Source organism: Diadema setosum, chromosome 5 (genome assembly GCF_964275005.1).
Source record: "Diadema setosum chromosome 5, eeDiaSeto1, whole genome shotgun sequence".
Lineage (NCBI taxonomy): Eukaryota > Metazoa > Echinodermata > Echinoidea > Diadematoida > Diadematidae > Diadema > Diadema setosum.
Genome location: NC_092689.1, coordinates 45,332,832 through 45,404,920, shown reverse-complemented (window position 1 = coordinate 45,404,920; position 72,089 = coordinate 45,332,832). Strand labels below are relative to the sequence as shown.

The following is a 72,089-nucleotide window of genomic DNA, read 5'->3' as shown; positions in this document are numbered from 1 at the left end:
TTTCTAGCAACCTATCTGGAAACCCAATCGATATCATTGAGACAGGAGCATTCAATAATCTATCAAGCTTGCAGGAAATGTGAGTGATAAGAGCATACTGATAAGTTCTTTTGTTTTTACAAAACGTTGAATGGTACTTATCTACACATTGGTTGAAGTCATGGGCTTAGGTGAGGGCAACACAGCAGTGAGAATGTGTAAGTTAGAGTGAATACATCTGTCCTCGTCTGGACCATAGGCCAGTGTGTCATATAGGTACGGCGAGAAAAAAACAAAACAAACAAAACTATACCAGTCAGTAGAACCTAACATTATCCAGCCAATTATAAGACATATGTCTTGATAGGTTGTATCACATGATAAAGAGAAACATACAAATTTTGAAATAGGGGCAGCATGTAAACAGTGTTACTTCATTTCAGTTACCAAAGAATGAACTTGTAGCCCAACGGGATAACAATTTTGGACAAAATCATTTGAGGCAATATCTATTCAACACTGTTCGTCAAACTGCATATTAAGGCCGTGTCACACCTTTCCGGGCAAGTTACGCGGGCTTATTGAGGGAGGGATTTTCCCGCACGCAGGAGAATTTTCCACGGGCGGATAAGAATGTTTGCGAGTTTCGCACTTGTTTCTTACCTGCTAGACACGTGCTACTTACCTTCTACTTGCGTGTATTCCGTGTGACCTGCGTGAGAGCTTTGAAACCGATCCGTTTTCTGTTACGAACGACTTACGGGTACTGAGAAGTACCTGCGTTGGGGTTGCCTGCGAGGTAAGGGTGACCTACTGGTGTTCTGCCAGTACCTCTGCGAGCGAACCCCCATGACTCACTCGGAACAAGTTTTGAGCATGCTCAAGGCCTTGTCATACCGTATCTGGGGAAGTTTTGCGGCTTGACTTGCGGGGAAACAAATTTGCTATCGGGAACTCTCCGCAGTTGGTCCGCACCTGCCAGTAGGCCTACCTAGCGCGTATCTCGCCTGTAGTTGCCCGGAGGTGCGCACGCAAGTCCGATCTAACCGCAGCCAAGTTTTGAGCATGACCAAAACTTTTCCGGATGAGTCGCGGGGATGCCCGGAGAGGTCCACGCAGAACGCCAGTAGGAGGCCCTTAGCGGCAGCACCTCGCAGGCAACTCCCATGCAGGTACTTCGCAGTCCCCGTGTGTAGCCAAGATAATGACATTTCTGTGGGACTTTTACCATTTCTTCAGAGGAATTCCTTCACTGAGTTGTCAGCGCCCACGCGCCTGGCACACAGGTCACACAGTATACCCGCAAGTAGAATTTAAGTAGAACGCCTCCAGCAAGTAAGACACATCCACTGACTCGCCCAAATTCTTGTCCGCCCTCAGAAATTGTCCGGTATGCTGGAAAATCCCTACATCCAACAAGCCCGCGTAGCTTGCCCGGAAAAGCGTGACTATACAAATGATGCACAGGATAGAGTGCGTTAGTGTAGGCGTAGCGCACTCGAGGGTATTTACAATTGTGAAATATGCACTACATTGTAAATACCCGAGAGTGAGCTGCGTCTCCACTAACGCCACGAAATAATCCTGTGCATCATTTGTTTTATATAATGGGTCGAAAACTAACAACATTTTTCACGTACTTTTGTGGATCAAGATGTCCGAAGATGTTCGTTCCAAACACGTCGCACTCGGAAATCCCGCACATATAAATACTGTACGTATAAGAGTAGCGATCCACGTCCGACAAGCTTTGCTTTTTAGTGGATCACTATTTTCCATAATCGAATTTATTTTCCGCTCGCCCACGAAGTATTTACACAGTGTTTTTCCTAATTATTGTACATATATGTTGTTCTATAATTTGTCTCGTATATTACATGAATCTTTTGCAAACGTTTGAACAATATTATTTCATCACATGTATCCTTTGTACTATGTTTTTGATTTTCGATGATTGGAAATAAACTATGATTGAATTGAATTGAATTGAATTGAGAGTATACGTACGCCACACATGTTATGCACTCAAGAAAGACCGACCGGCCGGCAGCCCGAACTAGAAGTTGTTTACAGGATTGACAGCGCGTATAGTAGCGCGCGACGCACTTGTAACAACTGATTGAGTGCGCACTGCTAGTGCAAACATTGTGACGTACGTCGGCCGTGGGTCCGCATGTTAGTGAGAAATTAATACAAGCACACGTGACTCATTTCAGCGCTTCCAATTTGCCACATACTTGAACCCATTTTATAAAGGGCTTTAACATGGTTGCGGGCAAAAAAAAATAAGAATTAAAAAAAAAATAAATTGCGTGCGCACCTGCGGGCGACTACGTGTGAGATATGTGCTAGGTACTGTCATGTGCGGTCATCTGCGGGGACCTCCGGGTTGTAAAAATTGTTCTTTGCAAGTTGCACACAAGGCTTGCCCAGAAAGGTGTGACACGGCCTTAACGCCATCTGAAACTACGTGCATAAGCGTTTGCACAATGTATAATGTTAATGATGATCAGTGTTCAAATTGTTAGAATTGGTCTCAGTTTCTTGGTATACAGGACATCAGTAATGTACCTAAATATTATTCTTTCTCTCCACATTCAGAGACCTGCGAGGCACAAATATCAAAGTGTCAGCTACGTCACGCCAATCAATGTTCCAAGGGATTGAGAATCTCCAAGTCATGTACGTTCAATATCCTCAATGCACAGTCACGCCTGAATCCGGTCCCTACCGTAACGGATGTGGACAAGACATTACCTATTAGTCAAGCCAAAAGTCTAATGAACTATAATAATGTTAATTTTTCGTTTATCCTCTATTATTCCGTTTCCATATCAAGTGTTATTTTAGAGAAAGTTGTATACCCCAGCATATTAATATGATGTCTGTACTGTCAAAATGTGAGATGACGGGTTTCCTACATATACAAATTGATGCTGATGCACCATGACAACGATAATTCCGAAAAAGTGCAGATTCGTATTGATAGTTGCTTGAACTATTCACGGTAAATATCTTCTTTCATTTCGCACTCCAGACATGCTGACAAATACCTATTCTGTTGTCTGTTGGGCTTAACGGATCAAGATGGCTGTAAAGCACCCCGAGACCAATTCTCGTCGTGCGAAGACCTCATGTCCAACGCCATCTTACGAGCCTTCATTTGGATCCTGGGTAGCAGTGCGTTTGTCGGGAATGCATTTGTCGTGGGTTATCGCTTGTACCAAGCGATATATGGACAGGGGAAGACAGTTCAGGCAAGTCTCATCACACATCTTGCTATTTCAGACCTCCTCATGGGTACGTACATGATCACCATTGCCTCAGCCGACTTCCATTACCGCGGAAACTACGCTGTCTATGCGGACGCGTGGCAGTCCAGCGTCATTTGCAAGATGGCGGGAATGATCTCGCTGGTTTCTAGTGAGGCTTCCGTCTTTCTCATCATGGTCATCAGCTTGGACCGATGTCTACACGTGGTGGCGCCATTCAAGAGAAGTCTGCATTTCTCACCAAGAGGGGCTCATATCGTGGAGTTCATAATCTGGTTTGTAGCTGGTACTCTGGGTCTCCTGCCTCTCTGCATTCCCTGGTTCATCGAAGGTAACTTTTACGGGCAATCCGGAGTGTGTTTGGCTCTCCCTCTAACGGCAGACCGGCCCTCTGGTTGGGCGTATTCCATATCACTCTTCATCGGAGCTAACTTCGTGGCCTTTCTCGTGACTCTCCTGTGCTACGTCGCCATTTTCGTCTTCTTTCAGCTCTCCAAGCGGCGAATATTGAAGCGCGGTAAAGGATCGAAGGAAGAGAAACGCCTTGCCGAGGAGATCAAGCTTGCATCCAAGATGGCGCTTATCGTCGGTACGGACCTGATTTGCTGGATGCCAGTTGTTATCATGGGTCTCATGTCTGCTGCTGGTAAACTCGTCATATCATCACAGGTGAGGTTAAAGGGATGGCATAGTTTTTGGTTAGACGGGCTTAAGGTTTTCAACTTTTTTGTGTGAGATAATGAGAAACCTCTTATGAAATATGAAAGAGCATACAATTCTAAGAGGAATTCAAATTGATGAAAATCAGTCTTGAAATGGCTGAGATGACCAAAACAACGCGATCTTGATAAAAGGTGGGACCTATCTTTTATTAGGATCGCTTTGCTGTTCTTCGTTTTTGGATATCTCAGCCATTTGAGGGCCGAGTTTCAACATTTTACAAGTGGCTTGTAAGCATCTCGTAAAAAGTTAGATGCTGACTCCGCATCTCAACCAATAGTATACCAACCCTTTAATTTGACAGTTTGGTACTGCATTCATCATAGTTCGTGGGACTGTCACACGAATGAAGTATGTAGACTAACGGGATTGGATTTATTTCATCTTGGTACAGCAAAGGATGATGACAACTGAAATTAAAACGAGAACAAACATATGTTGGAATATGAGGATGTTGTGCACACTTTTTCCGGCAGCAGACCATCATGCCAAACCTTCGACATCTTTATCTTTAATTACGGTTATAATTTTTTTTTTTTTTCGGGGAACACGGACAGTGTATTATTTTTTACTTTTTTGTTTTAGTTTTGGGGCAGGAGGGGTAGGAGGGGTTAGTGTTTGTTTAGATGGGAAGAATCGCCGGTGGAACCCTCAAAAAACAATGGTTCTTCTTGTGTATTCTTATTTCTTCGATTGCTTTTTTTGTTAGCCATAGAAGGGGGTGTAGTCTCCCTCCCCCCCCCCCTTCTCCACCCTATTTCTCTGCTTCTGCCAGTCTGTTATATATAGCAAGGTGGAAACATTATGAGTTTTCCAATATCTCAATCTCTATCAAGGTGTACGCTTGGACGGCTGTATTCATCCTACCCGTCAACTCTTCTCTGAATCCCTATCTCTATACATTGTCTTCTTTGCAAAACAAGAAGAGACAGTTACGATCATCAAACAACCAGTCCGACGATTCCAAGAGTGCAGGTAAGATGTTGATATTCCATCCCCGGTTTACATCTTATTTGCAGTTGACTGAGCTCTGTGATGTACAGTATGTCAGCATTCCTTGTTTCAAGAGACTTCTTTCCGAGAGAATGAGTTTCAGTCGTGATATTAGTCGTGATAACGCTTTCATCGCTCACTTTGTTTGGTAGGATGCCATTGGTTTGGATGATCACATGATTATTATTATCAAAAATTATTTCCTTACTCTCCTCTTCTTTCCTGTTGTAGTCAACACATCGATCTTCGATGCTGGCACCTCCTCCTTGATCACCCCCTTCACATCTCTGACATACCCGGAGCCGACGCGGATCCAGGGCTGGATGCAAAGAAATTCTCGTGACCTGACCCCGGAAGAGCTACAGATCTTAAGTCGTGACATTTTGCAGGCTGTTGCTTCGATGTCAAAAAGTGGATTCCAAACTGCGCGCTTTCTCAATTTGGACTCCATCGCTGTGCAGACGGTAAGCGGAAGGAAATAATATCATGGAAGATTTCTCTTTTTCCTCTTAGACAAATAGGATGTGAATTATTATGTTAAAAAAAAAACAGTAAAAATTACACTCCTGTTGACGCGTAATTAGAGCAATCGTTCCGAATGTTCACATTATACTTGATACTATATCAAGTGGCATATGCTGCAAAAAAAAAAAAAAAAAAAAAACCCACACAAAACATAGACTGAATAGCTTGGATATGCCAGTTTAATAACATCTTACGTCGTGTGTCAATTTTATGTGGAAACAAAATTTATTTGACTCAAATAGTCCCTATTTACATACACTGACTTTGAATAGGTAATTAGAAACTTATTGTGCTATCAAACGACAATATTTTTGTTTGTGAGAACATAATGTCATAACACTTTGGTGATTCTCATCACATACAATTTTGTTATGTGATAAGTGAGTTTTAGACTCAACTATTCATCCTTGCGAGTTGCAGATCAAAAAACCTTTGCTGTCATTACCATCGAATCCATCACAAAATCATCAAGCGATCATAAGGGATAATTGAGATCGTTATATTTTTCTTATTTTGTGCAGAATGAGAAAGGGCACATCGAACGAGCCTTTATCGTCCTTGATGCTCCTCTCATGGCACTCCATTGTAAGAGGGAGAATGGAGAAGACATTGAGGAGAAAAGAGACAACAGACAGCTCGATATAAAGCGCATCCTTTCTCGAGCTCAGACTATGTATGCACAGGACAGTTAGATAGCCTCGTCTATTCTAGAACGACCCTGATCAGACGTCAACATTACAAAACGTTTATTGATTGATAGAATGAATTAGACGTGAGGATAATGGTGAATCTGAGCAAGGTAATATCTAAAGCAAAACTGACTTTTCCTGCTTGCTTTAGAATCATTCCCATCTGCACAACACAATATGGTAGCAGAATCATATATTTTGACATTTTGAGATATCGCGTATCTAAATGAACGTAAAAAATATTATATTGAATGTTATTATATTGTATAATTCATTAAATATAGCATTTATGGAAAGGGAAAATGATAGCAAGACGATGATGAAAAGAGACATGATAGGATTTTTTTTTTACTGTGGAGATTGAAATTGCAATGCGACGTTGCATCATGCATTTATGAGTAACGGAGAAACACAAATAAAAATCATCGTAGAAATTTTAGTCTACCTTAAAACAGTCATAGAGGACTGTGAGAAAGAGAGAGGTAAAAAATATATATATTTCTCTTACTTTTTGAAACCAGTCTGCGGTTGCACTGCTTGTAAAGATAGTTGAAATCAGAACTACGCATTGCATCTCCGATAAGAATGTAGTTTTGGTTTTCCATATACCATCAGTTTAATATGAGAGGCGAGTGCATTTGTTGAAACGTCGACTTTTAATTATTTAACTAATTATTCAATTAATTTATTATTTAATTAATTGATTGATTATAATATTATACCATAGAATCGAAATGACTGATTACAATCTGGAGATAGTACTTTTTTGTGGTGGTTTCTTATCACGTATATCCTATTATTGTGCAAAGAACTACAGACGATAGAGTACAACAATAGGCAGCAAACTAAAATCGTAATATTTGGATTACAGTCAGTTTCTGTTCATACGTATTAAATATCACTTGATACGTCATCAGATTATCTGTATTTGTGTAAGCAAATTCCTGCAGTAGTGCTCACCTATATGCAACATTGAAGATGTTCCTGCATCAGTCATTTGCAGAGTTTGTGGATCTCTCGCACCTTAATAAACAGAAGAGTACGGACAATAATATTTTAACTATTGTGCTTTTTTTCGCGCCTATTTGTGTCGAGAGTGACAGCTGTCAATCGGTTGATAATAACTGAAATTAGATGGATGCAGCGTTTACTCGCATTTAATCAATACATGCTATTTCATGCAATGTGGTACTTAGGATAATCTGCAGTTAATTATCAGACCTCGTTCTGTCCAAAATTTACCCCCTTACTAATGTACGCAACGTTCGGGTGAATTAAGCTTAACAGCATCTTGCATTTTTCTCTATCGGTTGATATACCTATTACACAGTCTGCAAGCTTATCATCACCATGCGAATGACATAGTTTGGGGAAAACAATATATCAAGAGAGAGCGGCACGGACACAAGCTGTGAGCAGAGGACGAACGACACGCTACAAACATACCCTTGATGTAATCTGGTCATTCGTCTATAGATCAAGCTTTGCATGCCACTAAATCTATGGTCCAGAACCTAAAATTCCTGCTGTACCACTGAATCCAGAGATTAAGATAATAATTCGTGAAATAATTGTGTCAAACTGAAGTCTCGATATCAGAGTGCAAGATCCAGACACCTCCGGCATATGCAAATAGTTTTAAAATGGTTGATCCTTTGTGGGTACGATACACATACAATAAAAACTAGGGAACCAGTTTTGTTATTCATTCTAGACAAGGTACTGCAAAGTCGTACGAGCTTTCTAGTTCCCAGGGAAAACTATTTGGTCAAAGGATTTTTTTTTTTTGGGGGGGGGGGGCTGTGGAGGGTCATTGAATTTATATAAATGCACGAATGAAGCAGCTCTTGGGTTCACACAGATTATGCAAAGACTGTTTGCGACCATTAGCAGCCAAAATCATCTCCCAAAAAAACTTCTCCCAAATTTTGATCGGCAACTTATTTCCGATCGGTTACGGACGGGGAAAGTGGCATCTGCTGTCAAATTGAAACATTCTTTGATTTCCAGATTTCCAAAATTTCATAACTTCCTTATTTAAAAAAAAAAAATGATGGGCATCCTTATTGTGATTCCGATTGTGATAAAATTTGCAATGTTGTGCTATTATCTTTTTTTTAAATCAAGCACTTTCTAGTCCAGAAATTATCTTCAAGTCTGAGAGGTAGTAAACCGTAACCGGGATGTCATAATTATTTAAAAGGAGTGGAAGGGTTTACGAGTTTATGTTTTAATTGCAGTCTGTGACTGCAAAGACACGCCTTTCCCTGTGACAAATTAAAACTACTGGCAAAGGATGATGGAACGTAGTTTCAAACAAAAATACATAAATAACCCCTCGCAGCTTGTATTGTATGATGCCAGGATATGCTGTCCTAAATAGTAATTGAGATGTTTAATTCGGTACGTTATAAACGGAAACACTACTTTGCAGGTGGAATACATCAGGAAATGGAAGAGCAAGTTAGAGACAATCAATACAAGGGGCGACAACATACTCCGAAATGGAGATACACATGGACACAACAGTACAAAGTGCATGTCAACATACCCCATTGCCGGTGGGAATTCAGAGCCAATAATGGCGAGACGATCCTTGGACGTCAGTACTGAAGAGAAGTTAGAAGACGTTTCCCCCTATTGATTCTGGCTGATCACTTATGTTGTCCCTGGACATGAATGACTCATTTCTCTGGTTGACGAACAACTCTGCCCTTCATTGTGCTTCAAAGGGATCCAGTTTGAATTCTTAAGCTTTGTCTTTATCAGCGATCATTTCTGCAAAGCGATTTGTCTATAGTAGATTCGACAAAACCTTCAGAGAAATACATTTTATAATTTCCAAAGCCCACCTATCAGTAACTGCATAACAAAAATGAAACGTAGGAAGATTTGTTTAAAAAATAATAAATGAGTTAATTGATAATTTCTGTGATAGCCAAAACTTATGTAATTCTTTCTTGGAGTGATTTTAGGCCATTAACAAACCCTGATTGTAATCAAATGAGAAGCGAGAGAAATAAAAAGTATCATGATTCTTAAAAAGAATTGTCCTGTGATAAAGCTCGTTCATGTCAAAAAAAGTATTGCTACTTTGACGAATGATTCTGAGTCATTTCTTTTCTTACGCAAGGAAAATGAGACAATCACGAAACGAAGTTTTTCTTATTACAAAACGCAGTGCGTGTTCCGATGTAATATGACGTACTGTAAATTTCCGATGTTTACCACCCTATCCCGTAGTTTAATTTGGATTTGTTGTATTTTCTCGCAATGTGCAGGGTATAGTTACTTTTGCATTTGCCAGCTCTATGTATCTTCTTCATTTTATTTTCCTTTCTGTTCTTCTGACAAACCGATGGTCTGTGTTTAAGAGCATTCATCGCAGGATATGAGTGACAAGACTACCTCTTTGTACATATTTTGTTTGCCTGTGAGGTTGTTGAAGAATCTTCATTTCCACCTATCATCAATCTACATGTATCTATATGCTTTATCACTCCAAGGATGTGCCTCTCCTTTCAAAGCAGGTTTGACTACTGCAACTTTCTGTGTTCACTGTTTGAGACGTGGATAACAAACGTGTACTATCAAACGTGTAAATTTACATTTCTTGATGACTTCAAGTGCAGAAATTAGCTACAGTCGTGATGTTTGATCACGAGAAAGGAATAATTACTCAGCTACAGGCCTGTATCTACCCACATCATGATCGATGTGTCTCAATCTTAGATCATTGTTTGCCGTTTTATTCGTTTGCGCAGAACTGTGGGTTTGTGGGAAGCTATTTGAATTTCCCACAGAATAATCAGGTTCACCCAAGTAAATAATGTCGATCTCTGGGCACCCAATTTCCCTCTCTTGACTCTTTGCTGAGTTCCGAAATGAAAAAGTATCGATGAGAAGTTGACACAATAATTGAGCTGTGAGCTGATCAAAAATAGACCTAAAGTTAAATTATCATGAACTCTCTTTGCAAAGTAAGGTTTGTATAATAATGTCTTGGCAGCACTTCAGTCAAAGTTAATTCCGTTTCGTCTGCATTCAGTGTCCTGTTTGGTGGGACATAATCAAAATTCTAAATATGTCCTATCACAATTACAACGAGTATTGCATTCCAAGGCGAAATGTTCATATTGCGAAAATAACCGAATCTCGTTACGTGCGATTATCGAAGTATTTACAGTACGGTGTGAGTAGAGATTTGCAGAGGGGAGTTCTTGTAGTTGTTATGTTATCAGATAATGAATCTAGTAAGCTTATACGACGTCGCAAGTACACATATTATAAGGGGTGTCAGGGTTTCAAGAGAGGTATCGAAACGAAATAACCATTCTTAGGATTGTTGCAGCAATCGTAATTTGCCCGAAGATCTTTTGTTTCTTTTTCTAAGACGACTGTCTCTTTCGTAGAAATGAATGAAACTACATGTATTAAAATCCTGAAATCGAAAAACTTGACGAAATTGTGCAAGTTATATGCAAATTCTGCCAATATGTAACTAACAGTAAAGTTCTTTAAGCAAAAACAATAACAAAAATCCGTTCGCTGAAATCTTTATGAGCAAATAAGCATGTTCCATGCCACAGATGAAATAAAAAAAAAAGCAAAACAAGAAAGCAAACAAACGATCTTCTTTGCTTTTAGGCAAAATAGTCTTCTTTATGTGTAATAATTAAGTATTTTATCAACGAAAATAATGCGCAAAGATATTCCAAAATGTCGTGATCATCTTTCCCTACGTGTCACAAAATCGGCTTCCCCTGGCCTATAATCAGAAAGCACGTGTGCGCGTCGCTACGTAGCTCGTCACCTCCACTTTACATACATTTTCGTCGAACTGCGACACTATCAACCAATAACAACTGAGAACGCAACAGCTCACGCGATATCTAAATAATTATGAACGCCTGACTGTATATACAAACACCAATGTAGGTACTCTTCGTCGGTAGACGTAGTAGAGCAACATCGAGTGAAACGGTCTGCTAGATTCAACATTTCCAGACCTACGTGTGATCGGTGGTGCACCGAATACATTTTCAGCTCCTCCTTTACATCACATGCCTTTTTCATAATGGACCAATGACATACGTTCATCGGCTGGTTCTGTTCTTGTATTTCGACACAAATTCACAATGTTCGCGGTAATTCTAATGATCGCATGGACGGCAACGACTTCCGTTGAAGGTAGGTTGGCAAGCCAGATATGTATTTCAATACCATAAAAATTCCTTCCTGATTTGTAAGATTGTAACGATTTGTCTGACTGTTCGCAGAGTTTATAAATTTGATGAATCAACTTGCCTATGCTATCTGTCCTCCCCGTGGTAACATAACTCCTTTGGCATAGAAGGTGGTCAAATGATGGATAAAAAGGAAGGAGTACAATGGCTTAAGTCATTCCACCAATCAAAACCACAGCTGAAATTAAGGAGATGGTTAGCTTTGGTTGAGATGGGGATTCAGATTTTAACTTTTTTTTTCCGAGATAACTAGAAAACGCTTATTTGAAGCATTAAAGGGCATCAACTCTAAAACGAATAGAGTTATTAAAAGTTTATTTGATAAAAAAAAAGTCGGTTCTAAAGTGGCTGAGATAAAGAAAACAAAGTAAAACAAAGCACTTATAAAAGGTGGGACCCATCTTTTATTAGGACCTCTTTGTTTTTGGTTATCTCGGCCATTTCAAAACCAATTTTAATCAAATAAGCTTTTAATCCCTCTGAGAATTATATGATCTTAATATTTCAATAGGTGGTACCGGGTACCTAATTATCTCATAAAAAGTTAAAACCCGAATCCCCATCTCTACCAAAACAAATCCATCCCTTTAAAGTCACTTATTTTGACCTCTTTGCAGATATATTTCGATTGATTAAAGTCACTTTAGTGTGATATGTCCATTTGTTATCTTATAAGAGACAGAATTCGTCGATTGGAGGTGTTGAAACGCTGTGAGGCCAAAAAAAAAAGGGAAAAAAAGAAAGAATTTGAGTCGGTATGGTTTGGTATTTCATTTCTGTACAAAAGATCGAATGACATAGAAGTCTTACAAATCAATGATAGATGTAATGATGGTTGAATAGGCCGTAGATATCTCTGCTGGGCAGTGTTAGCATTGTATCGCCGCTGTTTTATAGAGAAGTCTAGCTGCAAAACGGGTGGTGTTAGTTGTTCCAAAGTTTCGTTTTCCCGAGAAAAGGCTCGCGCTTTTATATGGATCATTTAACGAATCTTCGGAATAATGAACCTGATACATCTTCACTTTCGGATAAAGGAACCTTCGGAATAACAAACCTAATCTCAATTTAAGATTTACGAACCTTCAGAATAACGCACTTCCGGATTAACAATCTGTACCGTGTAAAACGTTTGTTGGTAGGTCACGAAACAAAAACAGAACAACCATGGATATATATATAATTTTTGATGACCCATTAACGGTGTGACTTCTGCTATTTCACGTAATTTCGTCATCTCAAAACAGTTCAATTGATAATGTAAAAATAAGTGCAACACGTCTCTCCAATATTCAACAAAATGCAATTCTTCAATATAAGACCAGCAATGTAAGAGCGTAAGATAATGGATTAGTGAAAAATACTCGCGATTCATTATTCAGCGTCTTCACTGAAAATGTTGTTGCCAGGGAATTGTATTGCGCCGATCCCTGTAAGAGAGAGAAAGAGAGAGAACCTATTTAACAAAATTCCGTGCGGAAAGGTGAACAAAGATATATGACTTGAACAAAATGTTTATTTTTGAGAGGGAAAAGTAAAGTAAATAGACAGACACGGCGTAGACAAACTATTAACTGATTTGTGTACAAGAACGTGCATAATTTGCAACGCGCATCGCGTCTAGGTAACAATGAGTGTTGAAGTGATTTGAAAGCTTGAATGGTTGTGGTGATGTCAGTATAAGTTCAGTATGACTCTACTTGCACTGTTAAAAAACTTTGTAGTCTGTGAGAATTCTCTCTCACTTGAATCTTATTTGACATAATGGGAAGGTGGCAAAATAAACGCATTGTAAATCAACTTCATTCACATAACCACTCAATCTTTGTTGTTGTTAATGCCTTCTTTCCGTCTGTGTGTGCGATTGTGTATGAATTGTTTTATGTTCCCTCTGTTTTTCACACAACTTGTCTTGTCGTTTCGTTTGACTATTACTACTAGTTACTACTCACGAGGGAACTGCATTCTACGTGCTAGGCTTTTTAGCAGTTCCCTCCATTTGATACCTTTACCTTGATACGATTCAGTAGTACAGTTTGACTATGCATTTCCTTAAACTATGTTTTGTTTTATTGTTAGAAAAAAATTATCTGCATTAATTTCGCTTGAATACGCAAAAGTCACAGTTTACTCTCTTTACATGCAAGTGTCATATTGTATTGTTTACTTTTGTCGGAAATGAAATAAAATGAAATGAAAATGAAAATGAATCTGGACAAATACTTAATCATTCTCTGCCATGCATATATCATGTAGTGGGATGAAAAAATACACTTCCGAAGGCTTTGAGTGTACAATGATTTTCCAACTGAGCCAAGAGCCATACTTTGGCTGAACTTTATTCGCTTATTGGTACAGATGTCTGGAAACTGATTGTCAATTAATATAAAGATTATCTAATTCCCCTCATGTCTATTATGTCACCATGGGTTTTTTGTTGGAATGTGTCACATGGTACACCTGATTGTACTTACTAAAAAATAAGTTTTGTTAATGATGCGACTCACCTTATTTCCGCAAATCCATCGATCGACAAAAAGAAAAAAGGTCTGAAATCGAAAGTCAATATTGTTTCCACATCAGCTGCACTACAGACGGAAAATATACAAGTACTGTGTCATCAGCTTAAACTGTATAGCAACAGAGCAGTTTCTGACTTGAGCTGCTGAATTATAAACAGCAAAGGTACAATAATTGAACCCGAGAAGTCATTCGTCTGTGATATATAGAGCGTGCAGTAACTTTCGAGTGTTTGGATCCGAATCAAAATAATAAAAAACTTACATGATTGCATCAAGTGCCGTTGCTCTCATACTTGACTAACATGATATTTCATCCGTTGCCTCTGATTTCATTTAACACCTAATTCCGTCTATAGGCCCTATATTTCTTGTAGATGAATTGCATTGCAACTCCGAGACACCTTTAACAGTCAAAACAAAGCAGCTCAAACCGATAGTGATTTATTATTCTTTGTATGTTTCCTTTGTATGGCATGACGTGAGCTGTTGAAAAGTTTCTTTGATTATATAGTTACCTTTGATTATTATTGTGAAATAGGCAATTTGATATCTTAATTACCTGATATCTAGGTGGTCTTCTTTGTCCTTTCTTTCTTTTTTTCTTTCTTTTTGGGGTAGAGAGAGAGAGAGAGAGCAACCGCGTAGATATATAAGTCCAGCAAAAAAAAAAAGAGTGCAGCTAACAATGTAAAATCTACAATGATATTTTCCTGAAATTCTGTGCTTCGAACTACAAAGGACGAGGCAGTAGAAGAAAGGAAAGCAGTCTTGCAGATCTCACTAGACAACATTACCGTCTTACCTAATGCCTCGTATGGCATTTATTCAATCTTAAACAATCAACGTTTAGTGTGTTTTTTGATGGATTGTCAACACTGATGTGACAGGATAAATGAGACGTGTGAAAAGCGGGTTCACAGTTTACATTAAATGTAGATCAAGGCATGCCAAAGTTCATATTTAAAGAGCTTTATTCCTCAAAGCGTCATACATTTTCCGCTGAATGCTGAATTAGGATCTCTGGATGAGAGATCGCGTATGGACAGATTTTGACAGAACAACAAATGAAATAGCTTTGGTCGTGGTTTTTTTTTTTTTTCAAGAGTTTGAATGCCTTTCAACAGCTCACGAATAGCACAGGTACACTCAAACGATATTATCACATAAATATTATTCAACCTCTTATTTGTCGACGGTGGCGAAGATTAATTCCGTTTGATCGTTGATGAATATCACCTTCCTAATTGTTCCTGCATATTGTTACACAGATTTGAAAATCAAGCAGGGCAGAATGTTTCATAATATGAATTGCGTCGTTCCTGGAAATAAAACATTATTATTTAGTGTATGCCAGAAAGTCATATTGCATCCAGAATGGCAATACATTTATTTTGCCTCATATCTACAGAGTGGCTGGTCCTTTGAACATGCATAAACAGAGTAAATGCCAAACCATTAACGATGAAATTACATTTTCGCGATACCATTCTGTAATTTTGTGACTCTTGTAATCACTGTTTTAAGGTAAAACTTTTTGTGTAGATTTTAATTATGATAGCGTTGTCTTTAATTGATGGAGAATATTATTGTAATTAATGCCCATGCCGTTTAAATATATATTTAGATGTTTGTTGTCCTTGACTGATTTTTTTTTTCTTTGCTAAAAAAAGGAGAAATATATGTAGATATAATACCTATGCATAAATTGTGTTTTTTCTGGTGATTTTCCTGGTTCCATAATTATTAAACATAGACCAATTTCGTCACTGTCTCTTGAAATAAGGATTTAGTAGACATAACTCATATCTTGTCCTGTATGATATCCGATTGGGTATTCTTTTTTAAATATATCAAACATAACACAGCTCATCGTCTAAGCAATGAGTTTAGATAATAGTCTCATGTATACCACTGATTTATGATAATACTTCCGTAATAAAGACATAACCTGAAGTAATAAAGTTATACTCACATCAAGCAACTTCAGTTTTTGTCAGTCCGTGATTGGTTTAATACTTGATAAGATTTAGGGTTTTTTTCGTAGAAACGGAGTTCAACTTTACTAAACTTTACATAACTGTACTATTATTGCTACTATCAGTTTCAGTTTTAATTGACTGTCTGTAGTATCCTCTGCTGCTAGGGTTTTTAATTGATAAACCTAAAAGCACACGTCAAGACGTCCAACAATATAAGATTGGCAAGCCAATACGTCAATATATCAATTTTTCTATACAGAGTCAGTACTTCGTAAACTCAGTTTGCGATGAAATTGCATTAAGTCAGGTGATATGGTGTCGATGGAGGCGACATGTCACGTGACACTATTGTGTGCGTGTGCAACCCATTGTCACTGTGCGATCTGTGCCTTTCAACCGAGGGGTAATTGTGCCTTTTGAACACACACACCTTTCACATACTGGGGCAGCCGTTATTGAGAAAAATGAAGATCTGGGTCCCTTGTCATTTATCAATGTATCTTATACTACATCATTAGGCACGTGGTGCTTTCATTGCGACCGAGAATCCCAACCAAAGTAATATCTAATGGAATATTTGCCAAGCAGTGAGTATTCCGGTCTATCATCCACTCTGTGCTCCACTCAACATCAATGGCCATAGAGCAAACTAGAGAGGCGTGAATGGCAGTAAGGATGGAAACACACAAAGCTGTCAAAGAAAACGAGAGAAAATGCCTGTCAATTAAATTCTGGGGTTGATTGGAAAAACGCACACCTGTTAATGTCACATGGGTTATGGTGAAAAGATGAGTTCATTATAGTAAACGTTTGCTGACCCATATAGATAAAAATTCTTATCTTACAGGTTTGTTTGGGTTTTTTTTTTTTTTTCATCTTACAAGGGGCTACAAGAACATAATTCCACAGTTGCTCCGGTAAAGGGAAAGCATTGTGAGCGTAGTCTGGGTCATTAGATGCATTAAGACTATTGCATTGAGACTGAGAAATATGAAAATTAATTGAACTTGAGTAAACAAATGGTTCATTTCCATTACCAATGTTCCACCTGGAAATGATGCAGCAAAATTTATCTCTTTTTAAACACAATATACTTCTCTTTTCGGAATAATGTGCCCTTTTGTATCAAAGATACACATTTCGTAATTGATTGTTTGAAATCAATATTTCATCACGAAAAAAAGCCCCTTCCTTTATGTGTTTGTTTCTCATAAGGAGACCGCAGAGTGGATGGACAGAGAGGCAAAACCCCCGGTCACTAAAATTAGACATATAGAAAGATAAGAATATTTCACATCTGTCCCACCTAATCTCTACCTCATCGTCTCTCAGCTGATTCTTCACGTCAATTGCATAGAAAAACTCAGTGTTTCATTTCATTTTTTTTTTTTGGGGGGGGGGTAGGGCTTAGTTACATAACTGTGCTTTCTCCCTTTCTTATCCGATGAATGAAGTAAGTTTAGTGAAGGGAATGCATTCTTATCTCCGGGATGGTAAAAAAATCAGTGCAGATTTTTTTTTTCATTCATTCATCTATTAATTTATTTACTTTTACTGTAGCGTATTGCAAATTTTGCTTTTCAAGATTCTCAGTGTATATATAGGTATATGTATAATTTTTTCTTTACCCTACAAAGGACACGTTCAAACCAACGACAATGAAATTTCGAAGAGGAAAATGTGTGGGGCCTTCAGTCAAAATTATAAAGACAATTGCTTTTGACTTGATATTTGAAATTTGAACTGTAACTGTCTTAAGGTATAGCGTTGACAATGATAACAAAACCAAAAAAGTATATCACTTCTTTAATACATTGTAACAGGTTAATACATTGTAAAAGGTCAACAGAAATGCCTCTGACCAGTAATAACTGTATGTATAATAACGCGAAAATAAACAGCTAAAACTTTAGTCTACATATTCATGTACAAACAGTCGCTATTAAGCAGCTAAAAAGACATAGGCCTACTTTAGTTTTGTGAGTTTGTGTGAATTTGTTTCCATTCATTCTATTTTACGCGTTGACCATCTTAAATAGGATTAATGCAGCGTGTGTTCCATTGTACTTCAACATTACTCTTGAACTTCCCGTCTCAACACTTTTCATCTTTTTACATCAAATCTGTCTCCAGAACTGCACTTACGTCACTTTGTCTTTATTCAGGCCTCACCATTATGTATTCTTTTTCTTCTGTACATTCTGAACAGTTATCCTTCAACGTCTATGTACCTTTTTTCAGATGTTTATTCGGTTGCATTTGCTAAAATTATTAAAGTGTGGTGGTTTTTTTTTTTGAAAAATAAAAAAAAAGAAACAGACAAGGAGAAAGAAATGACATCAAATGAAATCTAAGTCATAGTTAATCAAGGTTTTCCATAACATGCATGGAAACGAAGAATTTACAAGGCCAAGTGTCCAAGGGGGTCCATAATATGCGTCTTCCTGACCATTACAAGTGGTATGCATATACAGATAATCATCTGAACCTAGGAGACGTGTCTAGTCGAAAAGGTTTAGCAAACTAGTAGAGTGGGGGAAAAGAACAGTGCTCGTGTTGTTGTTGGTGTTTTTTTTTTTCAGTTCGAAAGCTTATTGGACATTATTAAAGCAAATAATCATCGTACAGTACAATCCAACATTGCCGAGGATCAAGGACTGGGGCTCATAGACACCTCGCAGATCACCGAGGCGATGTAGATTGTATCCATTGCCCGAGAAATAGATGATTATTTGCTTTATACCTCACATCGATTCACAAATTTGAGATTGGTTAAGAATATATTTGATCAACCAAGCAGATTCTTATTTAATAATCGTGCTGAATATTACAACACAGGCGATACAACCGCAGTCCGTGGCAGCCGAATGAACGAGCCTAACCTTAGATCTAAGATAATAACAAGCGATACTGATCTGTCGATAATTGTGCGATGTGCACGGATGTGTGCGTTGGCGCATCTACCGGACTTGGCCGTGGTCGATAGATGGGAGCGATACCTTTAGCGACTGCAACCGTGTGTATATTAGAATATGCTTACAAAAAGTATATCACATAATTATAATAATGTATGGTACCACGGAATGGATGTTGGAAGAAAAACATGTCTTGGTCACTTGATCCAAATTCAAGTTATCTCATTTGCAAACATGCTTATGTGGTATATAATGCAAAATATCATGTACGTAATTCTGATCATCTTTCTCTCTCCCAACTCACACACACACACACACACACACACACAGACTGTGTCCATCGTCTGTTTCTCTTGTTCATGCACAAAAGCGCCTACACTCTCCAAGCATTCTCCCCACGTATTTTTACCGTCAGAAACTGGCATTGTACTGATAGACAACTGTTTTTAAATGTTTTTTTTTTTTAATGATATGCATGCCAACAAATAAAACGCGTCAGTAGTTTAGATACTTTTGCTGCTCTTCTGGTAGACATTCGTTGACGGTTCTAACGCGTTAAGTATTGTGTTTGTTTGTTTGTTCCCCCCCCCTTTTTTTTTTTTTTTTTTTTGGTTGAGATTTAGTATGATATTCTGTAACATAGTATCTGCCAAAAATTGATTTGATTAAAATGGCGTGATTTCAAACCCTGCCGTGTATCAATGTTATCTACAATACCCAGATTAGCAAGCTAAATGAATATGAACCGATATTAAATCAAACTATCATCAGAATACCAGATACGTATGTAGTGGTAGGATACTTCCAACATGAAAGAATAGACTGGTGCTTGACTGACAAATTTACGATCCCGTGCTGTTATTGTTTTGTTTTGTTTTTCAAATCGCATGCTATTCACTTATTTACATTTTTGAAAGGTGTCATACTATCCAATGCTTTCAGATAATGCACTCCATGCTCAATTTAATTTTAACAAATACCTTGAATAAAATCAAGACCAAAATGGCAGACGCTTCCTTATTTGAACTTTAAGATATCAATTTCATGAAACTATAAAATGCCTAAAAGGGAGTGTACAGTATACTGGTTGAGGGGAGGATTCAGGTTTATAAAATTCCTGAGTGAGATAATGAGAAACCTCCTATAAAATATGAAAGAGCATGTAGTTTTTAGAAGGATTCATTAATTATTTGATGAAAATTGATTTTTAAATGGTCGAGATATTAAAAAAAAATGATAAATAATAAAAGGCGACAGGCCACAACTTTTATTGGGATCTTTTTGTTTCTCCTTGTTCTTGGATATCTCGGTCATTTCAAAACCGATTGTCATCAAATAAAGTTTTGATTCCCCTTAGAATATGCTCTTTGACATCTGATGGAGTGGTTTCTGAATATCTCGAAAAATATTAAAAGCTAAATCCTCACCTCGACCACAAGTGTACAGTCCCTTTAAACTACAGATGCAAATCAGATCAAGCAATGAAACTACACTTGCAGAGACAGATTACCAAGCCAGTGGATTTGTATACAGAATATCAGAAGAATCTTGTTTTAGTTTGATAAATTAGCAGACACTACGCCTTCTCCTTCCATCGCCCACAGTTGACATCGTCATTAAAAATCTCATCGTTTTCTCATTTAATTCATGCTTTTATTAATTGCAAGGAAAGCTGGAATTCTCTTTGTTTGATTCACCTCAGTATCCTCGAACCGTTAAGCATTTTGCAATTTTGATTTGTTACTAAGTGGTTACTTTTCCACCAAAGAAAGTAACTTGAAATCATAAGTATATATTAAAGTTTTTGAATATCTTTCTGAAACTTAGTTCAACAACAAGAACAACCATAGAGGAAAACCTTGAGAGCACTATTATTGAAAGATTCCCTTCCTGAAAGCTTTTAGAATATATATAATGAAGCAGCGCGGAGAGGTGAGGAGCTGCTTCTAAAAATTAAGAATTTCATTTGGAGAATACGTGTTTGCAGGCTACGGGAAGATGACAATTTTGTCACGTCTGGCATGCATTCGCCAACGCCTACCTTGAACACAGCTGATGGCGCGCTTATTAGAGCTACATGCTTGGTGATTTTGTAATTTCGCCCTGTGTGTACCAAACACACAAAGCGCCATTCAATGTAAGCAAAGTCATTTAAAAGCAATTTGCGAGTCACACCAAAAAGTGTAGGGAGTTATTACCAGTTTTCATGGGAAGGAAGTTGGGGTTCATTGGGCAGAAATACCAGTGTTGAACTTTCAATAACTTAATAATTCTCTCATTAATCTAACCAACAAAAAAAAACAAAAAAAATAACAAAAGAAAAAGGCCGGCGCTTACTTGTAATCTATCTACCCACGTACTCTTCTCTCTCCGTCACTCTGCCTCTCTCTGTCTTTCTCTCTTTACATATTGTATCATATATATATATATATATATATATATATATATATATATCATGTGTGTGTGTGTGTGCAAGCGTAGATCCTGTTGTAAGATTACCACTTGACCGTTATTGATTAAAATCGGAATGAAGCCAATGACCATTTAAAACTGGGTTGAGAAATTCTCTTTCTTTGCCCTGAACTTAATTTCATACCCAGTTAAACTTTGTTGATTGCAGTGAGCTTAAGAAAACCTTCTGAAACTGGTTCCTATTGAAGAAAACCCAAACCCCCAACATGCCCAAAATTCATTTTCTCCCATAACAAAAGAGCACGTGACTAATCACTTTCAGAAAACAGGGGAATAATTGTTACCCTTTACATATATTAGTACCAATTTTATGGAATGAGTAATTTTCATTAAAATTATTTTTTTTAGGAATTCCCTTTATATTTTCTTCATATTGTTGTCCACACATGACGTCATAACCATTACTAAACTCCTCATCCAGCGGTTCCAACACCAAAATTTCAAACTTCATAACTTTTGCATCGATTGTCCGATTTTCCTCAAAATTACACTGATGTGTTTTATTAGTGTTGCTGCTTTCACTCAATCCACATTTCTCTCTGGGTTGTGGTTTCCTTTAATATCTGGTATAAAATGACGTATTTTTTCACGATAATATTTATAATGACAAGGTTTAACACCTACATGAAGACGCGTTTGCGATTATGGTTAGAAGAGATTCGAACTATTCGAACTGTGATGTACTCAGTTATACCAAATCAATCCTTACTCAACCGTCCTGCGAGGATGAGTTTGCTGAGAATCTAAGCTAGGACAAATTTATAACTCCCCTTTTTAACCCATTACCTTATGGAACCTGGTGCCTCATGAACAAAATATGAAGGGCATTACGTAATCTCATATTGCAAACAATTTCAGAAGTTTTCATTTGTATGTACAGCACGTGATTAAGCATTGATGCTCCATACCGACAGGGATACTTGTATGTACAGCACGTGATTAAGCATTGATGCTCCATACCGACAGGGATACTTGTGTGTTAATGTTTAGAGAGGGCTTTTCTCTGGGCTGGAAAATTGAAGGTGCTTTTTGAAATAAATTTTCTTAAGCAGATGAAAACAAAATTTCCCATACATTTATGATATGAAGAGTCGAGATGTGTGTAGGCCTACATGTATGCGTGTGTGTACATACAATGTATGATATTTTCCGTCATAATGTGATGTTTGTATTGAGTAATTCGACGTTTCATACTGGGAATGTTCTGTTTTCAACACATGCAGGTAGCACCAATTTTAGCCACACCCTATCTGGTAACGAGACGGCCAATATTTCATCTTTAGGTTTTCCAAACACTTATGAGAACAACCTCCGAATAACATGGATCCTTGTTGTTTCGGAAGGAAGCTGCGCTGTGCTCAAGTTCTTCGAACTCGATCTCGAGCCAGGCTATGATTTTCTGAAAGTGGGTTTTGGGTCGGATGCTGGGTCGGAAGATAGTCGTCTGATAACCCTGAGCGGGTCAAGTTTACCTCCACCCATGAGAACCAGGCACCGCGTGTCATGGCTGCTCTTTACTACCGATTCTGCAGTTGCACACAAAGGCTTTCTGCTCCAAGCTGCGGAAACACGTAAGAATTAAGACCCCCAGCCGCCCACCAGTCTGTCTTGACAACTCGTTATTGTAATTAAGATCAAGAATGATACAATTTTTAGGTCATGACCGACTTTTTATCCTTCCATTTCTTGCGTCTATATTGCATACTTGCATACTGTGGTTCATTATTATCATAGTCATTTGAGATAATTATATATGTGTGTATGTATGTATGTATGTATAATATATATATATATATATATATATATATACATATATATATATATATATATATATATATTATATATATATATATGCATATATATATATATATATATCTTCCTATGTGCTATTTCATTTTTTTTTTTATTTGGCGCTATTTTCCATTCTTGTTTGTTCTATATTCTTGCTCTCCTTGCTTTACATCCATCCGATAATTTGGGTCTTACAGTTCATTGCACGCCCCGTTACATCCGTCCAACATAATTTGTATAACCTGAACAGTAAGCTATCTTTGATATTGACTACTTACCTATATATATATATATATATATATATATATATATATATATATATATATATTGCAGTGGACTAAGTGCAAGGATTTGTCCCTTTATCATTCACAGTGTAACCCGTAACGAGGAATATGAGAACTGAATTGAATTGAACTGAATTGAATTCTCAGCCATGCGTTTCTAATTGTTACATCACAGCTGAAGTTATTGATTTGAGACCCGCTGAAGGGAAAGACAGAAAAGCATTCGCCCCAGAAGAATATCTCCAAAAGGCAAATACTCTCTTGTCCTTCGTTGTTGAGGCGCAAGAAGGACGTCAGATCGGGATGTTCTTAAAAGGATTCCGCTGTACTGACAAGTACGTATAAATTTGTGTTTCCTTCCCATGTAACAAAAAAAAAAGTTCATATAATGTCGGTCAATGTTTTTTTGGTTTTTTTTTTTTGTTTATGATACTGCAGTCTTATTAACATCTTAACCTACCAATATGTATGCAAGATGAGAATAAACGCATTTTTTTCATATACCTTATACACACATATATTATATGATATGTACACACACATGTATACATTATAATTATTATATATATTCATATCTGTGTATCATATATATATATATATATATATATATATATACATATATATATTTATTATATATATATATATATATGTTGCGAATTCACGTATTGGCTCCAATATAACGAAGAATCAAGAAATAAACCAGTAATGCATTATTTCGCCAATATATAAGAAAGAATGAGTTTATTGAGCAACTCTAATTTTCGGTGGCCTCCATCTTCTTCAGGAGTCTCGAAGAAGGTGGAGGCCACCGAAAATTTGAGTTACTCAATAAACTCATTCTTTCTTATATATTGGCAAAATAGTGCATTACTGGTTTATTTCTTGATTCTTCGTTATATATGATAATGTAAAATGTGATGTAATGATAATGATAATGTGAGCCAGTACAAAGACAAATAACCTGCTTCTGTAACACCACCCGTCTCTTTAAAAGGTATAGGCAGATGCACGACCCCATACGGTCGGGACCCCTTCTCGCACTCTCTCTCTCTCTCTCTCTATTTATATATATATATATATATATATATATATATATATATATATATATATATATATTGTAGCGAACAACGGGGCCTTGACACTTATGCAGACCGAGCAGACCGTCCGTTTGATCGAAATATACGATCACTCTATTGAAGAGGATAAAACCTTAAGTTTCCCACCACTTGTACGTCACCAGTCTACACCTTGCACTTCACACCATCTGATTCAACGGCACATTCTCACTCTTATATCTAATTCACCCAACACACTGACCAGTGAATTTTCACTCTCACTCCCGACGTCGTTTCTAGAGTACGTCGTTCTCCGACGTTCGCCCTGGAAGTACGTCGTTTGTACTTTTCATTTCCAAAGTACTGTACTTCGTTCTCCGACGTCAGTTCTAGAAGTACGTGGGACGTACTTGTTTCTTCCAAAGTACTGAACTTCGTTCTCCGACGTCTGTTCTGAAAGTACGTGGGACGTACTTGTTCCTTCCAAAGTACTGAACTTCGTTCTCCGACGTCTGTTCTGGAAGTACGTCGGACGTACTTGTTCCTTCCAAAGTTCTGAACTTCGTTCTCCGACGTCTGTTCTGGATACTCAGTTATCCCACGTAACGGTGCAGCAAAGCCCGCTCGAGAATGCTCGCAAAGGCTGCTGGATGAGTTGTCTTCTGCTGCAGAACCACCGGATGCCATCCTAGTCTCACCAGCATTCATTCCAACCAGTACTTATGTTATACTGAACACGAATGCATCACAATTTCAGAGGCGATGTACCGGAACACCAACTTGTTTATTTACAGGTATAGTGTGTACATACTCACGTTCACAACTCGTACCGAGTACAAGACAGAAAGACAATGCTATCCCGAGGATCAGCCTCTCTTCTTCACTGCCGAGCACTGAGAATATGAGCAGAGTAGCGTGCAAGTGTGATACAAGCACAAAACCTCTCGAACGAAAACTGAGGTAGCTAGTAGTACCTGTGCTGAATTATTATAGGCATGGTTATTAATTTCTCCTAAAATTTCCTTTATTCTTACTTTATTTTACACAGAGTTAAGCTATCCCTTTAAACTCTTCACAGTTTGATTGAAATCATTTTAATCAAACATCAACACCATATTCAGTCCCATAACTGATCATGTTTACTAATTAATCGACGTTAATTGTCTAAAATGTGTCATATGGCCAACCTGTATACATACGTATACACACACAATGCTAAATGTATGTGTCAAACCTCTGTAACACAACTTTGACCTAACTGTAGGAATTATCGCTGCACCTATCATCCATACTTTTTATCACTATCTGAATCTCCACAAAAACCACTAATTGACAAATAATCATCAATACAGAAGGCTGACTTAAAGGAATAATTCAAACACTCTTTTAGAATGCATAGCTTGTTACATGTATAAATCAGCACAAAGTAACCACGACTACACTGTGTTACTGAATTTCTATGAACAAATTTCGCTCTAACAATGGTTTCGCACAAATTCCAAATGAAATGCACTACACACTACACAAAATAAATATCATTTTGTTACACAGCTCCCCCCTCTAATAAGCTTGGTCCCCAAGCTTAACAAATCAAGCTTAATTTATAATAATAATAATAATAATAATTGCATTTATATGGCGCTTCATACTGACGTTTCTAAGCGCACTTTATGTTTTATGTTTATGTTTTGCATAATACAAGTTCAACAAACACTCTTCTCGAGACTTCTGATCGATTAAACCAAACTACAAAGAACACTTGAAACATATTTGAAACAAATCAAAGTAACTTAAACTAAAGTGAACTGGCAAGAGAAAACAAGACAAAGAAAATACGCAGTGTGGAACGAATGTCTTTCACAGAGTCCGTTTTAGTGTCCATTCAACCTATCACTTATAGTCCATGTTCACTACACTCTAATTCACTCCATCACCACTCGTTTCATCTCCTCTGTGACAATCTCGATGTACTCCCCAATGTTGCTGATGTATCGTTCCATGTGTCGGATGACAACGACGTTGTTGGGAATTACGAATTCCTTCGTGCTGTCTTCAAGCACCGTGGACGCAGATGTCGACATCCCCCTCACCCGACTGACTGCTTCCCTAACTCTGTGCCTGCCATCCAGCACAGTCTGGGTTCCTGCGTCGCAGACCTCAGGTGAGGGATTCTTCCCTGCTGACGAGGTGGACTCGGCTGATGAAGCCTCCTGGTAGATACTCCTTGCCGGCGACGCAGCCCTCTCTGCAGATGCCTCAGGGGATGGAGACCTTCTACCTGTAGAGGCCGTTTTTGCTGGCGAAGCCGCTCGAGAGGGCGTCTTCCCTCCCGATGACACTGACAACGGGGATGCTTCTCGTGGCGGTCTCGATTCCTCACGAACTGGGCTCGAAGGTGGCACTTCTACGGGAACGCTGTCCGGGGGGTTGCTGCTGTCTTCTTGCCGAGGTGACGCTGGAGGTGAGGGACTACGTCGGAGAGGAAGGCGTGTCCGCCTCGGGGGTGACCGACTCTGTCGCGAATGATGCTGTCCACCCCTAGACGAAGAGCTTCGTCGGGTAGGCCCCTTCCGCTCAGGTGACCATCTTCCCGTGGGTGTCCGCTGTCTCGGAGTCGTGATGGGCGTTCGACTGTACCTCCTCTCCGCAGGACCAGATGGAGTGGCATGCGTGGCTTCATGCCGCCTCATGTCCCCTTTCCGTACACACCGGTAGTCACACCGGCGGCATCTCAATTTTTCCACATGTCTCTCCCTGTGGTGACGGGTCAGTTGATTTAGCTTTTCAAACAGGACTCCACACTCTCCGCAGGAGAACTGGCCGGTAGCCCTTCTTTCGCGGTCTCCCATCACTCTGTGGCGAAATCAATGTAGTCATTTTTGTCAATACTTTATTACATAGGATTTTCTGCACACCTTTATATTACTTATTTTGTCTAATTCTCTCACACACGCAGTTCATGAGTTCATATCAGAAAACCAGACGATTCTATTTACAATTTGTGGGTTTGTAACTAATGATAGCTCGGTGGCTTTCTCTTTCGGAGTGGGTACCGTCGACCAACGTGTGTGTCAGAAGCCTGGCTTGATTGGAGATCTCTCTCTGTTGTGTCAGGAACATTCTCTTCCTCCTGATCGGAGTCACTGCCGGGGGACGATTCTTCCTCTGCTTGTCCTTCACTTCGCACTGCAGGCTCAGGGACCTCCTCGGTTTCTTTGCTCGTTTCGTTGCTGGGGTTCTCGGGTCCTTCCTCCGGTCTAGGAGTCTCCGCTTCTCCAGCTTCCTCCATGTCCGGTCTTTGAAACGTCCAGGTAGGCCTATCCAGGCCCTCGTACTTCTTCATTCTGTCCGCGTGTACAATGATCGGTCGAGACCTTGGAGTAAGCTGCAGCCTAAAGTTCACGTCTGACATCTTTGTGACGATGAGATATGGGCCTAGCCACTTGGGTTGGAGTTTTGGTGACACTCCTTTTTGTCGGGTGTGTTTGCGAAGCCAGACAAACCTTCCCTCTTGAAAATCCACAAGTGTAGATTTCTGATCGTATTGTTTCTTCTGTCGACGCCCAGATTCCTTCAGGTGGCGCCTTGCTCTTTCGTGTACAGCTCTCATTGTGTCTCTCAAATCAGCTGCGTAGTCCGTCGCTACATTGTCTGATTCGGGATGTGGTGGCATACTCAAGTCAATTGGCAGGCTTACTTCCCGACCTAGCATGAGCATATTCGGTGTTTCTCCAGTTGACTCTTGTGGGGCATTCCTGTATGCAGCCGTGCAAAAGGGGAGTTTGTCATCCCAGTCTCGCTGTTTTGCCAGAGGATCGATCATCGTTGCTAGTGAATTCAACAGTGTGCGGTTAAACCTTTCTACCAATCCGTCCGACTTCGGATTGTACGCTGTTGTCCTGGTTTTCTCCATTCCCATCAAGCGGCACACCTCCTGAAACACTTCAGATTCAAAATTCCTGCCCTGATCGGAATGAAACTGATGGGGCACTCCAAATCGGCATAGGAACTCGGTGACCAGTTTTTCAGCGACAGTCTCTGCTTTTTCATTGGGTATGGCGTACGCCTCCATCCACTTGGTGAAATAGTCACCTATCACCATGATATACTTGTTTCCTCTGTATGACTCAGGCAAGGGACCTATAATGTCAATCGCAATCCTCTCCACTGGTGATCCACTGATTTGTTGTTGTAGGGGTGCCTTCGTTGCTCTTCCTGGAGGTTTCCGTCGGGCGCATTCATCACACTGTCGTATTGCCGAGCGAAAGTCTGCAGCCATCCCCACCCAGTAATATTTCAGTTTAGTTCGTCCCATGCACTTTGCGAGACCAAAATGCCCTGAAGTGTTGCTTGCGTGCATCTCCTTTACGACCGTCGAGACGGCGGCTCGAGGGAGTATGAGCAGTCGTTTCATCACTGTGCCATCGTCAGATTCCCAGCGTCGATATAGGAGTCCATCATGAACTTCTAACATATCCCAATGTTGAAGCATTTGTTTGGCTGCCGGCGTCCATGAAGATGTCTGCTCCTTCTTTGGTCTGCTTCCCTCCCTCTTGGAATCTAGGAGGGGTCGTACATCAGCGTCATTCTCTTGCATCTGTTTCATTTTCTCGGTTGCTGTCACATCCTCCAGTAGAAGAGTTCTTGTTGCTTCTTCGCTGAGTTGATCATCTGACCTCCCACACTGCTTGCAAGGTCGGCGAGACAACCCGTCAGCGTTTCCATGACTTCTCCCAGGACGATGCAAGATGCGGTAATCGTACTCTGATATGACTTCCAGCCATCTCGCCAACTGTCCCCTTGGTTCCTTGAACGAAGTTAGCCAGCGCAGAGATCCATGGTCAGTCCTGACTGTGACAGGCCTTCCGTACAGGTACTGTCGAAAATGCCTCAGGTACACCACTATTGCAAGAAGCTCTTTTCTCGTCACACAGTAGTTCTTCTCCGCCTTTCCCAAACTCTTGCTGGCATACGCAACAACTCTCTCCTGCCCATCTTGGACCTGCGACAGCACGGCTCCAATCGCATTGTTACTGGCATCGGTGTCCAGAATGAAGTCTCCTTCCGGTTGTGGATAGGCTAGGATCGGTGGGCTTGTGAGGTGATATTTCAATTCTTGAAATGCGATTTTGCATTCCTCAGTCCAGACAAATGGTCTGTTCTTCTCTGTTAATTGGTGTAGCGGTTTCGCTATTTCTGCGAAACCCTTCACAAAGCGCCTGTAGTATGATGCCAGGCCCAAGAAGCTGCGAACATCCGACACGCTGGTAGGTGTTGGCCAACTTCTGACAGCATCAATTTTCTCCGGGTCAGTGCTGACCTCTTTGTCCGACACGATGTGGCCCAAGAAGTTGACGCTTGTCTTGAACAAGTGACACTTGGAGGGTTTAAGCTTTAAGCTGGCTTCCCTCAGTCTTTGGAACACCAACCGAAGTCTCTCCACTTCTTCCTCCACTGTCCTGCCATACACTATGACGTCGTCAAGGTAGATAAGCAGCACTTCCCACTTCAATCCTGCTACCACTCTGTCCATCAACCTCTCAAACGTGGCAGGCGCATTGGTCAGCCCAAAGGGCATGACGTTCCAGGTGTACAGACCGCCATTTGCATAAAACGCCGTCTTCTGCTTTGCTTCATCATCGAGCTGAACTTGCCAGTATCCGCTGGCTAGGTCGAGGGTCGAGAACCATTTCGCCCCCGCCAAGGCATCGAGTGTGTCATCTATTCTCGGCAAAGGATAAGCATCTTTGATAGTCTGTACATTCAGTTGACGATAGTCCACACAGAACCTTTGGCTGCCATCCTTCTTGGTTACCAAAACGACATTTGATGCCCACGGACTTGTAGTAGGCTCGATTAGCCTTTTCTCCAGAAGTTCTTTTACTTGCGTGTTGATCTCTTCCCGCTGACATGCTGGATATCGCCTCGGAGCCTGTTTGAACGGTCTATTCTATCCCGTATCAATGCTATGCTCTACCAAGTCTGTGCGACCTATGTCCATCGGGCCTGTGGAGAAGACGTCACTGAACTCACACAGCAATTGCTCAATTGCTTGATGGTGCTGGGCTGGCACCCCGTCCACGCTCCTTTTCAGCAAGTCTTGCAGATGATCAGGGACTTCATTTCCCTTGGCCGTCTCTTCACTTCCCTTGTGTATTGTCTCTTCTTCTAGAGGAGACAGAGTTGCCACTGCTGTTCCCCTATTAACCACTTTTGTTTGTAGCGTTGGATTGAACACTCGCACTGGGAGGACGTCCGCATCCGCCGTGACAATTGCTCTGCCCACAATGAGACCTTTGCTAGATATCTCCACTGTCTCGTGGAGTGGTTCTACCAGTCCTGTCCTGAAGACTGTTTCCGGTTGTTTAACCGCTCCGGGAAGAATAACTTCGCGACCCGCAGGCACTCTCGTCGTCTCCGAAGCCACCACTCTGTAACAAAATGCTCGCCCATGCTGGTCTCTGCATGGGATATTCCCACGAGGAGTTCGTAACTCTAGTTTACGGCAGTCAAGTACGGCGTTCGTCTTGATGAAGAAGTCAAGACCTAGAATTCCGTCATTCTGTAGGTCTGCCACAGTTGCCTCTGTAACGAACTGAGTGTTTCCTACCTCTATATCCATTGTTGCTTTTCCAGCAATCTTCAGTGGGGAGCCATCTGCCTGTTGAACAACCTCTGTAGAAGTACGAAGAGAGGGCTTCTTCGCCTCCATGATCATACTGAACGCTCTCTCTGAGATGAGAGTGTTAGATGAACCCGTGTCGAGAAGAAACGCAATGGACTGACCATTAGCCTTCCCTTCTACAAATAATCCATGTCGTCTTGCATCTTGTGACGTTCTTGCACTTTCTCCTTCTGTTTTGTCTTCGGACTGTTTCACCTCATTCTTCTCCTCATTCGTCTTGTCGACCGCATCTCTCTGTTCAGCTAGCATGCGAGTGGTTTCTCCAGGAGATTGTTCCATCGCGGCCCGCGAAGAATCTGATGCCTCTTTGAGTTGCGGGCAATCTCTCTTCAGATGTCCACTTTCCTTGCAGTTGTAACATCGTCGAGTTTCACTTGTAGTTGAAGAGAGCGGCTTTGGCTGTGGACAATTCTTTGCAACGTGGCCTTCTCTTCCACACGTGTGACACTTGATGTTTGGCCTACTTAGCTTATTCATACGTTCTTGCGCTTGGCTGGTAATTTGCTGGATGCGCTGTTCTGTTTTGGCGATCAAATTTTCGAGCAGTTTCTCAACTTTGTCGTGAGTCGGTGCTGCAACATTTCCTTGCGTCTCCTCCAATGCTGCGCGACTATAACCAGACGCTTTCTAGTCCCTTCGCCCGCCTTCCATCTTGAGGAACGCCTCCACATTCAGTGCTGCCTCCACCGCCGCGTCGAGAGTACGAGGCTGCGCTCGAAATAGACCCTCTCTGATTCTTGGATCCAGAATGGCATCCATAAAATGCCCCCTCGCAAGTCTATCATGGCCGTCCTGATCAAAGTCAGGGTACGCAAGTGCTGTTAAGTCGCGGATGTGTTGCCCTAGCTCTTGCAGAGTTTCCTTTGGGCCCCGGCGTCGATGCCGCAACTCGGCCAAGAACACGTCCGCCTTACCGCCTGGACCGTACCGCTTATTCATTCGGTCAACCAATTCATGGTAAGTTAAGCGGCGTCCCGTCTGTTGTGACGACAACTTCACGGCTGGACCTCGTAGACTTGCTGCCAAATATTCCGTGGCTTCCTCCTCCGACCACTTGTTAATTCTGCAACATGCTTCAAAATGGCAGAGATAGTCTGATACTGGAGTTCTTCCATCAAACCTATCGGGAGTCATCTTAGGTTTCGACAAACTTCTTGTGTCATACGTCGAGCCAGGGTATGCCAATGTTTCTCTGTTGAATGCCGGCTGTGAAAACGGAGCTTGTCGTCCAGGTAAGCCTCCCGCTTCTTCTGGCAATCGCTGTCCTCTGGGCTGGTCATAACCAACTTGACTGTCAAACTGCCCCATAGGTGAAGAGTGCAATGGTGACATCTCCGGTGCCCGTACTTGTGAATTTCTTGATTCTGCTTTTGGCTGCATCGACGTTCGCAGATCTGCCATCATCTGGTCGATTTCAGCCAAACTATTCTCCAACCGCTGCATTACATCCCGCGGCGTTGGACGTCGAATTTCAGAATTCATTTTGACTTTCTCCGAGTCAAAACTTTCTTACTAAATCCTCTTCCAGAGTATCCCACTCCTGACACCAATTTGTAGCGAACAATGGGGCCTTGACACTTATGCAGACCGAGCAGGCCGTCCGTTTGATCGAAATATACGATCACTCTATTGAAGAGGATAAAACCTTAAGTTTCCCACCACTTGTACGTCACCAGTCTACACCTTGCACTTCACACCATCTGATTCAACGGCACATTCTCACTCTTATATCTAATTCACCCAACACACTGACCAGTGAATTTTCACTCTCACTCCCGACGTCGTTTCTAGAGTACGTCGTTCTCCGACGTTCGCCCTGGAAGTACGTCGTTTGTACTTTTCATTTCCAAAGTACTGTACTTCGTTCTCCGACGTCTGTTCTGAAAGTACGTGGGACGTACTTGTTCCTTCCAAAGTACTGAACTTCGTTCTCCGACGTCTGTTCTGGAAGTACGTCGGACGTACTTGTTCCTTCCAAAGTTCTGAACTTCGTTCTCCGACGTCTGTTCTGGATACTCAGTTATCCCACGGTGCAGCAAAGCCCGCTCGAGAATGCTCGCAAAGGCTGCTGGATGAGTTGTCTTCTGCTGCAGAACCACCGGATGCCATCCCAGTCTCACCAGCATTCATTCCAACCAGTACTTATGTTATACTGAACACGAATGCATCACAATTTCAGAGGCGATGTACCGGAACACCAACTTGTTTATTTACAGGTATAGTGTGTACATACTCACGTTCACAACTCGTACCGAGTACAAGACAGAAAGACAATGCTATCCCGAGGATCAGCCTCTCTTCTTCACTGCCGAGCACTGAGAATATGAGCAGAGTAGCGTGCAAGTGTGATACAAGCACAAAACCTCTTGAACGAAAACTGAGGTAGCTAGTAGTACCTGTGCTGAATTATTATAAGCATGGTTATTAATTTCTCCTAAAATTTCCTTTATTCTTACTTTATTTTACACAGAGTTAAGCTATCCCTTTAAACTCTTCACAGTTTGATTGAAATCATTTTAATCAAACATCAACACCATATTCAGTCCCATAACTGATCATGTTTACTAATTAATTGACGTTAATTGTCTAAAATGTGTCATATGGCCAACCTGTATACATACGTATACACACACAATGCTAAATGTATGTGTCAAACCTCTGTAACACAACTTTGACCTAACTGTAGGAATTATCGCTGCACCTATCATCCATACTTTTTATCACTATCTGAATCTCCACAAAAACCACTAATTGACAAATAATCATCAATACAGAAGGCTGACTTAAAGGAATAATTCAAACACTCTTTTAGAATGCATAGCTTGTTACATGTATAAATCAGCACAAAGTAACCACGACTACACTGTGTTACTGAATTTCTATGAACAAATTTCGCTCCAACAATGGTTTCGCACAAATTCCAAATGAAATGCACTACACACTACACAAAATAAATATCATTTTGTTACAATATATATATATATATATATATATATATATATATATACATATACCGTATATATGTGAGGTATGAGAAAGGAAGGAGAAAACGGTGCGTAGCTTTTGACATTATTATTCCTCTTTGTTCCTCTTTTTCGCAAAAGTGCAAGAGTTGAAAAATTGTTCTCCGCCGGGAATCGAACCCGGGTTTTTGGCATTGAACGCCAACGCCTTACGCTGTGTCACAATTTTTGTTTTGTATGAATAGGGTGAAGTGTACTGAAAGGCATGTCAAAACAGAAGATCCTTTTTGGCAAAAAGCAATATGATATTACCAAAATACATATCAAAGTTTGAGATAAGTTTATACGTAGTCACGTGACCAAATGACTTTGTAAAGACCACAAGAGAAAGTCTCAATTCTGACGCAGTGACGTTTGTTGAGGTGCAAAAGTGCGAATTGGTGCAAAACCGCGAATTGCCGCCTAAGCTGGTAGAAAATAGAACGGTAGAGGTCTATCACCTGTTACGTACAGTACACTCATCTGCTGGATGTACACACACACGTGTGCCGCGCATGCATGCGATCGCAAGGTATAGGTATAGGTACACAATAAAGTTTTAATGGGCAATACACGCGACTCGAGCTCATCTTCTGTGCCGTATTCAGTAGAAGTTTACAGTTTTACTAACATTTCGACCGAGCAATTTCTAAAGTTTCGAAAGAAGATTACCGTGTGGAAACCTTGTCAGCTGGTTCTTCAGCTCAGTACGAAGAAGTGGTAAATGAAAGAAAGAAGCTTGGCGTGTAGAATGCCTATATGCATTCCATTATTAATATTTTGTTATGAACATTGATTGTAATACCTCAGGTAAATCGTGAAGGCGTGCTTGATATATTAAACAGCCTAGCTGATAATAGAACAAATCGTTTAGTTTCGACACCTTATTTTGAAGGAGCTAATCTAGGCTTATTCAAGATTATTCTCATCGCCCTTTTTTGTATTGAGAGTCTATCCAACTGACACTTATTGGAGTTGCCCCATGCAAGATTACCATAATTTATATATAGGGTGAAACAAGTGTGGAATATAACAACAATAATACATGTGAGGGAAACAAGTATTTCAACTTGTTTATAATTCCAACGTTTCTATCGGTGTAGAGAGTAACTTATTTAGATGCACAGTGTGTGGTTTCTAAGACAACTTATTATCAATCAATAACCCAAGAAACTTTAACTCCTCAACCATTTTGATTGTGTTGTTCTTAAGTATTACATCACCATCAAGAGATGAGATTGAATTACTGAACAACATACATCGAGTTTTATCCAAATTGATAGATAGTGTATTTGCACATACCCAATCATGCACGCCATTAAGCCATGGGCGTAAATCCCGGGGGGGGGGGATGGGGGGATATATCCCCCCCCCCCTGAAATGGAGGAGGGGGGGGGATGGCCTGTACAATCATCCCCCCTGAATTTTGAGGGGAAAAATGGAGGAAGCAGAAATGTGATTGTATCAATTTTGGCATATTGCATGACGTTTGTACGCCGGCCTTCAGACAGGTAACAGAGCTGAACAGTATTCTATCTTGTAGGAAAAGGTATAATTTTCTCAAGCGCTCGCTCGCTTCGCTCGCTCGCGAAGAAAGTAACATCGACATACACTGTAAGGTATGGCTCAGGCGTTGACAACAGGTCTACATGTAAACATGCTATGACGCGAGTAACTGGGGACCATCTGCAAAATATGTACGAAAACATACAAACAAACAATAACAACAACTTTATCACCATAATTGAATCCCCTCCATTTCCTGAATCATTCCTGAGAAAGTACGACAGTGACTGATGACTCAGTCAGGATACATCTATGGGCATACCAAGGGAAGATCAGGGACGTCGAATCTATGGGGGGGGGGCGAAGGGGCATTTGCCCCGCCCCAAAGGAAGTGTTTAGACAGACGAATCATTTATCCCCCAAGCAATTCCCGAGATGAGGACAAATCTTGAACTTTCTTAATGGAAAATTGTCCAAATATCGCCAGAACTATGCACCAGATCGTTGTATTGCAATCATGAACATGCAAAAGGTCCGCTATAAATGAAGGGATAAACTTTGTACACTTTTGACATAGACGTATATTCCCTAATTTATCAAAGAGTGTGCAGCAGATCTTTAACTTAACAAAAGCAACCTAATATGTATAGAGGCGTCGATGGGGGGGGGGGATGGTTCTCAAATAAAAGTGGGACAAACAAAAGCGAAAAATATAGCTACAAACGGCAGTTTTTGGAGTGTAAAATGTTAAGATGTTGCCGCCAGTGATTGACAGCAGGTGCACCCGGTGCGCCCCCCTTGATTTCCAAAGCGAAAATATAGCTACAAACGACAGTTTTTAGGACTGGAAAATGTCAAAATTTACAAGCTCACTCGCTTCGCTCGCTAGCATTTAATCAGTATGCCATTCTCCTGATGTTGCTGCCAGTAATTGCCGGCAGTTGCGCCCGGTGTGCCCCCTTAATTTCCAAAGCGAAAAAATACAGCCACAAACGGCAGTCTTTGGACTGTAAAATGTCAAAATTTTCAAGCTCGCTCGCTCCGCTCGCTCGCATTTAACCGCTATGCCATTCTCCTGATGTTGCTGCCAGTAATTGCCGGCAGTTGCACTCGGTGTGCCCCCTAAATTTCCAAAGCGAAAAAGTATAGCTACAAACGGCAATTTTTAGACTGTAAAATGTCAAAATTTTCAAGCTCGCTCGCTCCGCTCGCTCGCATTTAATCGCTATGCCATTCTCCTGATGTTGCTGCCAGTGATTGTGAGCAGGTGCGCCTCCCTTAATTTCCAAAGCGAAAAAATACAGCCACAAACGACAGTTTTTGGGACTGGAAAATGTCAAAATTTTCAAGCTCATTCGCTTCGCTCGCTCGCATTATGCCATTCTCCTGATGTTGCGCCAGTAATTGCCAGCAGTTTTCGCCCGGTGCGCCCCCCCCCCCTTAATTTCCAAAGCGAAAAAATACTAGTACAGCCACAAAGGACATGTGGGACTGTAAATTATCAAAATTTTCAAGCTCACTCGCTTCGCTCGCTCGCATTTAATCGTTATGCCATTCTGACGTTGCTGCCCGATTGCCGGCAGTTGCGCCCGGTGTGCCCCCATAATTTCCAAAGCGAAAAAATACAGCCACAAACGGCAGTCTTTGGACTGTAAAATGTCAAAATTTTCAAGGTCGCTCGCCCCGCTCGCTCGCATTTAACTGCTATGCCATTCTCCTGATGTTGCTGCCAGTAATTGCCAGCAGTTGCGCCTGATGCGGCCCCCCTTAATTTCCAAAGCGAAAAAGTATAGCTACAAACGGCAGTTTTTAGACTGTAAAATGTTAAAATGTTCATGCTCGCTCGCTCCGCTCGCTCGCATTTAATCGCTATGCCATTCTCCTGATGTTGCTGCCAGTGATTGACAGCAGTTGCGCCTGGTGTGCCCCCCCCCCCTTAATTTCCAAAGCGAAGAATATAGCTACAAACGGCAGTTTTTGGACTGAAAAATGTCAAAATTTTCAACGCAAAGAGATTTCACCGTAGGAGGGGGAAACCCCCCTACCATATACCCTCCCCCCTCGCTTGATTCGTTCCCTCACATAACCGCTCCTCCTATAAGATCAAATCCTGTCTACGCCGATGATAGGCCCCATTATTTAGTAGGCCTTCACAGTGATGTCGCACAGCAAGAGCTGAAATACCACGATTTTGTCATTCAATAATATATTGTGAATATTTCATTTTCTTATTGTTTTTTTAGAGAAAAATAAACAAAATTTTCACCACAAGTGAGCACCAGATCGCTGAATTTCAGGTCTGAAAATGCAAAATCTTCCTCGTGTGGGAGAGGGATCCCCCCCCCCATACACACCCTTCCCCCGTTCGGTCGTTCCGCTCCCTCTCACAGATATTCCCCCCCCCCCCCCAAAAAAAAAAAAAAAAATGTTTTCATACTTTTAAGGTCTGATTTTCCGCCAAAAGTCGTCTGACAAGCAAAAAAAAAGCAACAAGAACAAAAAGTCTTTATGTTGTTGCTGCCACTTTTCTCCCACTTTATATTTCATGCAAAAGAGTGCGGCATCTGATCCCTGTAAAGTTTGTGTGTGTGGGGGGGGGGGGGGAAGAGGGGCACAAAGCTTCTCCCCCCCCCCCCCCCTTCAAAAAAAAAAGGCTGCGCCGGTCCGGTTATATGGGCTTGTAATCGTGGTGATGGTGACCATCCCCCCCACTCCTCAGTATGGATTTAAGCCGTTGCATTAAGCTCCTTATTAGTTTGTTCAAGAAGGTTTAATACATTGGAGTTCCAACTGGCTGCAATTATTCAAACAGTTGTCAGATTTCTATAGATGTACAAAAGAATTCCACAGGTGCACTTGTGCCTTTGATGATCATGTTCCAAGCCGCCGTCTTGCTGAGCAATCTGAAGATTCATTTTGAATGTTATCATAATGTTGGCCATATTTTGCTTATTAATTTATCAAATGAAATGAATTTTTACGTAATGATAAAGCATATAAAACAAAAGTCAATTCCGTCCAGAAATTTGTGCAAAAGTGTAAATCAGAGCTGTATCATGTGAAAATGTTTAAAACTGTACCATCCTGGAAAGCTGCTTTTATCACTTTTCCGCTTAATTTCCACAAATGAAACGAATATGGAATAATCTTCAAGTATAATTCTTTATTGATAGATGATAACAGATTAGTGCCCGGGTATGCCCAGTCGAATAATTTTCATCTTTATTTCAGCATTTTTTGCTCAATTTCTATTCGCACATCCTTGTGTCTGTACCACCTACCTTTTATAAGAAGGGATAGCGAAAAGTAATTACCATCACAAAGACATATCTTCCTTTGAAAGTGGTTGGTAATTATGCAATGAGACACGAGTCAATTGTCTTCCTATCTGCGTGGCAGATCCTGTTTGGCACATGCTTCAAATATTTCTGAGCGGCGGCATCGAACATCTAGTAAAGGAAATGAGACAGTTGTGACTCCATTCTCTAGAACCTCCTTGGTTTGTTTCAAAAGTAACTTAGGATCTCTGTTAGAAAGAAATACATTTGAATCATCAGCAAATAATATGAATGATAACGCACTTGATGCATTTTGAAAATCATTTATATATAAAATAAACAACAATGGACCGAGGAGAGATCCCTGTGGTACCCTACATCGAAGTTCTTTAATTACAGAGTCACATTCATTAAAATGTACCGGTACATATCGTTTCCTATTCTAAAGATAACTTTTAAACCAGTCAAGGGCTTTGCCTCTTATACCATAATGGCATAACTTATAAAGCAGAATATTGTGATCAACCATATCGAAAGTCTTTGGAAAGTCCAAAAAAAAAGTCCAATGGTGTATTCATGATTGGCAGTTGTTACCTTATTAATAAAATGCAAAATAGCATGAATAGTGGAATGTTTTTCTCTAGATCCAAACTGAAATTTAGAAAGTACCCCACAATTCTTTAAAAATTTCACCGCTCTTGTATAGACAAGTTTTTAAAGAATTTTAGATATTGAGGGTATTTTTAATAAAGATATTGGTCAATAATTGTTTAGTTCTAACCTATCTCCTGTCTTAAAAACTGGAACAACCTTATATAGCAATTTTCATTTTTCTCCGGAACAACACCACTCACCAAAGATTGATAGGTATGTTCCAAAGGAGTCAAAATTTCATCCACTACTTTCTTTAGCACAATATAACTAATACCATCATGGCCAAAACTAGGTTTATTTTGCAAATTATTTACAAAACGCTTTATTTCTTCTGAATGAGTTGGAACAATAAACAATGACTCAGTATTACGATCTTTCAAGAAAGAAGTAAAATTATAATCAGTGGAAGGTACTTCTTTAGCAAGGGTGGGTCCTATGTCTGCAAAAAAGTCATTAAAGGCATTAGCAATCCTCTTGCTATTTTCAATATACACTCATTATTTAACGAAATTCTAGTGGGTTGCTTCTTTTGACTATTTCTATTCAGCACATTATGAATAACATTCCAAGTGGCTTTAGTATTATTATGAGACAAATCAAACTGAGAGCAATAATAATCATTCTTCGCAATTCGCAATAAAGAAGTCAAGGTATTCTATATTCAACATATTTTTTACGAGATGCATCTGAAGGATTAGAACGGAATCTACAATAAAGTTTATTTTTCCGATTTATACACCTGAGCAGAGATTTCGTAACCCAGGGTTGCCGGGCTCGACACTTGTAATTTTTCTGCTTAATAATCATAGGGGGATTACACTCATTGAAAGTATTACATAATAATGTCCATAAATTTATCATATGCAACATCAATGTCATATTCCTGGAGCACATCATTCCAATCTGCCTCTGATTTCTATTTCAATCTAGAGATTTTATCGTGCGTTAAGCTACGAAAATATCTTGGTTGTGCCAGTTTGGAATGAACCTAGAGAGAGTTGTGAAAACCAATGATTTGAACGCCACGTCGTTTCAAAACTATAAAGAGACTCTAGATCTTGCCGAGCCGCCCTCTGTGTTACCCGATCTCACGCTCTGCCGACCACGCTCTTTGTTTTTATTTTTTTATACCAGCTTAGGCGGCAATTCGCGGTTTTGCACCAATTCGCACTTTTGCACCTCAACAGACGTTCATGCAGCCACAATCTTCACAACAATTCTTACATTACAACTTTAAAATGATGGCCAGGACACATACTTTTCAAGAATGATTGTTTGTTTTTAAGGTTAAAAAAAGCCCCACAGCAAACAGTGTCTCCATTTCCTTCTATCCGGTAGAAATGCTGTGATGTACATCGGTAACGGGCAGGAAGTTGGGAGGCGCGATACGGTTCTAGAGAGGTATACAAATGACACTTACGAGCTCCAGGACCTACCGCTGGAGTCAACAGACAGGTGGATGTGGCTTCTTTTCGCCAGTGATTACCGGGGAGACGGCACTAGCTTCTACGTTCGCTTCACTGAGATCTACGGTGAGTGAGCGATGATGACTCGACTGTCAAGAGAAAATACTTCCTAAAAGTTCTTTATTACAAATGAATTGTTTAAAAGTCCTCTGATATCTCACAGAGTAGTGCAGCCAAAGTTCACGGAAAGCGCAGTAAAAGTATTTTTTACACATGTATGGGTATTTGATACAAAGCTGTGAACATTGTGCATGATTCAGTTGTAACAAACCACAAACAATGAAATCTCTTCTAAAAGCAACAGATTCAAGAGGACAATTTCAATTTGTTTAAAAGAAAAAAATGATTCAATCATCATGGCTGTAACACTGAATCCACTTGAAGGAGAAGTATGGAGTAAAGACATAATGGAATGAGTTTCTACGACATATTTGGAGAGTAAAGGTGGATTTCACTATCAATCAAGTGAAATGGACATGCATGAGCAAAAATACTGTACGTGTGTTGGAATCTACACATGAAGAAGAGTTTACTTGTAATAAATGTTCAGTATTTTTTTTTGTCAGTTTGTTGTATAGGTATTATAGTCATATGTAAAATGTATGTTGTTTTCTTGTCTTTTATTTTTGTTATGCCAGTGGAGGGCGACTTTCTGTATTCATTTCAACAGACAATAAGGCACATTGTATCATGGTATCCTTGCTTTGCGTGATTTTCAAAATCATTGTTATCCGCTTGCAGCCAAATATGTGCTTACCCCTGGGATACCAGTAACGTTTGAATACGACCGTTCCAATACTGAGGACCTGAATAACGGTATTTACTTGGCAACATGGACAGTGGGGGCGCCAGCTGATTATTTCATCTGTATCCGCTTTGTCGTACTCGACCTAAAGTAAGTCTTCTTTTTTTTTTTTTTTTTAGCCATGACAACATAGTTTTTGGATTGGTCTGGGATCCAGCTCAAGTGTCTGCCTGTCTGTCTTATCCGAGTTCTTACTGTCAACCATTCTCTCTTTCGTTCGCTATGCTGTCCGTATAATCCACCTTGCTGGTATTGCTGGATTGCTGGTATAGTTCACCACTCACTCCATTATTGAAAGATATGCATCTAATGAGTTATATATCCTAATACGCTACGATGCCCTTCAAATAATATCAATAAAGGCTGTATAAAGCAATACATCAATTCTAAAGCATGTGACGTTATTGAGAATGATACGTTATATCTCCTGGCCAGCCAAATTTGAATATTGTTTTGTTAACTTATTTTTGAAAATATTACAGACCACAAATGGACTATTTTATCGTGGGGTCATCATGGACGTACTTCAGAAACGACATGTACCTCTTCACCGCTACCGGCCAACCGGACACTGAACCCATCGAAGAAGTGGTCTTTGACACGCGAAACATCTTCATTGGATTCTACGGCTATGATAACAACACCGACGCAGACAATCTAGTGGTTAATCTGACTGCCATTCATAAGTCAGGTGGGATCATTGTTACTGATTCAGCTTTCTCTCTCCAGAGCTCTCCCTCTCACTCTCTCTCTCTCTCTCTCCGCTCCATTTATCTCCCATTTTGTCTGTCTGTCTCTCTTTTTCTCTCTCTCTCTCTCTTTCAGTCTCTCTCTCTGTCCGTAGCAGCCATTTCAAAGTTTTATTATTTCATTTTTGGAGGTTTTTAGAAAGGCATTTCCTATAAATTACTTGAATTGTTGAGAATTCATAAAGATATACCAATCCGAATGTCTGTCTGTCTGTGTGTGTGTGTGTGTGTGTGTGCGCGCGCGCATGTGTGTGTGAATTCTTGGAAGTTGTGTAGTAACGGTTCAGACATGATGTCAATATTGTATTTGTTTGTATGTCTGAAGGAGCGCTGCTGAGATACGAATGATATGATAGTGAATAGACTAATGACGATGGTGTGAAACATTATTTGTATTGCCCCGCTGAAGGCAGGAGCTAAGTTTGGCCTTATGGTGACACAATTCTTGTGTTTGTATAAAGTTATTTTTCGTCCATAGCAACACAGGAGAAATAAGATACAGTTAAGAATGGACACGGCTGGATAGCCCTGTTCAGTCTTACCTATACAGGACTTTTTTCCCCCAGAGTCCTGAACAGAATGCATGGTAACTCATCTAACAGTAATCAACGTTCGAAACGAAAGGTTATCAGAATTAAGACAACGAATATATTCTCTATACCTTTAAGACACATAAAAAAGAGTATTCATCCCTCCCATTAAGGAGATTTAAGAGATGGAGTTCCAACTGGCTGTAATTATTCAAACAGTTGTTACTTTTCTATTGATGTACAAAAGAATTCCACAGGTGCATCTGTGCCTTTGGTGACGGGGTTTGATGCCGCCGTCTTGCTGAGCAATCTGAAGATTCATTTTGAAGGTTAAATTAATGTTGACTATATTTTGCTTGTTTATCTATTAAATGAAACGAAATCTCACGTAATGATAAAGCTCATTAAACATAGGTCAATCCCTTCAAGAAATATGTGCAAAAGTGTAAATCAGAGCTGTATCATGTGAAAGTGTTTAAAACTTTACCCTCCTGGAAAGCCGGTTTTATCACTTTTCCACATAATTCCTCCAAATAAAACTGATATGGAATAATCTTCGAATACAATTCTATAGTAATAGATATATCAGATTAGTGGCCGGGCACGGCCAGTCGAGTAATTTTCATTTTCATTTCATCATTTTTTGCGCAATTTCTATTCGCGCATTCCCGTGTCTTTACCATTATATACCACCTATCTTTTATAAAGGCCCCGTCACACTACAGCGAATGCCCAACGAATGCCAAGCGAAAGCCCAACGAATTCGAAAATGTGAAGACAGTTTGCATGTCTGACGTTCTTTGTATTCATTAGCTATTTGTAGGGATTCGCAGAGATACGCTGGAGATGTTGGACATGTTAAAAAAAAAAAAAATCGGCTCCAGTGTATCTCTGCGAATCCCGACGAATAGCTAATGAATACAAAGAACGCCAAGCATGACACGAACTATTCTTGTATTACCAACGGATGTGAACATATCTTCAAATTTTCAAATTCATTGGACATTCGTTGGGCATTCGATGGGCATTCGCTGTAGTGTGACGGCACCTTAAGTAGGGATGGCGAAAAATAATTACCATCACAAAGACATATTTTCGTTAGAAACTGGTTGATAATTATGCAATGAGGAATGAGTCAATTGTCATCCTATCTGCGCGGCAGATCCAGTTTGCCACATGCTTCAAATACTTTCGAGTGGCGGCATCGAACGTGACTTCAACGGAAATACGACAGTTGTGACTCCGTTCTCTTGAACCTCCTGGATCCCATCAAAGCCCCGGACGAAATGAAAACCCTTATGAATATATGTAAAACTAGTACTTAGTATGTAGTCCTAGAACTGTCATACACACATTTGTTATGGTGTATGTTCAAACATTGACAATGTTGTAGATTTTTGTGAGCTGTCTTTTTTTTTTTCTCTCATAGTTGTTCAGAAAATGGTTTACATATCACCGTATATTATGTTCTTCCCTACCGACACAGAATACAACGTCTCATCGAGCATGCATGGAGACATCATCGATCTTCCACTGGACGGCTACGAGCTAGTTGAGTCCCCGGGCTTCCCCCATGGCTACCCACCGAGCTCACGCTTCTCGTGGCGGTTCAAAGCACCTCCCTTCTACTACTGCAAAGTTCATTTCCTTTCGTTCAATCTAGCACAAGGCTTAGACTCGTTTTCTGTGGGCAGAGGTTCCCATCCATTCCAGACCTACAATGTATATGCTACGTATACTCAAGCGAATGAAGATGATTATATGAAGGATGGTAAACGTGTGCCGGACGACATAATTGTGGAGGACAATCTCATATTCATCGTGTTCGAAACCGACATAGCTAACTACGAGAAAGGATTTCAAGTGACAGTCTCTGCTTTTATGAGTAAGCCGAACAAGTGTTATATTGATTATCCGTAGTCTGAATGTATCTTGATCTCTATGGTAGTGAAGAAAGTGATTGGCCCACAACTCGACCGTCTGGCCAGCAGCCGCATTTTACTGTAGCGTGTTCAGCAGGGTCACCTTATCTTGATATGTCTAGTTTCAGTTTGTATCTCTCGCTTGTGTGTTGACATGGTTCAATTCAATTCAATTCAATTTCAGTGTATATCAAAAACCAAATCAAAGTCCGAAGACTTATCGTATTTGGTTTACATCGAACTTGACGACAAACTGAATAATTTCAATTTTCACAGCAGGGAGACACAGAGAAAAAAAAAATAAAACAAGCTAACACTTTACACAACAACCGCATGACATCTGATTCATATTGATATCATTTGAATCAAAATGTGTAGGTTGATACGGGCATTGATAAGATTCTAGGAGAACCTTGGCAATCAAATTTGATTACAATGTGTCTTATAAATTGCCGATACAGGGGGCGAATATCACTAGTAATGTGTCACAGACAAATGTTGGAAGTGAGCTATTCACCTTTCGTATCTAAGACAGGGAATCCACTGAGAAATCCATAGTATTTCATATTACATCCCTTTAGTGTTCGTGAGATTAAGGCCTTTATTTGATCGTCGCAGTTAAAAGTACATTGTACGGACATTATCTCCCCCTCTCATCCACACTATATAATCAGAACCCGAACTCTTGTCTGCTGGCAAGTCCAAGGAATTAGTGTCTCCCTACTACCCTCTGCCCTACGAGAACGATGCCTTCATCCAGTGGGACGTGTCGGCGCCTCCTGACTTCGGAATTCTCATCACCTTTATTACCTTCGATCTGGTGGACGAAGGGGATCAGCTTATCGTGTACCAGGGCATTCAGCAGGACGATATCGCTGCAATCTTCACCGGGACCGACATCCCTAACGACTTCGTTCACTGGTCCAACACCACCATTCAGTTTCACAGCGATTCCTCTGGCCAGGGAAATGGTTTTTCCATAGAGGTTCGACCTATCTCCGGCCAAGGTAACCGTTATGACTCTGAGATAATAATATAAACCCAATTTCAGATTACCATTCACATCTCTAAGATCTGACATACTCCCTCCTGTTTGAACTTTAACAAATGTTAATAGGTAATGAATGAAATCGTAACTAATGCAAAGCAAAAGAAGACATACTTTGGAGAAATGTTGAATAATGAGATATTGCGAAAAAGAATTTGTCTCTGTGAATAGAAAAATGACATATTTTAGTGTTAAAACACAAGGAGCCATCTGTGATCATTATAAATAGTAGAGCAATATGTTATAAAATGTATTTATTAATAGATACGTATATAATATATCATATTCTCGTCTAATATGATACTAGTGTATATTTAATGTGAAACTGAATCACAAAACCAACAAAAAGTCGCTAAATTAGATTATTTGTTGAAAGACTGATTATGAGAAAGTAAGATTATCAGTTTTAGGATCATATACAACTGACAAAATTTGATGTTCCAAATCCATCAATAATAATATATACGATTGAAAACATGCACCTTTCAAATGAAAGGGCTTTTAAGTTAAGACTCTATTCAGGTGCGCTGTGTCATTCCTCATGGTGGGGGAGCAATCGCCATGGAAACCGACACTTTTAATGAATACCTAAATATGTTTGGACAATTTATCAACGATATTCTCTGATATATTTGTCAGTGCGGCAAAGATACCGCTATGTGTTTTTAGAGCGCTGTTGAGTTTTCATTTACACATGTACACTGACCTCGTTGGCCAAAAAAAAAAAAAAAAGAAGAAGAAAAGCTATACTTAAAAAAAAATTGCAAACAGAACAACACAAACCATTATTAAATTCTCTGCGGCCTATCTTGAATGTGTTAAAATATATACACAGGCGTATATTACATATATATATATATATATATATATATATATATATATAAGAAGAGCTTGCTTCCAAAAGGCGCTTAATCCATTATTTTTCAATGGATGTTGAATAGCGCCTTTTGGTTGCAAGCTCTTTATATACAGTATAGGTTTCTCGCTCTCTCTCTCTCTCTCTCTCTCTCTCTCTCTCTATATATATATATATATATATATATATAATATATATATATATATATATATCTTGGAATTTTCCACGTGTTGGACATCGAATGTTGTAATTACTAGAAGAAAGAGTCTCAAGTACGCCATGGATCCAACGATTACAAATCTTTTTATTACAAAATGAAAAAAATTTGTAATCGTTGGATCCATGGCGTACTTGAGACTCTTTCTTCTAATTTATATATATATATATATATATATATATATATATATATATATGTATGTATATACCATTAAATATCCATTTTGTTTGAATATTCATTAAATTGCCTATTTTCCTGACTTAGGATCCATATCCTACTCTTTTTTATGGTGACATGAATGACGTGACTTTTGTCTGTGTAGGAGACTGCCTAATTCCCCTCGGACTGGAAGGTGATTGGATTCCTGATGTCACCATCACTGCGTCCAGTCAGAGGGATGAACAGCATAGACCGTCTGAAGCCCGTCTAATGGGGGCGTCCTCCTGGATACCTGAAGAGACAGATGAAGCTCCACATTGGAAGGTTAGCCATCCCGTTCCTCCACCATGTTTGCTCATGATTAATTTCTTGGATTAAACCTTTTTCGGTCTATACCAGGTTTATTGGCCTTTGATCCATTGAACTTTCGAATAAATTTCGATAGAATAGCTCAACCTCTTCCATTTCTATCATTTCGCGGCGTTATGCATTCAGCATTCTGCCGGTCATCCTCAAGTAGTAATCGTAATAACAAGCCATGACTAAACGTAATACTGTTTGCCGTAACAAGAAATGGTGATAGAACTTCATACAAATATGAAGAAGAAAATCTCTATTCGCCCAACTTGCCTTTTCAAGTAATCTTAAGTTACACCTAGAATAACTCACTTTGTTCGCTTTGTTTTTGCATAAGTTCCCTGACCGCCAAAGAGCCATTACGATCATTTACTGATTAGTTTGTGAAGAAATTTTGTTTCTTTGTTTTCTATCTCTTTGCAGATAATATTAAAGGAAGAGTATTATGTAACCGGCATACTAGTCCAAGGAGGGCCCGAGAGCATCGGTTCGTGGTTGACCTCGTTAAGAGTTTATTTCGAGAATGATGAGGAGGAGGTATATGTTTCTTGGTAACGCTTTAATTTTTCATGTTAGAGTTACTGCGCAATTCCCGGTTAAAGTCGCACTAGACTTTGTATAACTTTTTGTATACCAACACATCAATTCTAACTTTTAACTAAAATCAATATTTTATCCCCAATTTTACCTTCATTAATTGTACATCTTGTCATGTATAATTATATCTATCTCTCTCTCTCTCTTTCTCTATTTCATATATATATATATATATATATATTATATATATATATATATATTATATATATATATATATATATATTTATATATATATATATATATATATATATATATCCGTGTGTATGTGTGTGTGGGGGGGATGTGTGTGTGCGCGCGCTTGTGTGCCATATTTTCGTCCGTCTCCCACTCCCTACAAATAACTGTTGTCACCAGACTTCAATGCTTGTTTAATACAGGTACGATCGGGCAATTGGAACACTATGAAAGTAAACCCCATCATATTTACCAGGCCGCACCTCACCAAGGAAGTGACCGTTCTACCAGAAAGCAGGTCCGTGGCTCTTATATCGCTTCGCTTTGAGCTCCTTGGCTGTCAGACAGGTGAATAATGACTCCATCTACATGGCCAAGAGAATATCAATTGATAACGTGAGGTCTTGTTGTTTATCAGCGTGTGGCGTACTCCTATCATTGTGCCTATCACTGCATTGAGCATCTACAGGCTTACACTAACAAACAACATTTGCAGAAAAAAAAAAATATATATATATATATATAAATACATTGATTGACGTAGCCTTGTGTTCTTTCAATGTTTCCTTTATTTTTCATAAATTTTATCCTGATTTCAACTGACACTACTTGCCTACTCACTAAACTACCGCCGTGCTATAATACTTCTTGACAGTGTATACAGAGATATGAGGTTTTCTGTGTCAAAACACATAAAAAGTTATGGGAAATTATCCCCTTACATCCTATGTTCTATTACATTGTTCCACTGCTATAAAATCATGAACTGTTACAATCTTTTCTGGTTAAGCAATGATGGCTGATGTATTTAACCAAAACAAAATGCAAAACCGAACAGATTTTCCAGTTTTCCTCAAACTTCTATATAGGCCTAATGATACAATGTGGTGCATTAATTGATATGTTTTCATTGAGTCCACTAAATATTTTTGGATTAATTTTCCATATAATTGAAGTTACATATCTTTCATGCCTCTCGAGCTTCATCACATCCCATGTGATAGAAAATTAAGTTTATTTATGTTCTTTATGTGTTGTGTGAACGCAGGATGTTACTACGACCTCGGCCTCTCTTCGGGAAGTTTCCCGACAGAAAACATTGTCATCACATCTAACGAACTAAAGGAGTTGGCGGATGATATAAGACTACAACCACTACAGTCTAAACCGGAGACAGGATTCGATCTATCACCAAATACTCAGCTCTCCATCAATTTTACTCTGGATGACGTCATGATAATCAATGATGTAATTGTACAACACTGTAAGAGCGGTCGACTGGAGGCATTTGAAGTCATATGGACTGATGACGAATACACGTCTTTTGTAAGCTTTTTCTCCAATAGCGAAATCGTATCTCGTCAAATCGTACACTCTTGAGTATGGGTTATGTTACCAGTTGTCAGATTTACATGTGTAGTGACATTTTGCGACCTAAGCACAGCCTGTCTCTTTCAAAGCATACAATTTCGTAAAACTCAGGTTTCACATGCAAAGCTTCTAGTTCAATGTGGTGGAGATGAAGTTTACGTTTGATTTTATATCATGAATTAATCCGTGCCTTAGAGAGGCAATGCGTTAGTTACTGAACGAGTTTGGTGTGAACCCTAAATTACCGCATTTCATAGTACATTGATATGATTATCATTTTCTGTCATCAATTCTAGAGTTGTTAATATTACTATAGCTAACTTTGAATGTCCCACGCCATTAACTGCTTTCATACACCAGTATATATACATGATTTTTTTTTCGCCTTTCCTCCCACCCTCCTTGTTTTGTCATTATTGTTTTCTGCAGGATCTATCTGACTGTCTCGATACGTCTATGTGTAAGGTCTCCATACCGACACCCCATAATGCTACCTCCTTTACCATTCGGCCTACCAGGTGGTCGGGGCTAGATGGTGTGGGATGTTTCAGGCTAGAGCTTCTCGGTTGCATTAATGTTGGTATGTGACGGCACTTGGAATCTGGTCGTATTGTTAAGAAAATCATTTAGGTGTAGAGCTTCTCGGTTGCATTAGTGTTGGTATGTGACGGTACTTGGAATCTGGTCGTATTGTTAAGAAAATTATTTAGGTGTCCCCGTCATTTTTCACTGAGAGCATTCAGATAGCGTATTGAAGCCGTACGGATTACAGATCAATAAAGTTTAATTGTCATTTAAATATGATATTATTATTACCACTGACAGTCATCGGTGAATCCACGCATATTTATGTATCTATGGTTTTTATGGAAAAGCACATCTAATGTTCTTTGTGTTTCCTCCTCATAGCAGAGTTGAACAATAAACGAGATGAGAACAATTCGAAACGTTCTTGTTCTGACGGCATTGAGTCATGATAAGGGTGCGTTCCGTGAAATTCAATTGACTGGACGCATTTCTATTTTTTGTAGCTATCTGTTATGGATAGAATATTTCTTTTTCTTGACAGACTGTATAGCGTCGTACTGTGATAGACAAGATGGATGCAATTCTACTCTCCTCGGCTCGAACAAGGCTCTAGAATCGATGGAATCCATACCATCCATCCTACTTCCTAAGAAGGCAGTTTGCGAGGCGCAGCTTGACGTGGGAGATGGATACTACGTCACACTCCTTGTGCAAGGTTTCCAGGTTGGTCGAAGATAAAATCCTTCTCAGATACACAAATCAATTTTTAGTTTTATGCAGAATTATCAAGCATGTATTTCAAAACAAATTCAACTTTAGAAGCAGACGATACAATTCATTGCATTTCGCCAACTGTCAACCATGGGGACAAATTGCTCCTTGCAAATAAAGGTATGAATTTGTTTTTTGATTTCGTAATTTTTTAAGGGTTGCTTGTTTCGCTATCTGTGCTGTTCTATAGGTTCTCTTTCAGATATCATTTTAGTTTTCATATATAAGAATATCATATTCTAGACTTATTTATGTATATGCATTATTCAATTTTGATTTAATTGACTTCTGTAATTTGAATTGTCATAAATTTCATTCTGTAATCATGGGATACTTTCACATTTTTTTGCCAGTGTTGTTTGATCTGAAGATGTATGTTGCAAATGTAATTTGTTGAAAACTGAATAAATGAAATAAATGAGATACATTAAAATTGAAAAGAAAGCTACGAATTATTGTCACTAAGAATGGATTTTCTGTACTGAATGGCTGAAATCTATTTCGATCATACTTTTCTATGACACTTTTTAAAGTTGTCCAACACTGGACCAGTAAGCTCTTGACAAAATGCACCATAATGCACCATAATGTTCACCCCTTCATTGTACCCGTTGACTCCTTACTGTACAGGGGGAAGACGGGGAGGAATCTGACGATGGTGTTGTGGTCTTCAACGACACCCAAGATGGTGTAATAGAAAAATCCTTCAATCAGCTTGCTCCTGTGACAGTGACTGAGTCATCCAGTCTATTTGTTCAGTTTCGCGCTGGGATTATTACTACTCCACGATACATCCAGGTTGCCTATGGATATGTGGGTAAGACTGCCGGCATACTTTTATAATCGTTTCCCAGCAATGAAAGTCGCTCAGGAATTCGAATATATCAAGCGTAGTTATTTATCTTATAAAGAGTTTCAGATACAGTGCAGATTCGTTGCTTGACTTATTAAACCTATGTGTGACGTAAATGAATGTTACTGTTACTTTCATACGTTCTAATGTCAATAATATCCTCCCTAACGTTTTTGTGTTTTGCATATAATTACTCTACACTTAGTAGCTCTTAGTACATGATACAAGATGAAGCAATTTCTGTACTGAAGAAGTACGATGAAATACGTGATTACGGATTAAGTTATTACATTTTGAGATGCATTTTGCTTCCCAATTATATATTATTTTGTCCCATCCCCATCATTGATCCAATCAATATAACATGCAAGCATTTACATTACAATATTGACTTGCCGTTAACATTATTGTTTTGCGCTCCCTTTTTTTGTGTGTATGTAAAATACTTCAAGACTTTCCACTCTATTGGAATGAACTTGAATTTTAAATAACATTTTACCATGACGTTTTCAAATGCTTCATCTACAACAAAGTAGTAGTTATCATGGCCTGTAATGAGCTCCTTGGTCAAGTGTTTCATGGATTACCCTTACATGTGTATAATGGTGACGGTGTTGTGAATGGCGACTTGTAACTTCTTAAATGATATGTGATGGCGACTTGTAACTACTTAAAATGATATGTCGCATTTCTTTATTCTACATAGACAAGCCACTCTGTTCTACTGGCACGCCGTGTCGAGCAGGCACAGGGATCATCATGTCAACGAATTACTTCATGAATTACGACGAGGCCAGCCCACTCAAATGGGATATCATTACTACTCTCTGGACCGTCGTCAACTTCCGCTTCATCGAAATAAATATTTCTCCTCTTGGTAGCGATTGCGAGGATGACTATGTACGTGTGGGTGACGATCAATCGCAAATCTTTTGCAACAATCACATGCCAAACGGCGTTCTGGCGTCGTCAAATAATCGGATGGAAATCGAATTTCGGTCGCAAACTTCTACCAACCCTTCATATTTCATCGGGGAGTACTGGACCTTGGAGCTGGTGCCGGATTTCCTGCAAAAGGAGGACAGCGTCTGTTAGTATATTGGTAGCCCTCATAGGCTTATTTTTTATTTATTTATATGTTTTATTTTCACAGGGTGGCTCCATCGGTGGGTTAAACACTGTTGTTCTTGGAGGCCCTGCATGAACACATATAGGTGTACATACAAATAAACACATGATAATCATACAATACCAACATCAAAATCAAATTTGCAGTATCAAATCTGTATATATCTTAATATACTATATACTGATATATATTAAACTCAAAATTTAACAAATATTATGCAACACATTACATCCTCATATCCTTAAATTTCCCCTACCTCAGAAAGAAGAAAAAAAAACAGAAAAAAAAACAACAACAACAGAACTATACTTGGGCACAGTGGAGTGCCCTCCAAAATTGGGCTGAGAACGAATGTTTAGACGGAGCATGCCTTAAGTTTATTGGTAAACTGTTCCATTCGAGTGCGCCGGTGTATGAAAAAGACTGTTTCCCAGCATTAGTTCGATTTCTAGTTACTATTAGCCCGTCAGAGACTGCTGATCTAGTCTGGTAGTTGTGTGTATTACAAACTTTCTGAAACAAGAGTGACAGGTACTCTGGAGCGTCCCCATTTAGTGCCTATGAATGTGATCAATTCAACGATATGAGAGATATTATAATGTTGTTATTATAGTTTAAGTAATATTGACTGAATTTCAGTAGTTCCTCATGTCATCACATCAGGATTATCGTGTTCTTTGGATTAAAAAAAAAACCTACTTAAAACCCTTCTCTTGAAATGCGGATCCCGTATCATGCCTTTTAGCCTTTGTTGTCCAGACTATTGATAACTGATTATCTGATTAAACATTGAACGTCTCGTGGCTTACGTGTCTCCTTTTACCTTTTCCACTTTTAAAGCATACGATTGTCTCGATGGATGGGATTTGTTTCGAGGATCCTGCTACAAGTTTGTCACTTTAGCCAACGCATCGTCATGGAACGAGGCTGAATCTGTCTGTCAAGAAATGAAGCCCGCCCCCACACATCTCGTCAGCATCAGAGACGAAGAAGAGACAACTTTCCTCTATTACATGCTCTCGACAAAATGGGTTACTGAGGACGAAATACACACGTACATTGGTGAATAACAACAAACTGTAATGACATACCTTACACTTGGTGTCTGGATGGTCTCAGGCAATACGGATTAGGAATTCAAGAAAATATCTTTCTGGATAGAATGATAACAACGTTCAAGACAGTTCTTTAGGCGTATGGACTTCTGGTTTAGAAATAACCTTCTTCTTCTTCTATTGGAATTATCTTAAATGAATCTCGATCTTGCATTAACACAGATAAAACCATCTTAAAGAATAAAAAGGGAAAGTTGATTGATAACATTTTGAAGTTGGGCTAGAAGATCCCTCTTTGTCCTTTTTCAACTGAGTAAAGACTCTCATTCACCGTCCGGCGTCCGTGGGTCGTGCGTAAACCCTTGACATTTTCACCTTCTTCTTTTAAGACAACTCCATAACAGAGTTTCAATAGTGTGACAGAATATACAAATTGACATAATGTGTGGAAGGATGAACTTGCATCACTCTGGTGAGCGCTAGACCTCTGGGTCTTTTGTATTCATTTCACAGGACTAGGTAATCGGGACGGAAAGGGAGTGTTTCGCTGGTCAGACGGTACACCAATGAGCTACACCGACTGGTTCCAACCTGATGAGTGAGTCTATACAAGCATCTTTCACTGGCCGATGACTTGAATACTGTGACCCTTTTTGACACTCACCTCTAGACCCCTTTCATTTATCTTCATGCAGGCAGGCAATGTCAATTCTCTAAGAAGCAAACAAATTGATGAAATAATGGTTTAGTCTTGGTTATAACGGAGGTGGGAAATGTACCTGAAACACTCAGTAAAGATGTCCTTCAATTTTTCAAACATAATTTTTATGTTCCATACCATGACTAGAAAATAAAAACTGAGTGAGATTGAAAATATGATTTCGAACAAGCTTTTTGGTTCATTTATTTGACAAGGACTGAAGCTTTATCAGCGCAAGGAAGCATCTGCACTTGGATGTATTACCACGCTTATTGTATATTAAGAGAAGAGCACGATTCCTGTAATATAAGCTGCTGTGGCAGTATAAAAACATAATCAGATATTTTTTGTGCAATGTATATGATATAGGAATATATTTGTACGGTTTATTTACATGAATGTCATTAATAAGTCTATGCATCAAGTAAGAAGTGTATTTCCTGTTGCAGTGATAGTCAAGATGACCAGCAGCCGAACGGAGCTACCCTAGAGTCTTGTGTGAGACTCCAAGTAGATTTATCTAAGGTCCGCGACCGTTCTACGGATCTCTGGCATGACGTCCCCTGCGCCTCGGCGAGCACTTACAGCATGGTGTGCGAACATCCAGCTGATAAAGTGGACGGTTAGATATCTATCTTTTGTTTAGTCTCAGATGTGTAAATCATTACGTGTAAAACATTTCTGTTCTCATTATTTCATTTGACGTACTTAAATGAAGAAAATCACGATGGATTCTCCATGAACTGCATTGAAACAACAGTAAATGATATTAATTTTTGTTATAAAGCGAAATGAAACAACTGTTTTGTATGATTAAAGAGGTCTAAATTAGACTGGTATTCCTTTCTAGAGTTGTAGAACGATAGTCAAGTAGTTATCACAGTTGACAGCCATTCTCTTGACCCCAGTGCTCTCAAGCTGATTATAGTATCTTTTAGCGTCAGATGATAACAAATACTCGCTTAGTAAATTACAATACAAGATAAAAAACAAACAAATTACAAAGAAAAGAATTGTCACAATTCCAGTGCACTCATGCCTTTTACAGTTTTTATTGTATCTCTCGTGTATTCTACAGTTTTTTAGTCATATGTCTTGCCCAGTTATGTTGCTTATGACTGTGTGATATTAAAAGCGCAATATTTCAATTGTTAAATCAAATCCCAGGTAGTGTAGTGAATCTACTTCACTTTCAATAATCGTGGGATAGGCCGATTTTGTGTAATTGGCTTGTCTGTGAGTCACTAAATTGATGTTCGTTTAATTGTTATCATTCGTGATTTTAAAGAGGGTGTATGATTTATATTCATGTTTTATAACGCTGTAGACACACATAATAGAAGCAGGTACTCTATCATCAAGGGTTTTTTTTTTTTCTCTCTCTCTCTTCCCCTTGTTTGTTTTTATGTTGCAGAAGACGAAGACATGCGAAAAGTTCCAGAGTATACATCTGGTAAGAAATTAGCATTCATTTAGTTGTGTCAGTGTGTCGATGTGACATATAAGTAAAAGTCGTAAGTTTTAATAATGTCAGTTTGTCTCAGAAGTTCATGTTGATTAATGACCATGGTGGGTTGTGTTCATCAGGTACAGGGGACGTGTCTCCCCAGGGACTATTCCATTGTTCGTCGGGGGAGTTGATTCATGACGTATTTGTCTGCGATGCTTCTCAGGACTGCAATGACGGGAGTGATGAATCAAACTGTTCCAGTGGTAAGAATCAACCTTATGTACATCAGGCAACAAAGTGCAAGTAAAACTATGAATTGTCTTGTTTTAAACACAAAATTACAGTTAGCTGATGCAGTTGTGGCTGTATTTGTGGTAAGAGTTAGGAACTGCTTTTGCAGTATATTGTGAGAAGAGAAGGAAAGAGGACGGGCAATAAGAAGCAGGCGATTTAGAAGAATGAAAGATGACATTAAAGGTGAAAATAGAAAAGGTGTTGACAGCATGAACAAAAATAACAATCAAATTTATGTTTGTATTATCGTTTTACGTAGTGGATACTTTTTTTCTTAGACAAAACACTGCAGCAGATTATTTTTGTAAAGGATTTAGTGCTACCACAGAAAAATTCTGCCATTTTGGAGTTAAAAATACATTTCTTCCACACATAGATATTCGAATTCAGCACCATCGAAATAGAACAAAACCGTTAAAAGTATTGGGCGGACGGTTTAACAAGATTGGATCTCGAGCGGCCAGACTCTTGAGGTAATGAATTAATACGATTCATATCATTCAACATCGTTTTCGCTTCGCTGTTACCATTCAGATGGTGTGTGCGACTTTTCCCAGTTCCAGTGTGGCGATGGTACCTGTATTTCTGTGTCGTTTTACTGTGACACTGTTTCACACTGTAACGACAACTCCGATGAAAACAACTGCGGTGAGAAATCCTTTCATATTTTTGAGTAAGTTTCGGAATATTTCATGTAATGTATGATGTGGTCAGTAACGCAAAAGGTAGTTAGTAAAAAGGGGGAGGAGTTCCTACAAATGACTGCATGGTCATATCTATGGCTACCAGTGCTCTTCATCATGATACAATTAAGGTTATGAAAAATTCCAATTGAAAATGGTCGATATTTTGCGAAAAATAGAAATAACACGTGGCTGATAGGTATTAGCACCGATATTCCCATAGACAGTAGTGCCATTCTTAGTGAGCCATTTTAGACAATGTGCACTTGCATAGACAGTTACTCATGGTTATCTTGATGATGATATCGTATCTGTAGTATTTCTCCCTCCAAGTTACCATCATCATACATTCTAGCTAGCGTACTTCTAATATTATTTAAGCGTACGCATTAAAACGGCAGGCAATGTGTTTCATGAACAAGTCAATGCATGTGTTCTTCATGGTCGTTGGTGCAGGCAAATTTTCAAGTATAGTGTCTGCAGTAAATTGAAGAGCACATCCTTCTTGAAACGACTTTACCCCAAGAGAGTGATTTGAGCAGTGTCCTATGTTTTACAGAGTACCCAGAATGCACGCCAGATGAGTTCCAGTGTACCAGTGGAGAGTGTGTCGCTCTCCAAAGGAGGTGTGACTTTATCACCCACTGCCGGGATGCATCGGATGAAGAAAACTGTGGTAATCATAACAATCATGGTGTAGGGCCTTCACAATAAGTCATTCCTTCCAAGTTACAAGTCTTACTATGAAACCTCTGGGAGGTTATTTTTCTTAACCCTACTGCATTCATTGGAGATAATGAAGCAGCATTCCAGCATGGAGCTACTAAACAAATAAAGCTCCATGACTCCAGTTAGATCAACTATCGATACCACCATAAGAGACAGCCCCTTTTCCCTCTCAATTCCTCGTGCATTAGCGTACAGTCGACCGATACTTTTATCACATCGCATTCTTCAAGGATATCCTCAGAAAGACAAAATGACTGGAGCAAGAAATAGTTGAAGAAATGCATGCTCAAAATACCCGAAAAAAACACTTTGGTTCCAAGTTAATAACATCTGTGTTCTGCAAGTTTCAATTTTGCAATGATTTGTCCGAATTATCTCGTTTATGTAATCAAATAGTTATAATCTGCTGTTTAATGACAAATTTCTTGTGGGGGCTCTATTATATTCTGCAATGAATGTGCACGAAATCCCCATATCGTGGACGGAAAAGGAAAATTGCATGTGTTTTTTTTTTTCTCAATGTAAACAGAAAAAGATGACTACACCCAGACGAGTGCCTTCCAATGCTATGATGGGACTCTCCTTCCCATGTCAGTTAGGTGCGATGGTATGGTAGACTGTATCGGCAATACTCATGAGGATGAACAGAAATGTCGTAAGTTCTCCATGTCGTCCTTTCTTGATGTATTTTCTCTTTCAGAACGAAAACAAAAATGCACAATGAAATACCGTTTGTTTATTGTCAGCATCGGAACAGAAACAAATTCATTCAGCTGCTGATGAAACAAAGTCATATAGAGCGGTTACTTCCTGCCCCAGGCAAGACCTTGCATGCTTAAGTAGATTTTTCGGGTGCACGTGACGAGTTCGACACCCACGAATCATACAGCCCACGAGTCATACTGCCTACGAGTCATACAGTGGAGTTTGACATTAAGCAAATAAGGCCCATGAATTCGACTCGAGGCAACCAAGGCCCACCGACGCATTAAGCCCAGTGATGTAATGTCGGAATCGTGGATCATAATATTTCAGTGTCGAACTCGTGGGCCTTGTTTGCTTGATATCGGACTCGTGGGCCTTATTTGTCTACTGCCGAACTCATGGACCGTGTGACTCGTGGGCCGTATGATGATCCCGAATTTTCGGCTGGTGTGAGAACAGCTATATGATTGGAGCATTGATATTCAACTCATTATTTTATCTGAGATATTGCAAGTAGGCCTAATGAACATTCATGTACATTAATAGCACATTATACAGACGGTAACCACCTTGTATCAAACGTCTTCGGCAGGCGATTGTAAAATTGCAGTGAACAAAACACCAAAACAAAACAAACTCGTTTACTGCCAAACATTTTAAAAATGGACTTTGTTCCACACTACAAGCTTCTATCCAAGAATAATAATGGCTAACATTTCAATTTATAAGCAATTCCAGCACAAGAGACCTGTCATGGAGTACAGTGCAAGAATGGCGTTTGCTTACCTGACGAAGTACGATGCCTATATGGTTTCGACCAGTACGGATTCGTAAGAGGCTGCCGTGACGTCACACATCTCAGAAGCTGTGGTGAGTCCTATCTTTTACACTTGGTAGGTATGTGTGTTTAAGCACGCCTTTCATTTTCTCCGTTTTTTAGATTGTTACTGGGTTTTCTTACATCTATTATTAATTTCTTACCACATAGAGTCGCTACGGTAAGTAAATGGTCAAAAGGTAAGTGAAATCAGTGAACTTCAAGATAAACTGTACTCATGTTAAAAAAAAAAAAAAAAAATCATACTTTCATTCAAAGGGCTTGATTTGAAATGTAAAACTATTGACACGGCTTGAAACCAGCATTTTGCTTTCTGATTTTCGTGTAAAGAAACATGTATGAAGAATATAGTACATAGCAAGGCACACATTCAGGATACCATGCAATAGGCCTAACACTATTCTTTCAGTAAGTCTTACAGACCAGGTACAGTCCAATTATTCTAGCTGTTGATTATGTGGTGACAATTCTTGTCTTCCTAGAAAACTTCACGTGCCCCGAGTTCACAGTAAAGTGCGTCGACTCGTATTGCATTCCCCTGAAGTATCGGTGCGATGGCATGATGGACTGTCCGTACGGAGAAGATGAAGACCAGTGTGGTAAGTTCATTGTACTAGTCGTCTACTAAAACCTCTAGAATATCTACCCAACGATATCAATTATTTATCTGTCATTGCGTGTTTTTTCGCCTCTTAGTAGTTGTTGGAACACAATATAGCGGGCTTAAACAGTCCTTGGAAAGTGAATCTTGTGACAACTTTGTCAAGTAATACCTGCAGCATTGTTTTATTACGTTTATCATTGCTGTAAATTGTTGATCATTATTACTCATTTTATTTTCACAACCACTATCAATCAACATTCTAGAAATAGAAGATGATAGAAATGGATCGTTATATTCATGCTTCAGTGTTTGTTTGATTGTCACACATTTCCTGTGGCAAAACTTTGCCTTGCATTGACCATCAGAGGTCTTTCATATCGTGATTTTTGTATGCCTAATCATTTGTGTTATCCACCACTATGTGTCATTTATCTATACTGGTAGATACATTCACCTGTCCAAGTGGCACGTACCATTGTCACGGCAAATTGAAGTGCATCAGCCCCGAACTTGTGTGCGATAATACCATAGACTGTCCCGAGATGGATGACGAGTTGTACTGCGGTAAGTGCGTCAGTGTGTGTGTACGTGTGTGCGTGTATACAGTGTAGTATAATATGTTCTTGTGTAGTGTCATAATCATAAACATAGTAGCAATAATTCCTATTTTTGTCAGAAGTAAAATGTCTCGATATCCCACGTGACTTAAAGACGTGCGGCAATTCCACTATGCGAAAAAAAGGGGGCAGAAATATTTTACTCGTCAGTGCGTGACTATGATGAAAGATGAAATGTCAGTTCTTCAGAGTGTAGAATTCAGAATGTTAACTTGTTTTAAGTTTGTTTAGGTCTGCTGTTGACATGTTTTGACTTCAGTCATGTAGTCAGATTTAGCTGATTAACTTTCCCTTTGTCATATTACTAAGATATCTTCCTTAGTCTTGTTTCTGTTCGTTTCTTCTTGCTTCTATAACAATGTCGGCTTCATAGTAAATATATTTTTTTACATGTATATAATACTTCCTGTGAAATGACAATTCACTCAAACGAAATCTTTTCGAGTGAGGCACTCTTATAAGATAAATCCAATTTCTATACTTGCAGGAATGAACTGAGCATATTTATCGTTTAGTTGCTCCTGAAAACTTAATCCTGTCGTTACATATCTTATGGCTATATTTTACCGTTAAAGGAGACAAACCGAGCCTTGCATGGTTCAGTGTTATCGTTTACCTTCAGTTTGCTAATCACGGTGAGTATGTAATAATTGTTTATCTCATTTTCTTGTGCAGAATCATGTCCGCCAGAATGCAGCTGCAACGGCCTGACCTATGTATGTAATGTCACAAGTCTCGCTACTGGTGCCCTACCAAGACAGCTGAGGAAAATGTACGAGCTTTATTCTTTATAATAAAAAAGATACTGTTTATGCCACCAATTAGGGAGAGGTATAGTGATATCATGACTTCGCATCATGACGAAAAGTTGCCTTAAAGTGCAATAATCTATTTAGACCATTCTCCCATCTGATATCACGTCGGTGACTGATACATTTTTGACACATTACAACTACTTAAATTCTCACAGGATAGGAATGAGTATTTCCGTACGGCCGACTGGTGGTTATTTCATTCATTATTCACTTTCCTTTCATAGAATCTAAAACATTCATGTTTTTCATTGCATATTTACATTTTTTTTTAATTGTTTATATATTTTTCTTGCTTTTTGAACTAATTGATAGGTCTCTATCGATGGACGCCAATCTACAGGAGGAAAACGTTTCACTGACTCTGACGTCTGGTCAAATCAGCAACACAACCTGGAGTTTTTCACCCACTGAAAACCCCTTCTTAGTATATTTGTATGAATGAGTGAATTAACTTGAACGTTACTCAACTTATCTATTCAATAGCAAAACAGTTAGAATGTAAACTGACTGCAGTTAATCTGAGAACTACGTAAGGAAGGTATGAAAGATAGCGCTGTTTTGAAGCACACGGTTATGGAACTTATTGCCTGAACAAATGAAAAGGACGTATAGAGAAATTGTGACTCAATAATCATACAGTGACTGGAAAGTTATGGAACATAATTATTTTGATGCCGAATCTGTGATGATGCCAGTGCTAATGACACAATCAGCCTACTTGGTTGGCGGTAACTTTATCTTCTGAGCTCATCTATCTAACCGGAATGCCACAGTTTAAGAAAAATATACGATATTTCTAATATTGGTGAGAACAATTCGAAAGTGTTTTTTTTTTTTGAAAGTGAATGTGAAAAACTGAAATATTAGGAAACTTACTCTTACTCTCCTTTTGTCATATTGTATCGTGTGTTTGAAAAAAAAAATAGAGGATTTCACTAAATATGAATTGAAGTTTAAAACTTTAAACGCTTGATATATCATTGTCCTGTAGAAATGGTTATCCGATTTCATTCTAATCTCTTATTAGTACTTTTGTTTCTAATATGTAAATTGCATGAAACATAAACATTAATTTACCTTGGCCGAATATGTGCTTTGTAATTTTATCGTCTATACGTTAGCGCCACAGTTTTTTTCTCTGAATATTGTCTAATTTCTTCGGTTACTAACCTTTTTGTCTTCTCCCCAATGTAGAGACATGAGCCAATCTGGTGTTGTTTCTCTCATGGCTGGTTCCTTTAGAAATAATACAAACATGCGTGAATTGTAAGTTAAAAGCTTTATTTTGGCTTTCAAATATTCTATCGGCGCAATTTCTACCCTATAACAGCTGATATATCGTGACAGAGAGTCAAGAGTGTATGTGAATGTAAATGAACATTACATCAGTTTAGTAACTTTAATTTATTAGTGAGTATTGATAAACTCATTTCGCCTGTACAATCCCTGTTCATGCAAGCGATATACTGGCCAAACGGTAATTACTTTATTACAATATCAGAGAGTGAAATGGAAATGACCTCATAATAGCTTGGATATCTTACATGAAGGGAGTCACTATCTTCCCAGTGTTTCCTCAGTATTTATCCGATTGTGTAAAGCATTATATCAAATTGAGGTAACAAAAAAAAAGAGCAGCAAAGCTTTAGATTTGCATCAGTCAGGTATCAGTGGTGCTAAAATGCGCACTGATTATGAAGAAAAAAAGAGTGAATGAGGTTATGTGAGAAAAAGAAGAGAAATTTTTGTTTTATGAAGTTAGGCTTTTATCATCAGGACTTACGGAAAACCTATTTTCTTCTTATCCCAGAACACTATCGAATAATGACTTGACATCACTACGCAGAGGCGCCTTCCAGGGACTGAATCACCTGCTAAAATTGTATGCTTTCTACTTTCCTTTTTATGTCGCATGGAATCACTTAGTCATATATTCCGTGTAACAATCATTAAATGGTAACACTCATGCTCATAACCTATAATAGCTGGAGTAGTGATAACATTCATAATAGCAATGTCTTCAAACGTTTATTGCGATTTGACCAGTACACGGGTGTGGTCACTTATTACCAGGTCATTATGTTCATAACCTTTCAGTGTGCCTTATCAATGTACCAGTACATAAGAGAATAGCATCCCTGTCTTACAATCTGCGAGTGTCCCTGTACGGTAGTGAGAACCTGTCATGTTATTTTATTTTCGTTTTATGTGTATTACACCACCTTCTCTACACTATATGAGGTCGTGATTTAAAAAAAAAAAAAATGTTGATATTTGACGGATATTAGACGAATTGGCGAAGCATTAAACCTCGTAACTTTCCTTGGTTACGGTTTGGTAGAGAAATACTTAAAGATCATTATACGTTGTTTTTGATAAACTTGGTCATTTCAAGAAACCTGTCTGGAAATCCGTTGGAGATCATTGAGGTGGATACTCTGTCTGACTTGGCCCAGCTGGAAGAATTGTGAGTCGTACCCTTTGGCTTTTTAAACATTTCATAGGAAAACAATTTGGTTCTGCTTTGCATGCACAGATGCAACGGACAAAAAGTGATAATACAATGTCAATTTGGTTCATTTTTATTAGTTGTTTGCATTAGTGTGCTTCCGTAATACTTCGAGGATGGCTCATTCGCAGCACATGCTTGTAAATAAAGTAGATGCGTTTATTTATCATTCGCTCATTTGTGTTGATAACAAATAAATGTCTAACTTCATTTCGCGGCCAATGCATATAAGTCCTTGGATTTTTTACATATTCAACGAATGCTTTATGTGCATGTAGCATAGACAATTTGAATATACTGAATCGTAATTATTGTCAAACTTTGGGTTTTTTCTTGGCTAACTGTTCATTTTGTTTTATCACAATCCTTTGATCCTTTTCAGGGACATCCGAGAAACTAACATGGAAGTGGATGCAAACATAGATGCCTTCAGAGGTCTGAATATAAAAATCATGTAAGTAGTCAGACGCGTTTCATAAAGAAAAGGGTGTATATAAAAAATATAAGTCCATTTTCGCAATTGATCAGAGTACAAGTGCAGCCGGAATATGGCACGTGCTCATGAAATCTGAATCTCATTCCTCGTAAGAAAAAAAAAAAATCTATCTACTGTGCTCAGAAATTCCTAGCGTTTAAAATATATAATTCAATATATTATATACATATATTATAGGTATTTTTTACTGCGGACTATCCATGAAAGCAGGATGAGAATTATATTACAATGATATTAATACCTTCACCAAACACATTTATTACATCAATATCACATCAGTCTCGTTCACTTTTGTTGTTATTTTTCCCCAGCCACGCCGAAAAGTTCGCCTTCTGTTGTCTTGTTGAAGTCTTTGGCGTGAACTGTGACGCGCCTAAAGATCCATTCTCTTCCTGTAATGATCTTATGGCCAACACTGTTCTGCGCGTCTTCATCTGGATCCTAGGCATCAGTGCCTTCGTGGGCAACGCCTTCGTGATTGGCTACCGACTGATGCAGAAGAGACGACAACGAAAGGAAAACGTCCAATCGAGCCTCATCACTAATTTGGCCATCTCTGATTTTCTAATGGGACTCTACATGATCACAATCGCTGGAGCTGATGCTTACTACCGAGGAGACTACGCCTTCCGTGCAGAGGATTGGAAAGCTAGCACTCTATGTATTTTCGCAGGAATGGTCTCCGTTATTTCTAGCGAGGCTTCGGTGCTCATGGTGATGTTAATTAGCCTTGACCGGTGTGTGCACGTGGTGGCGCCTTTCAAACGAGGCCTCCATTTGGCGCCGAAGACAAGTCACTTGGTTGAGCTTTTCATCTGGATAACCGCATTCCTACTCAGCCTCCTACCCATTGTTTTAAGCTCTTACTTTAATGGTGAATTCTATGGTCAGACAGGTGTCTGTCTTGCCCTGCCTCTGACGTCACAGCGACCATCTGGATGGCTTTATTCGCTCGCTCTCTTCATCGGCGCAAATTTCGTCGCATTCTTCATTACATTTTGGTCCTACGTCGCCATTTTCCTCTCTGTCAAAACGTCGCAGCGTAAGGTGGGAAAACGGAGTGCTAAAGGGCGAGAAGACAAACGTCTGAGAGAAGAGATCAAACTGGCCACCAAGATGGCTCTGATTGTCGGTACAGACCTGCTTTGCTGGATGCCAATCATCATAATGGGGCTGATGTCATCTGCCGGAAGTCTTGACCTGCCAGCAGAGGTAACAGTAATACCCACGTGACTCCCTAAAGTGATCTGATTATGTACATTTTCATAACTTGAATCATCTTTTGAAATCTAAGTCGTGTTCATTGTGCTGCTAAAAAAAAAAAAAAATGCCTTGTTGCCAATGACTGGAATGAAATTGTTTCCGTCAGATAAGGTAGTAAGGGCCTTATATAATCACTGATAATTTGTTGAAGCTCCCAAGTAACGTTTATAAACTCATTATGGCACTTTAACACTCACCTCGAGCCAGGATTCTATGGGGCATCAATTCCTCAATTCCACGCTTTCAAGTTCGGATAGCGATTCCCATTCGGTGAAAAATGTCATGATCGCCAAGTTTCGCTCATATTCGACTGTTTAGTTTAGTTTTGTTTTTATTTTCTTCTTTATGGTAACGAGGTAGAATATACACTCCTAACGACATTTGCTGATGCAGCTTTCTGCGTATTAACATTCTCTAAAGGTATACGCCTGGACGGCAGTGTTCATCATGCCCGTGAACTCGTCCCTCAACCCATACCTCTACACCATCTCCACCATCTACACTCAGTACAAGCGACGACTGAATCAAGAGACTACGGAGACAAAGACTAGAGGTAAATTCAAAATAAACATTTTATTTATCCGTTCACATCTTGTTGAAATTTTTCCTCAATGGAGTTGTTCAATTAAAGTTGCTGTTACTCAGGTCCACAGTGACTACATGTTGAGCACTATAGTCTTGTATAACATCATCAAATTTCAGATTAAAAAGGCAGGAGACACCAGGGGAGCAAAGCGATAAAGAAACTCTAAACTAGGTGTTTAAATTACTGATGGCACTTTTGAATATAACGAATGAGGAAAAAAAAAAAGAAAGTTTGGTATGTTTTACGGATGTCTAAATTAGATTGTCCTATTATATATATATATATTATATATATATATATATACATATATATGTATATATATTTGTTTGTTTGTTTATTTAACAGAGAGTGTAAACTTCGAACTCACGACGTCATTAATAACTCCCTTCACTACGCTCCCAAGTCCTGCACCACAGCGCATGTGTAACTGGTTGTCGAGTTACTCACGTGACCTTGATGATGACGAGCTAAAGGTCATTGAACGTGACCTGGCAGACGCGATGACATCACTCTACTCCGAGGGACTGAAAGTTGAAGAATTTCTTCATGTTGAGAACCTTGCTGTCCAAGCAGTAAGAACGTACATTTTCTATTACGTGCTGCCATGTTTGGCTGAGTCGAGCAATCCGACTGCAAAGTCTAATTTTTAGTACTGTAGAACCAAACTACAGTATTGTAGATGTATACTTGATATTATTCTACTCATCAGTACGGCCATTCATCCATTGCACATACATTTGTACATTTAAATTGGCTTTCACTTCTTTTCTAAATATCACAATGAGATGTAACAAGCTAGTGTCAAAAGAAGAAGCGGAATCTATGCAGTGATTCTTTTTTAAGCAAAGATTTGAGCGGATGTCATTAACATAAGGTTTTGACCGCCGACCCGAGGTGAATGATTTTGAGTGTTATCACTAATTTCAACTGATTTTGTTTCAGAATGGAGCAGGTCGAATCTCCCAGGCTTTCCTCGTGCTCGATGTGCCCCTACCCCTTGGAGACGGGAAGATTTTTGGTCTAAATGGCAGCAAAGATGTCAATGGACCCAGCACCAAGAATCTTGTCAAATTACAGAACATCTTCGATAGGCTTGCAATCCGCCGGAGCAACAACAAACTCTAGGTTTCTCGTAAAATAAAGGAGTTATCCCTGGTCTGACGACAGGCAAAGCAGCATGCCCTCATTGATCATAGAAACATTGTTTGTGACACTGGTTTTTATCATGTACATACGCACATGAGACATATGTTATCATTATTATGTTCAAGATCGCACTGTCACACAGTCACTAGTTATCGGCCAGAATGAGTTCAGAGCACATGAAATTAACACCATCCTTAGAGGGCGTTATCTAATTATAACGCCCTCTAAGGATGGTGTTTATCTTTGAAAGTATTGTCTCATACAGCTCTCATTCAAAGAATAAGCCAGTTCGTAATAACCTCGTGTGCACATTTTCCTTAGTGACATTTCTTTTTCTCAGTTGGTCAGGCACTTCACTCGTTTTCAGAGCAACATAATGTATCAGCTTGCCAGCGTAACAATTTATGGAATTTATTTTGAAACAAAATGAACATGCATAGACCGTGATCAGAGTGACCGTTAGATAATTTGGGAAGCATCATCTTATTATTGTGTACTAAATGCGTTATTTCACAAGTATTATAAATGTATTTGTAATTGTAGCCAAATAATAGGCTTCAGTTAACCATTTTTTATGGTGAGCGGATGTGCTGGCAAGCACCATTTAGAGGGATTACATGAGTAATCAGATTACATCACAGATGCTTATCACGGTGACACGAAAGAGCAACATGCCTATTATCACAAGAATAACCTTTTTTCTGCTCTTGCATAAAGTGGAACAGAGACTACGAGTTGGCTTATTATGTCATGAATGTGAGGCTCACAATTCGACTCTGGTTGAACAGTGGCGAAAAATGGCAGCCAAATTAGCACCAACGGAAGTCAATAGCAATCGAAACACACTGCTAATAATTATATCTTAAGTATGATAATGACACGACGTTTCAAATAAAGCGTTAATACCTCACAAGGATATCTTTGGAAATCTTAAGACCATCAGTTCATGAAATCGCTTGTCTTTATGTTTTTTACAATATTTCGCTTTCGACCCCGCAATAGGAAATATGTGCATTATATCATGTTAGAGCTGAAAATAAACTTCTTTAAAACATATTTCGAGGAGAAATGTTAGCTTTGAGTGTTCATGGTATTATTGTTGTACATAAAAAGAAAAGATGGAAAGTCATAGTCACTCAACATCAATTTGACGCACTTTACGTCTCCACAACCTACTGTACGTCGTTCTCTGTGGAGTCGGTTCCTTTGTAGATATTTATTGTGCCATGGAGTTAAAATTCCGATGTTTTTCTTTTTTCTTTTTTTTTTCGTAACTTCGATATAGTGTGTTCTGCACTTCACATGAAAAGTAAGTAAGTGGTAGCTTTACAATCCATATGCTTCGATGAAAATTGTATGATTTTAAATACCTGGTACACTAAACTTTGATTCTAATGTTAGGCTGTTACAGGGGAAGTCAAATCTTTACCACCAGTAGACTTGTGTTCTGTCTATCCGTGATTAATCTATGTACTCTACCTGATAATGTCAGCAAATCGTAATATATGCATGGTTTCTATGAGAGCGACATGCTCTAAAGTGAAACTTATATAACACCCACTAGCAGTGGAGATCTATGGGGGAGGGGGTTAGGGGGTCCAACCCCCTCCTTCCCCGGGCTGGCCAGTGAAAATTTGATGTGCATACAAAAACGCCATAATGTGTGCAGCATATACAAAATATGTTCCTAGCACTCTGTTTCAGGCTCTGGCCAACAGAAAAAAAAAAAATGAAGACTTTTTTTCTCTTGTCAGCCGATTTGATGAGAGAAGTGGCAGTTAAAAAAAAAAAGTGAAGACTTTTGTTTTTGTTTTGTTTCTTGACATGACCCATTGTTATTGGGTAAACCCTACCCCCCCCCCCCCCCGCCTTAGCAAAATATAAATCTGCCCCTCACTTGCTTTGCTTGTCCTACCGTATCAGATATTACCGACATATTAAACAAAAAACTTGTGTCATTGACCAACGAAAGGTGGTATGATATATTGTATTGAGGTACACACAGTGATAAGTATATTAATGCTCATCCAGTCACTGCATGGTTGGTTCTAGTTCATTTAACCTCGAAACCTGTTCTTCTGCAAATCCGTGAACAACATAAAAAGAATGTCATACGTACAATTACAGATTATATGACAATATTCACATTACAAAAGAAAACATAAAAATTACAACAAATAGCAAATATTTTAACTAACATGAAACAGGATTGAAGGAAAATACAACAAATTCCCGAGTAGTTTCTTACGTTAACAGAGAAACAGTTTGAGTTTATTCGAAACTGGACAAGGGAAGCTTACATTTCAAATCACGAGTTAACTTGCTCCACCTCTGAGGTCCTCTTAAAGAGGAAGTTCTTTGTCACAGATTTTGTGTTTACCTTAACACAAAACAAATTTATCCCTAGTATTACTAAAAAAAAAAATAAAATGTGTTCTTGTATTAAACTTTATTCCCGTGATTGGTCAGATGTTGGTATAAGCCCGCTGATGTGATGGAAGATGTGCGTTTTTTACTTTATTTGCAGATGTTTTAGTTAAAGAAACCTGCAGTTATGCGTTGGATACAAATGATTTTTAAATAATGGACATTTGTAGACAAATAGTTGACACTTTTGTGCCGTGTTGTTGCCAATTTACTACCCGCTTTAAAGTGACTGTGAACGTGACATGTCTCTGAAGTGCTATTGACGTCTGACTATTCCTCCCCCCCCCCAAAAAAAAAAAGTCTTTTACTTTCAGAATGATTGATAGGTATTTTCAATCTGATCAAGAAAATCATATGATAACAAGACAAGGAACACTGCTTGGGCTAGTAAAATGACAATGTAAAAGCATCAAAATGGTTTTTATGCGTGTCAGAACAACACTGTGAATACGCTGTATCTATTACTTTCTCTTCAATAAAATTCTGCTTGTAGTTATTAAAAGATCATTCAGAAAACTGGTTTCCATTTGTTCACTTTGTTTGTCATGAGTATGTTTACTGGTACATAATAAACATTAACATTATTTTTGCTTTCGTTTTCTGGTGGATGGTCAAAAACAACACCGATTCTGATGAATGGTTGGTATTGGCGGGTGATGCTCGTTAATACGAAAATGAAAAGAAAGCGCGTACTAACGAACCATTCTGAAATACAAACCTTGTTTCGTTTCGGATTAACAAACCTTCGGAATAACAAACTCGTTTCTTTCCTCCCCCCCCCCCCCTCCATTTTCGGATAAATGAAACTTCGAAAAAGGAACCTAACTTTATTTTCTGATTAAAAAAACATTGGGAATAGCGAACATTACTTCATTTTCGGATTGATAAACCTTCGGAATAACAAACTGCATATGGTATTAGATGGTAGTAAGGTGTACGTATATGAGCGAGTGGATCAGCGTGTGTACGTCGGATAAAAATGGTGTAGAAGACGGAGAAATACACATTACACAAAGTACCAACTCCCAGTACAGCTTGACTGTAATTATACTTCTATCGATGATACATTATACTTGTGTAGATGTTGGTCACTTTCACTCTAGATATTTAGATTGAACGGCGCCCTTCTCTCAAGACTGCATGAATGATTACTAGTACGTTTTGTAAATCAACACGCACAATATAGGCATGATAGGGCAAACGAACGTACGTTCTCGGGATGGAACCCCCCCCCCCCCCCAATCGATCGATCTTCCACTCTCTCTCTCAAAAAAAAAAAAAAAAAAAGAAAGAAAGAGAGCAATTCCACTCGTGTTCTTGAAACAGTGTTAACCCTATTTATGGGGGGGGGGCACATTGTGCCCGCTACCATATTTTCATTTGCCACTCCTACGTCCTTTACCCGATTTCAACCAAATGTGGTGACATTTCCTAAAATTTTATTGGGAACATTTTGATATAATATGATTATGATATCATATCATAAGTTAGCTATGTCCCTCGGATAGGACATAAAATGGAGGTCCCGTGTATGAGAGAGTTACAACTCATGCACGTAAAAGATCCCGCTTCATTCATTCATCGCAAAGAGCAGGGTGTTTAACCCGGTGAAGTGGTCCCACCTCACATCCAACTGGACCCCATGGAAGACCAGCTACTGCAGCTGAATATGGGCTATCCAGCCATCTCCTCAGATTGAAATGAAACAGAGCTATGCCTGATATTACTGGTTGCCAAGGTAACCGTAAACCGACAGCCATGTCCGTCAGGTTTTGCGTGTTTTTCTGTTCCAACTTCAGTGAACAATAATATTGATGGATGAAATGGGGGTATTCTTGGCTGTAACTTACTAAAGGACCAAAATGTGAAGTACCACACAGTGTTTCTCATGGTGGGGGAGGGGAGGGGTGTGCCCTTGAACCAACCTTTACCCCCCCCCCCCCCACACACACACACATTCGGTTGCCCTTGTGTTCTATAGTAAAATAATAAAAATCATTATGTGCTAATATAGGCCCCAAGTATACATAATAAAATAACATCAGAGGAGGCTATAGCAAACTCGCAAAGCAGCCG

General features: G+C 39.3%; 2 protein-coding genes across 2 annotated transcripts in view; both read left to right on the top strand.

The window, feature by feature from the left end:
* LOC140228957 (uncharacterized) overlaps positions 1 to 6,181 on the top strand; it is a 47,074-nt gene extending 40,893 nt beyond the window's left edge. Inside the window, exons 17-22 of the mRNA XM_072309219.1 lie at positions 8 to 79; positions 2,581 to 2,661; positions 3,017 to 3,920; positions 4,808 to 4,940; positions 5,196 to 5,428; positions 6,011 to 6,181. Of these exons, the coding sequence (XP_072165320.1) occupies positions 8 to 79; positions 2,581 to 2,661; positions 3,017 to 3,920; positions 4,808 to 4,940; positions 5,196 to 5,428; positions 6,011 to 6,181 (1,594 nt within the window). The remainder of the gene's footprint in view (positions 1 to 7; positions 80 to 2,580; positions 2,662 to 3,016; positions 3,921 to 4,807; positions 4,941 to 5,195; positions 5,429 to 6,010) is intronic.
* A 34,731-nt stretch (positions 6,182 to 40,912) lies between these two features.
* On the top strand, positions 40,913 to 67,565 carry LOC140228956 (uncharacterized). Its single transcript, XM_072309218.1, has 29 exons — positions 40,913 to 41,096; positions 41,772 to 41,925; positions 42,318 to 42,526; positions 44,601 to 44,999; positions 45,711 to 46,043; positions 47,480 to 47,640; positions 48,648 to 48,792; positions 49,493 to 49,770; positions 50,245 to 50,395; positions 50,885 to 51,066; positions 51,745 to 51,931; positions 52,674 to 53,057; positions 53,937 to 54,158; positions 54,665 to 54,749; positions 55,307 to 55,473; positions 56,439 to 56,564; positions 57,130 to 57,243; positions 57,838 to 57,954; positions 58,537 to 58,662; positions 59,451 to 59,582; positions 60,033 to 60,149; positions 60,599 to 60,718; positions 61,447 to 61,543; positions 63,982 to 64,053; positions 64,478 to 64,549; positions 64,903 to 65,803; positions 66,275 to 66,407; positions 66,786 to 67,012; positions 67,383 to 67,565. The coding sequence occupies exons 1-29, from the start codon at positions 40,913 to 40,915 to the stop codon at positions 67,563 to 67,565; spliced, it is 5,778 nt and encodes a 1,925-aa protein (XP_072165319.1).
* The last annotated feature ends 4,524 nt before the right edge of the window (positions 67,566 to 72,089 follow it).

What these genes read in the sequence shown, in the direction of transcription:
- LOC140228956 (XM_072309218.1), top strand. Translation starts at nt 40,913, where the DNA reads ATGTACATCGGTAACGGGCAGGAAGTTGGGAGGCGCGATACGGTTCTA. An exon ending in AGAAGATGAAGACCAGTGTG is followed by an intron (nt 60,150 to 60,598) that starts GTAAGTTCATTG and finishes CTATACTGGTAG; the next exon opens with ATACATTCACCTGTCCAAGT. An exon ending in TTGGCCCAGCTGGAAGAATT is followed by an intron (nt 64,054 to 64,477) that starts GTGAGTCGTACC and finishes GATCCTTTTCAG; the next exon opens with GGACATCCGAGAAACTAACA.